Consider the following 72,089-nt stretch of genomic DNA (forward strand, 5'->3'; position numbering starts at 1 on the left):
ATCTGTGATATTACAATGCATTGTTGTAAAAGCACAACTGTATACTGTAACTTCACAGCTTCAATGACAAAGCAATTACTGTGGTATTACAGTACATTACTAGGGAATTACAATCCTTTGGTGTACATCATTACAACAAGGACCTGTACCTTTACAGTGTGTACTGTGAAAGTAATGCAATAAATTTACAATGTATACTGTGGAAGTCATGCAAAAATTGGCCAGTAATTTACTGTGAAAGTAATGCAGATGAAGTTTCCATTTACTGTGAATTTACAATCATTGTCCCCCACCAACACACAACTCTGAGGTAAAGTCAATGTTAGCCCAATGGCATATTTATTTACAAATAAAGGTTATTCAACATAAATGTCAAGAAATTCAAGAATTCAAGAAATTCAACTTCCTAGTCCTTGTCAAACTTTCCAAAGCCATCTTAAAATGCAGAGAAATTGTGCAGAAACTACCCAGCTGTGTCACAATAACAGTAAGAGATTGGGAATGAGGCCTACATGGCAAGGTAAGAGAGGAAGGGAGAGAGCGATGAAGGGATGTCGTGAAGGGGTCAGACGCTCCTCTCAGTCTCAAACATTCTATAATTCACATGCAACAGCGTTGTACAAAATCTTGTAGTGCAAAGTTGTCTTCAAAAAAAGTACTCAAAACTGAGCCTGACAACTGCTGCAGCAAAAAAACTAGGATGCCCACTCAAAGTCAATTAGTTTCCTCAAAAGGGTGCTCACGAGGGTTCATTGTTGTCCGCTTCTTGGTCTTTATGCCTCTTTCAGGACTGATGCCCAAGAAGCACCTGTTAAGCAAAGATAGTTTCAGTTTTAAATAGACTTATGTATTGCAGGCAGCATTTATCAAGGTGTTCACCTTTTCCCATATCACACCCTAGCAAACACTAACGTTAGCTAGCTAGCGTTAGCTAGCCTATATCAGACCACAAATGCTACAGCTAGCTAACGTTAGCTAGTTAGCTAATAGTGCTAATATTTGGTAATGGTGTTACTGGCAGCCTTTCGCTAGGTAGCTACCGTTCGCCAATTACTCCTACATACAGTACTGAAGGCCTTGTCACATGTCCAGTAGCTAGCTACGCTAGCCATCACTATTAGCAGATGCTGTGAGAGAACATTCGACAGTTTCGGGCACTTGCTAACAAAATATGAACTGTGTCATGCAATAAACGTTCATTTGAAAGTCAATATTATTATCATTTACAACAATAACAGGGGTTTTTTGATTGCAGGATTTTACTGTAAAATAACAGTTTAATGCTGTAAAATCCAAGGATACTGTAGTTTTTTATTCATTGGGATATTACAGGGGAACAACAAGTTACTGTAAAATATTACTGTTAATTATTGTGAAATGCTGGTAATTTATTACAGTGTGCACTTTGTGATCTTCACGTGTTCTATTCCTTTTCTCTGTCAGATGAGGTCAGAAATAGTTACATACTTAGCAGCGGTACAGGTCATTAGGTCTTCCTGGACTTCAGCTGTGAAGGATGCTTCGGCAAAGTTGTCAAGTGCATGATTTTGACCAAATCAAAGCAAGTGGACATCAAGATTTTCACAACTGAGGAGAGCGGGATCATTAAAGTCTTGCTGTTTTTGATTTATTGTGTGTCTTTTATTAAATGAGGTGTGTCCATGTTGTGTCATTTGCCTTTGTAATGTTTTGTCTTTTGTCTACAAATCAACATCTCAAAAATCAACTCAAATTCATGAGTATTTTCAATCCCATAAAGACATACGTTGTGCGATTCTTTGAAATGACCCAGCACAAAGGACATACCTGTCTCACTTTTGAAAAGCTAGACAGAAATCTGTATCAGCCGTTGGGGACAGACACAGGAGGCCGCTGTCTCTCTGACATATGGCCCAGCACAATAGGTCCAAAACTTTGTGGCTTTCAGCATTCTATCAACACATTATGGGGATATACTCAGCCAGATGAGGAAAGAGTTAAATATTTACAATTATTAAAGTTTCTTCTTGATCTGTAAAAGCCTGCACCCTGGTCTATAATTGTCTACATTGCTTCCTTGCTCCCTGCAGTTGCTGACAGCCTTTGACACACTGAAAGGAACTGATGCCATTAAGGTATTTTAACCTTGTTCTGATTTTCTCAGAGCTTTACATGATTTATTCCCCTAATCAGACATCAAACTCTTTCAAATGGTCAAATCACTTAAGAAGAAGAATCTGACATATATGTTTTGTTCCTGTAAACCCCAAGAGAATACCAGCTGACAACCAGCATTGAGTTTAAAACACAGGAGTGGTCTGTCAGTTCTCTGGATGAGCTGATAACAGTAAGTGATCCATTCCATGAGTAAACAGTTCATTCATCCAATTTGCACTGGAAGCCGATAAGCTGAACTGCCAAAAAAAACTTTGTTTTGCATCCAGTACTATTCAGAGATACAGGAGTCAATTGAGATGGAGGAGTGGATGAAAAAATGATGCTAAAATGATGATGGCAAGATGGATGACTTGGCAGGGGAGCTAACATCTGACAACGAGGCTGAAGAAGAGCCCAAAGTTGAAGATTCTCATCCCATGTTCCAATCCTGCAGGCTCAGCCTGTCCTCACTCCTGTGTTCAAGCATACCTTGACTGTCGCAGCAGCTGCTGGTGCTGAAGACTCTACTAGCTCAGCTGAGGAGAAACCAGCTGTCAGCCAAGATGCACACAGTAACAGTCCAGCTGAGGAGACATCAGCCACTGATGAGTCACCTGATGAAGGTGCACCTGTAAAAGTGAAGAAGAGCTGGTTGAAAAGAATCCAAAAATTCTTCAGCAGGTTCGTAAGGGCCATTTTTGGCAAGAAAAAGTGAATATGAACTTTTTGAAGTGATATCAATAGACAAAAAAATCACTTTAATTACTTCCTGTGTATGCTTTGCAGATGCCACCGTGTTTTTTTTGATTAATTCAGTAATAACAGTGATAAAATGACACAACAGCTACTATTCTTCTAAATGTAAAACAAGAACATGACCTTGTGTGTCTGTTAATTCATTTACACTTGCTGAACTGGTGTTAAACATGTATACTGTAAACACCAATAAAATGTATAACTAATAACAACTGAATTAAGCACAATAAGCGCATTTGAAGCTTAAGAACATGGGTATCTTGAGCTCTGCATTGTTTTTTCCTCATGTGAAAATATAAAAATGCATATAAAACTTCACTGTGATCAGCAACAACAAATGAGACTCCTGGGTAGGACATGGCTTTAGTTGGAGAGCTGCTGTGCTTCCGGCAGAAACAGAACTCAAGATTTCAAAATTTCTACAAATAGCAGGTGATAAAAAAAAGAAGAAAAGTCGGCATAAAAATGTATGTTGGAATTGTTCCATGAAACCAAAGACATTTTTTTCACTGAAGAAGGAATATTTATATTAAGGCAGGAAGCAGGGTTTTGACATCAAATGCAGTCATAGTAATAATAGCATTGTAGTTAGACAACAAATGATAGAGGGTAGGAATCATCTCAGAGCAGCAACAGTTACTTTTATCTTCATTGTATTTTTTTTTCCCTTTAATGAATTATCTGATCCATCAAATGTCTGAAGTGTAGTGGTAATGGAAAATTACCATCATAATTTCTTGAAGCCTAAGGTGTCATCTCATTCTAACTTATTTGTTTTGTCTGACCAACAGTACCAAACTCAAATTTCAATTTGCAATAATATAAACAAATGAAAAGCAGCATATGTCCATATGGGGAAGCTAGAAATAGAAAATATTTGAACTTTCACTGACTCCAGACAAGCAGGTTGACCAAACAAATAAAATAAAGCTGGAACAGTCAACAAAAACAGGCAACAAAACTGAGGAAGCAGGCATGAGCACAGATCCAAGAACTACAAAAACTAAACGAAGAACAAACCAGAAGAGGACACAGACAGAAATACTGACAAGCAACTTCAACAGACCACCAGACAACTGAAAGAGGAAAAACAAAAAACAAGAAATCTCAATGATGCAAATTTGCTGCTTATTTTTTCAGGACAAGAAGTAAAAGTATTTTATCAACTGTCTTAACTTTATGTATTTTCACATGACATTATTTTGGCTTTTATTGAGATAAAGGATCTGAATACTTCTCCACCATGTTTCCAAAGATCAATGGCCAGTGTCACTATTCATTTTTCCAGAGGCCATAGTCCTTGATAGCATGATTAACACATGTAATATTGCCTTTAGTCTATTGAGCCTAGCCACAATGTTCAATAGAGTGTCAGTGATTTATTCCAGTACGTTTACTGAGTCTTCACCCATTTTGATTATCTTTTCACATTGTTGTTTATCATGTTTTAAGCTGTTGCTGTTGAAAGAGCATCAGATAGCAGCTTAATAATAATTTGTACTACTGGAATTTAACATAGTAGGCAGGTTATTAGGTCAGCAAAACCTTCTGGCAATGTGGAAACAACACAGTCTATTATCAAATCCAGTAAAGTGAATCTTTGGCTCTATGTACGTTCTGGTGCACAGGTCACACTTGTGTTTACCCTTTCTTTCACCTCCCTGAGAGATCAGATAAGCTCGCTTTTGGGGTCTAATGTTGTGAGTTTACTCTAAATCTTACCTCAGATTTGGGTTTCCTGCAACACCTCTTCCTGATGGGGTGCAGAACACAACCTGCTTACGTAAATAAGCTGGGGGAGAAGGCACAAGAAGCCAAAGGTGAGACCCTGTTGCCATATTTCACAAGAGGAACCATTGTTTAGCTCCAAACTTATTCCTTACCATGCAAAGTAGTTTCCGTTCTTGCAAATGGCCTGAGCCAATAAATTTGTTGTTTACGGTAGGAACAGAGGGGATATTATGACAAAACATGACGGAGGCTTCTTCACAAAGACTGATTACTTATAGTCAGACATACAGTGCCATCACCTTTTTTTAATGGCAGAAAAACTGGCAGACACAAATATGTTGTCACAAGGAATCATTCAGGGCCATTTTCAAGTGTAAGCAACAGCAAGTCCTTGATTGATATATTGACTGACTAATTCATGCATGTATTCATTCACTTTTAAACATTTTCCAAAACAGTGAATTGTGATTGCAGTACAGAATAACACAATAAAACAGAGTGAGTCACAACACAAGGCAGGATTGAGCATATCAAGACATGAGCTCATGCCAGTTTTTCTGTTAAAGGCTGCTATGACCAGTGTTTTGTTTGTTTTGCGGATTACAACAACAGAAATTCCTTCCAGAGGGTAAAGGTGAGGCCTCTAAGACAGACCATGGACTTCCCTCACAAATACACAGCATTTAAGGATGTCCGTTTGTCCACCCTATTTTCCATGAAAAAGATCTGACAGCACAGTCACTCACTGTCATCCTCACTCTCTTCTCTTTCTTTTGCATCTCATCTATTTTTAACTTTGTTTTTGTGAAGTTAGTGTGGGAGCTGTAGAGAATGCAGCCTTCCGTCACCAACAAGGAGAAGAGGCAAAGTTATTCTAATCATGCTGTCACTATGCCAGGCATGTTTTAAGCACTGTTGCATGCTGAGTTTTTATATTCAATTCAAGCAATCTCAGCTCAAGACAAAAACTAATAAGCTACACTATGTACAGTTAGGATTTCACTAAGACAATGCATACAGTATAATGTCAGTGTTTGACATTCAAATGGAGAACAGCACCGTTGTTTGGCAATATGCTCCTCTTTTTAATATTAGGGAGGAGCCACTTAGATGTGCATATCTGAGCAATTTAGCTCGAAGTTCAATCAGTGACAATCAGCCCTACACTGTAATAAATTACCTATATAATATTACCTATTTCACAATAATTAACAGTAATATTTTACAGTAACTTGTTGTAATTAAGTTCCCCTGTAATATCCCAATGAATACCTGTAAAAACTACAGTATCCTTGGATTTTACAGCATTAAACTGTTATTTTACAGTAAAATCCTGCAATCAAAAAACCCCTGTTATATCACAAGGTCTGTAATATCACAGCAACACAATGAGAAAAAAATGCAAGGATTTCACAGCATTCAGCAGTATTATTGCAGTGAAATACTGTATTCAAATATTCCCGGGTAAGTCACACGACGTAACCGAACTTGGCACTGCACCTGAAAATGCCGTTTTACTTTTCTCTTCTGGGCTGAATGGAGAAGGTGAGCTGCATGCATAACCTCTGTTTGCAGTACACCCATGCTATTTTAAATGATAATAATATTGACTTTCAAATGAAAGTTTATTGCATGACACAGTTCATATTTTGTTAGCAAGTGCCCGAAACTGTCGAATGTTCTCTCACAGCATCTGCTAATAGTGATGGCTAGCTTAGCGAGCCACTGGACATGTGACAAGGCCTTGAGTACCGTATGTAGGAGTAATTGGCGAACGGTAGCTACCTAGCGAAAGGCTGCCAGTAACACCATTACCAAATATTAGCATTATTAGCTAACTAGCTAACATTAGCTAGCTGTAGCATTTGCCCGTGTGGTCTGATATAGGCGAGCTAACGCTAGCTAGCTAATGTTAGTGTTTGCTAGCGTGTGATATGGGAAAAGGCACAGGTGAACACCTTGATAAATGCTGCCTGCAATACATAAGTCTATTTAAAATGAAACTATCTTTGCGGGCGGCAAGAAGCAAGAAGGTTGCTGGTTCGAACCCTGGGTCGGGCAGGGCCTTTCTGTGTGAAGTTTGCATGTTCTTCCCGTGCATGCGTGGGTTCTCTCCGGGCACTCCGGCTTCCTCCCACAGACCAAAAACATGCTCGTTAGGTTAATTGGTCTCTAAATTGTCCGTAGGTGTGAGTGTGAGTGTGTGAGTTGTCTGTCTGTGTGTGTGTGTATGTAGCCCTGCGATCGTATGGCGACCAGTTCAGGGTGTACCCCGCCTCTGGCCCATTGCTAGCTGGGATAGGCTCCAGCCCCCCGCAACCCCGAAATGGGATGCGCGGGTAAAGAAGATGAATGAATGAATGAATGAACTATCTTTGCTTAACAGGTGCTTCTTGGGCATCAATCCTGAAAGAGGCATAAAGACCAAGAAGCAGACAACAATGAACCCTCATGTGAGCACCCTTTTGAGGAAACTAATTGACTCTGAGTGGGCATCCTAGTTCTTTTGCTGCAGCAGTTGTCAGGCTCAGTTTTGAGTACTTTTTTTAAAGACAACTTTGCACTACAAGATTTTGTACAACGCTGTTGCATGTGAATTATAGAATGTTTGAGACTGAGAGGAGCGTCTGACCCCTTCACGACATCCCTTCATGGCTCTCTCCCTTCCTCTCTTACCTTGCCATGTAGGCCTCATTCCCAGCCTCTTACTGTTATTGTGACACAGCTGGGTAGTTTCTGCACAATTTCTCTGCATTTTAAGATGGCTTTGGAAAGTTTGACTAGGACTAAGTTTCTTGAATTCTTGAATTTCTTGGCATTTATGTTGAATAACCTTTATTTGTAAATAAATATGCCATTGGGCTAACATTGACTTTACCTCAGAGTTGTGTGTTGGTTGGTGGGGGGGGGGGGGGGGGGATTTACAATCATTTACAATGATTGTACCCAGGGAATTGGCAGACATGTTTGTCACCAGGCAACTCTGTGGTCAGAGTGCAGTCGATTGCTCCCAGGACCCCGGGGAATCCAAATTTCAACAAGAACCCTCGCTTTGTTTCCAGCTGGCTGAGTGCAGTCGATTGCTCCCAGGACCCCGGGGAATCCAAATTTCAACAAGAACCCTCGCTTTGTTTCCAGCTGGCTCTCAGGTGTTGCAGGGAAAATTATGTGCTCATTTGCATGTTGGACTAGACTGGAGGAAACTGCATGTATAGCCGAGCAGACAGCGGACTGACTGATCCCCACCACTGAGGCCACAGTATGTTGAAAAGACCCGGTGGCGAAGAAGGTCAGAGCCGCTGTCACCCTCACCGTGACCGGGAGAACGCAGCTGGGGTGCGCATCAGAGGCCACAGTGCGCGCTACCGCGTCGGCAACCTCCCTTGGCAGATGTAATTTGTTCCTGTGACATGCAAAAGAGTAGATGATTAAAGAAAATTGCATAGCCTACAGTGTTGAAGGCGTTATTCTCGTGGCCCACCTGCACTCCTGCTCACTCATGTCTAAATATGAGGTCCTTAGATGGTAAATCCTTGGCCTCCTCCTCCTCCTCCTCCTCCTCCTCCTCAAAGCAGTGATGGACTCCATCTTTGTAGATAACGTTAAGAATTATGATGATAACATTTGTATTTGGAATGAAATGACGTGGGTAATAGCGGACAACGATCATCACTTACGTTTTTTCCGTGTGTCTGTCTCTCTCTATCTCTCGAGTGCTCTAAGATAGATGCAGTATATATGCTCTGTAGAATGCCATGGCTGTTTCTGGTTGGCACAGCGATGTTAATTGATTAGTTTGCATCCCTGTTTCACCTGTGTACATTCGGTCAGGTTGAGTGACTATTATGCGTGCCGAACATGCTTGCGATGTGGTCAGATGAGATACTGATCAAAATATATAAATTTAGGTCTGACTGTATGTGCTGACTCAGATAGTTGCATTGAATCATGGCTGTTGCTAATTATTGATCGTAGTGAAATGCCAGAGATTGTGGAAACCTGTGAGGTATTGGTGACGTGGGTGCACGACTCCGCCGGTTTACGAAAACCTACTTGCCCAGCGGTGTGCCACTGGCGCACAGAGTTAACCAGGTCTGGGGTGGCAAGCTTTCAGTGCTGATCCTACCGACACCTCCCCCTATTGTGCCACAATGCCTATCCTGGCGTACCTCTGTGCGCCTCGGTTTACCATAATACCAAGTGTGCTGCACGCCCACCTGCGCTGCATGAAAATACCACTGCGCAGGGTGCGCACCCCGCACTCCGCCAGCAGTGGGGACAAAAATAGAGTCCTATGACTATTATTGACTCCATCGCCCCAATTAAGACCAAAGTTTTGTCAGGAAGGAAAAAGGCACCTTGGAGAAACACCACACTAGTCAAAGTCCAGAAAAGAGTCTGCAGACAGGCGCAGGTGGCGAAAAACCAAACTCCAGGTTCATTATGAGATTTACAAAAACAGTCTCCACATCTATAACCATGAACTAAAGAAGACAAGGCAAGCATTCTTCTCAGAGATTATCAACAGAAACTGTAATAATGCCCGTACTTTGTTTTCTATTGTGGATAGACTGACAAACCCCACAGCATCAGTCCCTCCTGAACTGCTATCCAACAAGTCATGCAATGATTTTGCATCCTTTTTTACAGATAAAATTTCAAGGATAAGACAAACAGTGTCCAGCTCCAGCTCAGGCAAAATAAGGCCACCTGTGCCTTCTCATTCTCCAGTTAATCTAGCACATTTTAACCTTCTGGATCATACAAGGCTGACAGAAACTGCATCACAGTTAAAATCCACAGCATGCTGCCATGATACTCTGCCAACAAACTTTTTTAAAATTGTTTTCAATTGCATAGCTCCAGATGTGTTGCAAATAATAAATAATTCTCTTCAGTCTGGTCAGTTTCCCCAGGCCTTGAAACCTGCAGTAATAAAACCTCTCCTAAAAAAGACTAATCTGGATGCTTCAGTAATAAGTAACTACAGGCCAATATCAAATCTTCCCTTTTTAGGAAAAATTATTGAAAGGGTTGTTTTTCAACAAACGCATGCTTTCATGATGCAGAACAATCTTTTTAATGCATTTCAGTCTGGATTTCGTCCACACCACAGCACTGAGGCTGTACTTATCAAAGTTTTAAATGACATACATCTGAATAATGATGCTTCCAAAACCTCAGTCTTAATATTATTAGATCTCAGTGCTGCCTTTGATACAGTTGATCATGACATACTTCTTGACAGACTGGAAAAGTGGGTGGGACTTACTGGCACTGTACAACACTGGTTCAAATTTACAAGATATTGGTGAGCAATTGGTGAGCATGTGTCTGAATGACAAAATATATTGTGTGGGGTGCCACTAGAGTCCATTCTTGGACCACTTCTTTTCAATATCTACATGTTGCCCCTAGCTCAGATTATGGAGCATCATAATATTTCTTATCATACTTACTCAGATGATACACAACTTTATATTTCTGTGTCATCAGATGACTAGAGTCCCTTACTTGCACTGAGTGAGTGTGTTCATCAAATCAGTGAGTGGATGTGCCAGAATTTTCTTCAGCTTAATGCAGATAAGACAGAAGTGATTGTATTTGGCTCCAAAAATGAAAGGTCAAAGATCAGTGCTCACCTTAAATCCATATCACTGACAACAGGGTTTGTTGTCCAGGGTTTGGGTCGTCGGGGCCCCTGCCCACGACTGCCACCCATAACACAAGGCACCGGCCCCTTCTGGTCCTTCCTGCAGGCGGTGGGCCTATGGGAAGGTGGGCCCACGTCGCTCCTTTGGGCTGTGCCCGGCTGGGTCCTGTGGGCAAAGACCCGGCCACCAGGCGCTCGCCTGCGAGCCCCAACCCCAGGCCTGGCTCCAGGGTGGGGCCCCGGTGACGCCAATCCAGGCGTCCTAACAGGGGCATTAAGCCCCGGACAACATAGCCTCTAGGATCATTCAGGTACTCAAACTCCTCCACCACGGTAAGGTGGTGGTTGAAGGAGGAGCACCAACTGTCAGTTCATTTAAATCAGGGTTGAAAACATTATTATTTGCTACAGCTTTTACTTAAAGTAAATATATCTGCTCAATGATTTTAATCACTCTAAATGCTAAATAACTGTCTTTTACTGTCTTCTGTTTTTAATTTTCCTTTAAATTTATTTTATTTTATTTTATTTTTATCTCTTCTAATTTCTTTCTTTCTTTCTTTCTTTCTTTGAAATGTATTTTCTATTTATGATTTTAATGTATTTTTATGCTTCTGTAAGGCACTTTGAATTGCCTGGTCTATGAATTGTGCTATACAAATAAATTTGCCTTTGCCTTTGCCTATTCAAACCCCGGAAATTGATCACGGGCGCAGTGATTTGTCCTTCTTCTCCACAAAGAAAAAACCTGTGCCGAGAGGAGAGGAGGGCCGGATGATGCCAGTAGCCAGTGACTCACCTATATACTTCTCCATAACCTCCTGCTCAGGCTTCGACAGGCTGTATAGGCGACTGGAGGGACAGAGCCCCGGCAGGAGGTCTATGGAGCAGTCATAAGGTCTGTGGGGAGCCAAAGACAGGGCCCTGCTCATACTGAAAACCTCGGCCAGGTCGTGATAGACCTGAGGCACCACAGAGAGGTCTGGGGGGGGCCACCCCCAGGGTCTCTGCTCCAGCTGTGGGTGGAATGCCCGAGCGCAGACAGGTGGCGTGACAAAAGGCGCTCCAGCTGAGAATCTTACCAGCCGACCAATCTATGTGAGGGTTATGGGCTTTGTGTAATGATTGGTGCGATATATGTGTTTTTTAGTTTCCTTTGTAGTTTTGTGGGGCTTGTCTTTTTGTTTTGTCCTCTTTTGGCTGAGGTTGGGCGGAGTTTTGGGAGCTGGCACTGACACAGCTGGTTCCCATCTCAATCTCGGACGGGATAAAGATGGTGTACAGCAGCAGGCTCGTCGCCAGATTATTATTATTATTATTATTATTATTATTATTATTATTATTATTATTATTATTATTATTATTATTATTATTATTTCCACCTCTCAGTGGTATAGTTGGCCCTCTTTGTGTTTCTCTAGTGTCTCTAGTGACTTAAGAAAATACTCTTGACTAAGACAGATCATGTATTCCTTCTGATTTCTCACCGGCTCTTTGTTCTTCACCCCCCGACAGAGGGTCCACCTGTTCCCGCTACCAGCGTCCTGCTCCTCGCATCAGCATCCCGCCGCTGGACCCCGCTCAGCCACCTGCCTCTAGCCCGCATCACCATCCGTGTTTCTCACCTGTGCCTCACCACCAAGTGTCATCTCGCCCTACGGGGACTCTTGATTGTCGCTCTGTACTCCACTACGTCCTCAGGATCCACTCCTCTCCTCCTGATCCTGTGCCGTCTTCACCACTCTGTGAACTCACGATCATACCATTCACTCTAGTATCTGCAAGTATACTTTGCGCAATAAATCCTTAACCGGTCACTCCACATCTGAGTCTGCATCTGAGTCCTGATTACTACCTCGTCCACGACACTTTGAGCCAGGAATGACCTAATACTACGCAAGCTAATGGAGAAGACAGGACTTTAAATGCCAGCTGCTCATGATTTCCAGATAAGACTAACTGAAGGGGAGCAGTTTGGTGCGTGATGGTGATAAGGAGCTTACCATCTAGTGCGTTTACATTAATCCCTGTAGGTAATGGAATAAGGGGAATGCCAGCCTGAAGTGCAAACTCTGAGCCGAGGTCTCTCAGAATTCATACTGGCCACACGCCAGTAGCGGAGGTTAAGGTGGCCTGCAGCCTGAAACAAGGACGTGTGGGTGCCATGGGGCTGGTTTGGCCCGACAGTATGCCCACGTTTACTGCCGGGCCCACTCTTTCGGCCGAATGGGGCACTGGGCTACACGGTACTACGTGTCCCCGCAGTACAGACAAGCCCTGGTGCGGAGCCGGTGTAACCTCTCTGCCTTAAGAGAGCCGAGTGCGACCCAGCTGCATGGGTTCCTCTCCCTGGTTGGAAGGCAGGAACGAGGAGTGCTCTGGTGCTGGGTGCCTGGAGCTCTCCCCTGCAGAGGTTCACCTCTGCCCCTCTCGGTGACGCTTATGCAGCCAGTTGTCTAGGCGGATGGTGAGGTCCACTAGCGCATCAAAGTCAGTGGGAATATCCCGAGAAACTAACTCATCCTTAAGCCGATGAATGAGCCCCTTGGAAAAGGCCGCCTTAAGCGCCTCCTCATTCCAACATGCATCTTTCGCCAGCATCCTGAACTGCACGGAGTAATCCCCCACTGACAAAGATCCTTGGCGGAGCTCCAGCAGTTGGGCTGAGGCGTTGCCACCATGATCAGAATGATCGAACACTGAGCTAAACTGCTTGATGAAAGAATCATAACTCATCTCCTCAAACCCCAGCCGGCAGCTCAGCACCTCTGCCCAGGCTAACGCCTGACCCCTGAGTTGCCCAATCAAAAAGAAAATCTTTGCCTGACTAGTGGCAAAAGCTTGGGGACGCTGGGCATAGATGAGCCAACATTGTAACGAAAACCCCTGACACCTATTTAAATCCCCTGAAAAGGGCTTGGGGTTGGAGATGGAATTTCACAAGCGGGGTTAGGGATCCCCGTCCCAAAACCAAGTATCCTCTGGGTCCATATTGGCCCGATTGTACTGTTATGATTCAGGTAAATCAATAAATTTGTGGCAGGACCCAAGAGGCAGATAAACAGCGAGAGAATCAAGGGAGCCGTAAAATGAACGGTTTATTAACAATAACAAAGAAAACCAAAACACTACAAAAACACTTGAATAACAGTGAACACAAAAACCAGCTCAAGAAAACAAAACATTCACTACACTGTGGCGAGCAGGTAGGAAGAGAAAGATCCTCAACTATCATGAAACCAAACCAAAGACTCGGAGCTATCACAAATAAAGGCTAGGACAAGATCCGCACACAGGCGACGACAACAACGAGAGAGTACAGGGAAGCTATGGTCACAAGAATGGCTGGAAAGTCTCGGCAAGAAAGCTTTGTCAATCTGGCAGCGTGCCGACTCTGCCACACTGCTTAAAACATGAGAAGAATCAGTGGAGATCAACCTCAGGTGCACCGTCTGCTCGCTGCACCGCCAGGCCACACCTCCACTGCAGACACGGAGATAAGGTTACAAAAAACACAAGCAACCACACAGAAAGAAAAAAAAACAAATCATAATCACACAGACTATAACAATATGAATTTACTGTCTGACTTTGACAGCAAATTTGTGGTGACATTAATATTTGGGGTGTTTTGGGACTTTATGATGCTTTATGGAAATGGACACTGGCCTCTCCTCCTGGTCCATGTAAAGGATCAGTTCACCGAAATTACAAAGAACGATATATTTAATGTCAACAAAATTAACTTTTTAACTGACCCAATATTAGCTAACAAAAGTCTTTAAGAAATCAGTAAAGACCACTGAAGATCTACTGCCATTTTTATAAATAGCAATTATATCTTTACTAGTTAGTGTATGTGTTTGCTGTAGATTAACCTGATTAACCTGATAATCTGTTTGGAAAGCATATACAATATTAGACATTGGCAAAATGGGTAAATAAATTAAATTTTGATGTCATATTTATCAATATGTCATTTGCATATAAACTGTAAATTACTACAAAGTTACTTGCATGGATTCAACAACAATGCTGCATTCAATTTAATTCGTAAGATAGATTTTATTCAGCTGCATATCCTAGTCAGCCCTATCCAATAACCTCATTTTATTATGCCTGTATTAGCACTGCATCTTGCATGCATTATGCAATAGTGCACTCACAGTCATGATGAACTGAGCTGTAGACAACCTTACACTGAATCAGTGGCATCTATCTTCTCTTCCATTGTCCATTCAACTTTGAACTACACACGTTGTTAAGCTTTGTGTAGTTACAGGTAGAAATGGAAATCTATATCTGTACGGTCACCCATTGCTGGGTAATACATCATAACAGTATGAACATATCTCTTCAATATAGCTCTGTCATCAATAATCTTATCCAGTGGCATTATGCTGAATATTGTCGGACAAAAGATTAGATTACATACTGTATATTATATTGTTGGAATATTATTACTGCATGAATGTGTAAATAGTATTCTAAAGATCCAACTGGAGTGAAAATCAAGTTTTTGACCTTGTAAGGATTCATTTTTAGGGTCAGTGCAATGCCTGAGCATTTCCACCTTTGTTTCTGCAATCACTTCCTTTTCATCTTCATTGTCAACATGGAAATAAATTCTCCTTATCTGTTTTCTGCGATGTTCATCATCTACCAGCAGCAACCCTTCCCCTCCGCTCCACTTTAGTTCTCCTTTTTTTTGATTCCATACTGTTTCCTGTTATTGCTTCTGTATTTCCATATTCATGTATTAAACTGTTGTTAATTACATATGGTGTCCCACCACAGACACTAAAGACTTCAAAGAAATTATGTTTTTTTAAGAAATAAAAATCATCATCAATCAAAATGTAAATGTCTGCAAAAAAGAACGAACAATGGGCTAGATGTAGGTTCATTCCTTGATGAAAAAATGCATGTGATTAATCATGTGATCACTTGAGAGCTGCTGTTGCTTGATGAATGTACCTTTTCTTTCAGTTTCAGTGAAGAACTTTTCTAAACTGGCTCTTTACAGCAATCTTTCTTGTAATCCTGAGAAGTTTGATAAATCCAAACCCAGATCCTTATTGACTTGTTAATTTCAAATAAAAATGTGATTCTGAAATACAGAATTGTAAAAAATATATAGTGATGGAAATTAAATGGAGAACGCAAATGAAATGGAGGATTTCTTGTAGCTGTCAATGCAACAAAAACCCTGCTGTTTCAATCAGGTCAAGTTTATACAAACATCAGCATTCCTCTTGTAGTTCAGTTGAGTTCAGATGATATAAAAGCTCGAAACACCACCAACCAAAATGGGTTGTGAATGCAACATGAGGTCCCAGAAGCTTCTCTCACCCCCTCATGAACCCCCACCTGTCTTTCATCAGCAGAGAGTTAAAGTTTGAGCCTAATCACTCCACATCCTCTTTGGCCTCCTGCTGACAGTGCACTGCAAACTTGCCCTCACACTTAACAATTGGTCCTTTTGATCTTTAACACATGAACCCACTCATCTTTTTCACTTCTCTCTGTACATCGGTATGAGCACACTATGCATTCTCCTGTGTTATACAACAGGTCACAAACACTAACTTGTGTGAGTCATGAAACCAGCTGAGGGGCAGTGGGGCACCTGCCTGACTCAACCAAACCCAAGAGGTATTTTGTGGTAAATGGAAGCTCATGGTGAAACCTACAGGGTTACAGAGGTATAGCATAATAAGGTAGCAAGACTATATTGTCTATTTATATTACATGTATGTATACTGTGCACAAGCAGATAGGTACCATTTCTTTAATGTAAACTTATTTCAAATGAAAGAGCAAATGTTTAGATATCTGGCCTTTAAATCTTTTACTTTATACCAAATGAACCTGCAAACTAATATATTCATCTTGATAATGCAGAGTATATTTGATGATTAATTTTTGCCATAGAACGGATGTATTAATGACATGATGCAAAATGATCAACAGTATGTATTTTTAGGTGTATTGCTCCTTTTTTTTTTTCACAGTTTCACCACTCCAGACTGTAATAGTTAGACAACAGTTGCACATTGCTGCACTCTGGAGGCTATAGTATGGCATTACAATACCTCAGAAACTCAGTAACTCCACACAATGAAGTGAAAAGGCAGCACAACCTCATTTGGATTGTACCAATGGAAATTCAAAGTCTTTTCCATAATGCCAAGACAAGCATGGGAACGACATATAAAAATACAATAAAAATTAAAATAACATAGAATAGAATACAATGTCATAGATGATTTTAATCAAATGAAATAAAACAGTAACAGTGCAGTGATAAGTTGTAAGTTGCCCCTAATTCAATAATCCATTCATCATTCATGAACCTGATGTCTTTCTCATTTTGATTGCAAAAAGGAGAAAGACAGGTTTTAGTTTAGTTTGCTTTACAATGTGATAACTTATAAAGGCAATGTTAGATCTGGACTATTTAGTTTTTATTTCCTGTTTTATTTTGGTAGCCATCCCTTGTATGTCAAAGTTGATTTTACTTCCTATGTTTTCCCGCCCTTGTGATTGTTTGATTGTGTTCACCTGTGTCGGATAAGTTCTCCTCCCCTGTCTGTGTCAGTGTGTTTCCCTTTGTCTTTGTTGCATCACCCCTTTTGTGTGGCTTTCCTTGTTCCCTGTGATTCTTGTAATTCCTAGTCTGTGCCCTGTTTCCCTGTAGTTCCTTGTTTTTGGAGTTTTGAACTTAGCTGGATTTTGTTTGCCTTTATTTTGTTAAATAAATTATTGGAACTGTTTCCGACAAGCCTTTTGTTAAGTCTGCATATTTGAGTTCACAACCTCCTTGTTTTTTTGCTCGGCCACAAAATCATAACAGGCAAAATTTTTTATGACTGTATGCAGTGTTCCAGGGTCCCAGTGAATCAATGTTGTACAAAGAGCAAGTCATGTTGTGTGACTGAGCACAAGTGTGAAGTGCACGGACTTACGTTAGAGGTTGTTTGAAGAATTAAAAGTTTCAGACATTTTTTCTGTTTTTTTTTTCCTTCCAACTTTCTATTGTATTCTGTCAGATGATAGAAAGTTGACAACAGTCAGAGATTTTTCTGTACTATTTATACTGAGGTAGCTGTTTTAAAATCTTTGGTTGTGTCAGCTCAATGTTGGAAATCAATGAGCAGGACTACTTGGAAAATTGGAATTTACAGGATGTTTTGCATCTCTGTGATGAAGAACCTTGATTTCTAGATATGCACACTCAGGTGGAAATGAAGGAGGCTCTGGGGATGCCAGTGGGCTACACCCTGCAAGCAGAAAACTGCTGGATCCCTGGCTGTGCTGCCTCCTGGCAGATAAGAGAGAAGGATCAAGGGTCAAGTCTATTATGGAAATCACAGCATAGCCAGTAAAGGGTCAGTGGAAATGAGAGACCAGGGTTTCTTGGAAATGGGTAGGGAGTGCAGGTTTTCTAATGAGACACCTTATGTTGAACACGAGCAGGCCAAGAATCATCTAAAGCCTGGGTGCAACCTCTGTTCCTTGAAAAAAAAACTTCACAAAGCACATTCTTTCTGTATATACTCTTTCCTACTGTAAATACTCTTTTTATTATCCATTTTTGCTTTTGTCTATGTGTATACATATAGTTCTTAGTATATATTTTTTGTTTAGGTGTGTGTGTGTGTGTGTGTGTGTATATATATATATATACACACACACACAATTAGAATATATATATACAGTATATATCTTCTAATTTTATTCTAATCTTATTCTTGTAAGAAGCACCGGCCACGAAACAATTTCCCAATCATACTCCCACAATGATGAGTATCAATGTACCAGGGTTGGACCAAGCAGGGTGAAATACTGTTGTGGCCCAGGAGACTCTTTTCTGCCTCACAAGTCCAGGTGAAACTGGAAAGACATTAGAATACTCCAGAAATTGAAATATTTTATACCTAAATAGGCTATTGCAATACAGAACCACGTGGATGTTAAGATTATAAATTCAAGGTGACCACAGAAAACGTGAATTTGAATTAACGAAGCATAGGTGGCCTTCTCCTAAATCAGGGATTGGTGGGTGTTACAACGCAGTGCTCTTCATGCTCATGCTTCATGCTTGCAATACAGTTTTGTTACGACTAGTAATCTAGTAATTTTTGTTTAGACCCAAAAGTGGCAGAAAAACAGCACTGGAACAAAAGGAGCCGTAGAACAACACGCGGTTTATTACAATCCACAAAGAAAAAATGACAAATACAACCAAACAATCCCGAATCTAAACAAACACAAATTCAGCCCTAAACTAAACTATCTACTACACCGTGGCGAGCGGGTAGGAAAACAGACTAACTCGATAACTAACTAAGGTAGGAACTGCTAAGGGAACTATGCAATAACAAAATCAAATCTACAAACACAGAGAAGACAACCAACAAAGGAGACCTGCACAAGGCGACTAGAGCACCAACAAGAGATCAAGACAAGAAGAAATGGCTGGAAAGTCGGGCAAGGACCATTGACAATCTGGCAGCGAGGCAAAGCCGCCACGCTGCTTAAGTGCAGGTGAAATTAGCAAGAGGAGCCTCAGGGGCGCTGTCTGCCCGCAGCACCACCAGGCCACACCTCCACTGCTGACACAGGAGGAGAAAAAAAAAGAAAACGTGAGCACAAGCAATAAACAAAAAATCACACAGAAAACCAACTCATAACAAGTTTGCAATTGTTAAAGTCTGTCTTGAGATAAGTCAGGTTTCTGTATGAACATTGACAGTGTTTGCTTGCAGAAATCATTGCTTTGATTCATACTGGACATTAAGAGATCCCTATGAAATGTGTTTCCTGTCTAAGTTATGGGGGACGAAATCCACAGTCCCCATTCTGTGTAAAAAGATATTCCCGCAGTATAATAAGAGAGCAGCTAAATCAAGCTGTTATCTCCCTTTTTTCCCCCTGTCATTTTAGTAGAAAATTCCCTCTTTGTGTTACTGTCCCTCTCCACTGCAGTTCAATAAGGAAAAGGAGTTCAGGGAAACACAAACTTTACTAAAAAGAGTAACTTTGGGAGATACCACCTGATTTGCCTCACAGAATCGGGGAGCCAAAGTCTCAAAAATGGGTTGAACCTGACATGGTCTGCCATACTTTTTATTTGTGTTTTTTCTGTTAACTTTGACCCTAAAAAATAATAATTGGAGGGTCTGCTCTTCAATATCGAAAAAAAAAAAAAAAAAAATTGTGGCCATTTTATCGTATGCATCGTATTTATTTTCAGAATCAGAATCATCAGAAAAATGTGAAAAATGTGTGTAAAACTTACAGAGAGTACATCATATGTAGCTGCTGAGTGTAATGTTGGTAGGACTCCGTTGCAGAAAAGGTGAGGCTTGGATGAACAACATTTACTCTAAGCAGACGTTCTGATGATTTGGTACGCATTTCAGACTAATTTCAAAACATTGTTTTCAGTCACAAACACATTTTCATAAATTAATATTACATTGCAGACGCAGGGTTTTAGGTGCTTGACGTAAAGTGATACTTGAAATGTGGTTAGACAGTTAAGACAGGAAAGGGAGACATTTGTTTTTCAAAATAAATGTGCAACGTTTTTCCTGAGGAACTGAAACATTCATACATACTTCTGGAGGCTGCTTTCCCCTCAGGGTCACGGGTAGTGATATATCCGAGCATGCATGCAGTGAACGTTACTTCAAAGTAGCTGTTAATGTCTTAAAAAACTCACAAATATTAATTAATCTAAATAAATTATATATTTATATAGCTTTAAGTCACTAAATTCACTTTTACACACTAATTTTCTTACCATTGATGGTCTGACTCTTGGTACTGCTACCTTATGTTACTTTAACTGTTCTATGATTTTTACCTTCTTTTGATTGAGCCATGTGTCTGTATTTGAAAGGCGTGACTTTCAATATTATAATTCATCAGGAGAGGTGTTTTTGATATTTAGAAGCATTGGTATAAATGGGGTGTGCAAAAAATTCGAAACACTTGACAATAGCGCCACAAACTGCAGTCTCTGAAATGATCATTGAACCGCAACTGATGATTGAAATCTTCACGAAGGGAGGCTTTATTGCAGGACAGTTGTTTTAGCTTTTAGTTTGAGTGCATATGAGACTTCTATGAATTATTGTTAATTCACGAAGGTTTTTACATCAAAACCAACCACCGGAACTCTCGTGTCTGTACATTGTTCCTGACTTGATGGTGGTGCGCATCTCACCGACCGGGAATACCGATTGCTGAACACTTCGGCCTTTTTCCCAGCTGCACCGTGAGCTGTGTTTTTCTGCGAGTGGCAGTAAAGGGGATTGGGTTGCATTGGCGTCGCGGTTTAAATGTAAAAGATTACATCGGTTGGTATTATGACAGACGGAGGTGACACACATCCAGAGGGATCCGTGTTTGTTTTGTATGGCGAAATGAGGCAGGGGGTGGAGAGTCGCCACAGAGACGCTGGGCTCCGGCCAAACATCACCTCATTTTAGCACTTATTCGATGCTCGGGATTTGCATTGCATTGCATTTGCTGCATCGTTGATCCGCCGTATTTTTGCAAAGTGCATGGTGGAAAATGCAGCTTGTTTGAGGACACCCCCCCCTCCAGATACCCATTGCTGCCATGATAGGCAGAGGTCTCCTCTCGACCGCGGCTCGGCCGGCAGGAGAACAGGCAGATTGATTTGGGACGGTGGGTCGCATCTGCGGATGTTATTCTATCTGTGGAGCCCGTAAATACCATCCGAGCGAACACTGCGTGATTTTTACTCAGGGAAAAAGGAGAACGAAAACAACATGTCTTCTCGATCTGCATTACCGTCTGGAAACGACAGGAGTACTGGAGACCATGTAAGTACAAATACAGCCTATAGTCTCTATTTCTGTGCATGCAAAATGCATCTCTGAAAACATCTCCACATAAATGTGGCATTTGGCAATCACTGGGTTTGTTCAGTGTACACGGGGGCCATAGATGGTGCTATTTTCCCTCATGAGGTGAAAGGACTCTGGAGGTGATATTGGACGGATATATTAGCAGAACAGGCTCTTTAAGAATGGGCTAACCTTGAGTGTATGCGCAGAGAAAGAGCTGATGGCAGGCAAACAGCCCGGAATGAGTCCATCCGCATACGATAACACTCGGCGGATATGCGCAGAAAGCCTGAAAACCGGCCGTCACATCTTATTATAAGGCTGTGGAGAGATAGTGATGTCACATTTTACAGCTTGCTGCTGCTGCTGGCTGTATGTGTGTGTGTGTATTCCCCAGAAATTGGATGGGTGGGACTAGAGCTCAGAAGGCCAAAATAAATGTATAGGAAATATCTGGGTTGTTCGCACGAAGCGAGGGGATTACTGCGTAAAATGATGTGATGTGCAGTCCATTGCTGCGCAGCCTACAGAGCGCCCAACCCCAGAGCCAGTGGGTGTCAGACAGCGCCATACATTCAGTACAGTGGAAAACAGTAACGGCCTGCTGGAAAGACCGAAGCAAAGGGGATTTATTTATGTGAGACAGACGGAAAATATTAAGGTGTGCATACACATGCGTATTATCTATCTATCACGCTCCTTCTTAATATACATCAAAATGGTGACATGACTGACGTTGCATTATGTCATTTCTCTGCCCTAAACACTTTTGGCAAGACCCCCTTCCATTTGTTAGCAGAGCTTTCAGCACAGAGAGATGGTTAAACCAGTAGATGTCTGTGTGCACGATTGTATTTGTGTGTATGTGAATGTCTTCCTGGATGTGTAGAAGTGTGTGAGTTCACGAGGTGCATGATTGATTGTGGATGCAGATCCCTTCCTTCCACTAGAATGGATCTCAATGTGCTGTCATCACTCTACAATTAAACGATGACAGATGAGTGGATTGACTGGCTGAATTGTTGTGTTGCCATATTGGCACAGGTGAGGCTTGGCTTGATGTGCACCGTACAGTTGGTGGATTAGTGTACTCCACTGTTCACTGTGTATGCCTCCAGTGCTGTCAGTTTTGGCTTGTCTCGTCATCGTCCACATTGAGGGGAGAAGGGGTCCAAATTGGGTCTAGGTTGGGCGTGAGAACAGGGATGGAGACGTCCAAAGGAGGGAGTGTTTGAAGGTGGGGCTTAAGGCTGTGTGGTTGTGTTTATGTGTGTGTGAAGTGAGAGCAAGATGGCATGCTGGGGGGATGGAAGTGTGATGCCTCAGGGCCTGGGACTGGCCAGGGACCACTGTGCCAGCATCTGCTCCCTTTGTTATTCTTTCCTGCTATATTCCTCCCTTCACTAGTTAACCTTTCTATGGTTGTTTTCTTTTTCTCTGCCCCTTTTCTATCACAAATCCTGGTTCCTCTAGGGGGGCTAGGGCTACCTCAGACTGCATTGAACTACTCTGGACATATTCCATGAAGATATCTTCCACCCGTCAAGTAGTAGACTTCTAAAGAAGATGATACTAAATCTAAAATGGAAAAAGTATATTCATGTGCTGGACTGCAACTATTAACCCAGGAATGAGGGGCATGTATTCACATGTAGCTCAGCTCATCATCACTCCTTTTTGTGTTTCTAAAGTAAATATCTGGAGGAGTGATTCTGATACTGTGCACTGAGGTGTGACCATCTCAGTCCATCAGTAGATTTTATATAAAGCTTTATGTCAATAATACACACTCACCTGTGAAACATTTAGCTGCTCAGTGACTTCACCAAATACAGCAGATATTCAGTATTAGCAATGAAGTTGTGTCAGATGGAGTTCATTGGATCTTTGCCTCAAAACAGTTAAGTTGCTGCTGAAAGCATCATATTGTCTACATATTCTTTGCCGAGCATAGTTCATAACCAGCTTATTTTGCTTCTGGAGATCATCAGCGCTCCATGGGTATAGGCAGTCCTGGAGTTCCTTTGTCAGCTTGCTGCTGCTGTTCTATGTGATATTGGTGTTGTCAAAGTGAATAACCCCCCCCCCCCCACACACACACACACACACACTCTTACTTCCAGCATGTGTCACTGGGGGCCAGCCGCTCAGACAAGGCCACAAGCCAGTCCAGCCGCTCACTGGGTGCCCGGTGCAGGAACTCCATTGCCTCCTGCTCTGATGAGCAGCCACACATTGGCAACTACCGTCTGCTCAAGACCATTGGAAAGGGAAACTTTGCCAAGGTCAAGCTAGCCCGCCACATCCTGACAGGAAAGGAGGTGAGACACAGGGCAGCAGAGGTCCAGGGTGGGAGGAGGAAGGAGATGGATGAGCAGATGATGGATCATTTAAAAAAAAACAACTGATGTTTGCAGGGTGATGAAAGGCAACAATCAGCTGATGTTGTTGGTCTAGTATTGAGACTGCAACACTATTTTTGAACATAGTTCGAAACAAGTAAATCGTATTCTGTCATGTTACCTTCAATATATATGTTTCTCTGTTCAGCACATTTTTGTAAGACAAACAAGATTATGCTAGTAGATTAAACTTTTGATATTCTTTGAAGGCATCATGACATCTTCAAGGAAGCAGGGAAACTGTAATTTCCCTAGTTCCAGGTGATTGATTTCAATCCATTGTTCAGTTACTTTAAAAGTGACAAGATTGAATCACGAATACTAAATGATGGCCCAAATGGGTACCACTTTATGATAAGATACACTTTATAAAAAGTTTATATGTTGTAAATAATTGCTTTTGAAATATTTAAGAAGTGTTTTCATAGAGCCTTATAGATCAGTTAAAAACCATTATGAAAAACTTTTGTGATGCAAAGTTGTGCGACCACTTACTGTCTTCTTTATGGACCACCAAAATATAAAACTGCATTATTAACAAAGAGAGAGGATGAACACTGGGAAAAGTTATCGTTCACAACCTGGCAACCCAAAGTGTGTTATTATAAACAACTTATGGCTGATCTATAAAACTTTATAACATGATTTAGTCAGAAAGCCATTACTTCCAAGGTAAATACCCTTTACAAAAGCATATTTGATTAAAAGTGGTACACAAACATAGATATTATTTGTATTCTATTGAGCTTGGACTGTATTGTAAAATAGGTTGATGTTAATGAATGTCGTGTATGGAGGCTGTTATAAGCAAAAGGCCAGATCTAGTGGTGATGTGCTTACTTCCTCATCCAAAACATCTTTCACGTCTCTTCCAGGTTGCAATAAAAATCATTGACAAAACTCAGTTGAACCCAACCAGCCTACAAAAGGTGAGTTTTTCCTCTTTATACTGATGCCTGTATCTGTACTGTATTGAGGAGTATGTGCATTATGCCCTCACGTACAAAAATGAGACACATGCTACACAGTTTAATGCTATCTGTCTGCACAAACAGCAGGGGGAGGTTCAGGTTTATCCTCAGCTGTTTCTTCCTCAGAGGGGGTAGGAATGAGAGAGCAGCTGATAGAGAGAGGGTGCGTGGGATGTGATGCTGTTTGGCAGGTGCTAGGGACTGGATGGGAGCTAGAGAAGACCTCTGCCCCAGAGATCATCTCTCGTCTCTCTCTGGGCTAATCATTGCCCTGAGAGGGGGGTGACTCATCTTGGTCACCCAATCCATTCTTTTTTTGTGTTTGTGTTTGTAATTTGTCTTCCCTGAACACATGTTGCTGTGGATAACAAAGAAAGTCACAGTGCTTTGTAGTTGTTTCATGGTCATTGATGTTGGGTTTGGTGGCCATTTCGTCGTGAGAGGTGTCTTTAGATAAGCTCAGGTGTATGACATAAGGAGGGCTTTTGATGGACTTGCTTCTTTTTTCCCGCTGGTCAGCATGTTGAGTGCTGAGCCTGAATAGTAGACACTCAAGGTTTGTTGTGCATGAAGGTCAGATACAGAGCAGTGGACTCTTTGGCTATCAAGGGCAACCTCAGCATGGCATAGACACACACTTGACTCTGATTCAGGAGTGGTACACATCTGGAGCAGGAGACCTGGACTGGTGGATATCCAAACACAACATGGCTGACATGAAGGCCATTTGATCATGTCTTCATGTGTATCACATGCTCAGACATCTCCATGTTATCTCCCAGCTATACTAATCAAGATATTTTGTGCACTGTCATGTGTGCCTCATATAGCTGCATCACTCAGAGTCAGGTAAAGACCTACCACATAGTGAAGTAATACCTGTGAATAAAACCACGAGAGAGTCAACTCATATTTTCGCATAATGCTGCTTATATGCATATATAGGCCAACATGTCTCATTTAGCCTGTCCCTCCCTCTCTCTTATCTCTTTATACCTCCCCTAGCCTGCATGAGCTCTTCTGCCAAGGGCAAGAAGTGAACAGAGCAGAAGGATCAAATCAGGGATGAAATAATTGTTCTTTATAAGTGTGTGGTGTCTGTGCAATTTTGTTTGACTGAAAAATGACTGTATGTCTTGCTACATACATTAAAAAGACCAGCATTTCTTCACATGACATGTGGAATTACATTAGTAGGAGCATAGGACCCACTCGAATAGGGACTGCCTTAGTTATGTCATACATCCTAGTGGAAATGTGGTGGGCTCCCAAAATTGTTATGATCTGTCACTTTACTGGTAACAACTTTAAAATGTCCAAGAGGATTTGCCCAGGGTAAAAAGCAATTTTGATTATATTTAGTTTCTTTTTATTTGACTTCTTCTTCTTTTTTTTTTTTTTTTTTCTCAATCTGTGTATTTACAGTGCACCAACAGCAATGACCTTGGGTGGTTACAGAATTATCAAGACTTTAGTAAATAAATGAAAGTTCTCATTGTTTTCTTTTCCCATAGTTGTATGGCTGTTGCCCTTTTGATCACAGGCTTTCTGTAATCCTGATACTTTGACTTGTCATATTTCTGGTGGTTATATCATGACAGAAAATTGATTTCTGTACCTTACCTGGCTAGAATATTAAATGCTTCACAGAAACTGTGATCCCAATTTACATGTTATCCCATCTTCCTGGGTTGTGCTTTACTCGGACAGGACTGGCTGCTGTGAAAGACAATAGTGCGACATTTAGGACAGGACTGAGGAGAGAGGCAAAGGATTGGCCACTGCTGAAGAGAATACAATTAACTGGTGATGATAGTGAACTTCTTTACATACCCGTGGGCTAGAGAAAAGCCTTAGCACAGACATGAAAGCGCCCATATTAGCATAATCTGGACGGTAATGTATGTACAGGGTAGAAGGAAAGAGGGAGATGTATTGTACAGGGGTGGGTAAAGGAGAGGGAGGAAGGAAGGAAGAGGGACATGAAATCATAGATGAGGAAGTCAAACCTCAACATCCATGAAGAAGGATTTCTTGTAAGTGGAAACAGCCGATTACAGGAGGAGGTTTTTATGCTGACAGGACACCTGAACAATATGTGTCAGTTAGAAATTAGATTTAGTCACTAGTCAACAGTATATTTTTATGACACACATCAAAGCTGAAACTTACATTTTAATACAATCTGTTGCTACTTTTGTAATTAAAGGCAGGAGCCTTGTTGCCACAGAGCATGTGTCAGCTTTATCATAGGATTTCTATTTATTTGCAGTCATTAATGATTACTGGCATCGAACATGTTACCGAGGGATTGTTTCTTGTTTTGATGGATCTAACTGCTTAATCCTGCTGTGACAAGTAGGGAATTAATGGGACACCTGGATGAGGAGATGCTTCAGAACTACATATCCCACGATTCCTTCTGCACACAGCTGGAGAAGCTGGGAAAGTGCCCGGTCTTAATACCTGGGTTGCTATGGCAACAGTGACGTTGGGGGCACTGCTAGAGGAGAAGACTGTTTGAGGAATTGAATGGAAAATAGGAGAGGGGGAGGAATGAGAGAATGCTGGAAAAGCTTATCACACCATCTTTTTTTTCTAGGTGGAGTTGACAGTGTAGAGGAGAGTCGCTGGTTTTCTTGATGGCTTATTGTTGAGGGAGTGTACTGTTATATACATGAAACCAGGGTAGCTGGCTCAAATTTAATCCCCTGCTCTGCTCTGACAAAGTGTACAAATATATCCCCCAGAGCAGACATATTACACGCAGTGAGAAGTGCTCAGCAGAGAGTGGAAGTTGGTCCGATGTTGGCTACAGATTCATCACATTTGTGTGTGGGCCATGTGTTAATGTTATTTGTAATAGTGAGGAGGTTTTGTTGGTTCAAGTCACCCTCACAAATTCTCAAGTGATACTGTTGTTTTTAGGACAAAAGTATAAACTTGTCTGCTTGTACTGGTCCAACCCCGATTTCTCAGAGGTTCTTAGTTTGATTTCAGGAGCAGAATTAATTGCTCATTAGTATGTTATAAACACCATATGATAAACAACCAAGCAGCAAGCCATTTAATGTAGCCTTCCTTCACCAATCTCTGAAGTTTTGTATTAAAGAGCCCTTCACAGCTTTAAAATTGCACTTCAGCATTCACAATCATTCACATCACAACGAACAGTTTAAAAAAACAGGAGTTAAAATCTTTCTTCCTTGTCAAAACCTGGCACCTACGCTACCCATAATGTAACTCCAACAGTGTCCAACAGTCAGGTCAGAGATTTTAGCATGTTAAGCTGGTAGTGGCTGTGGCCTGGAGCCTCTGGCCAGAAGCAGAGATGAGGAGGGGACTCCAGAGGTCTGTTAAGATCACCTCTTTTCAAATTCCTGCAAGATTTTTTTTCATTTTCAAACTTGTAGTCTTCAAACCCAACCACCATTGCCTCAAGTGACACCACTTGCAATGTAACCACTAAATGTAACCAATTTTGTGCATCTTTTACATGTTAATAACTATGGTTACAGAATGTTCATTTCCCATGTTAATCTACCTGTTAAACTGCAAAAGTACTCAGCACAAATAGTGACTGTTGAAGTGACCCAGTAAAAGTTGAAACATGGACATAGGAGAGATTTAGGGGTATAGTAGAAGCAGTATAGTAAATCACTGTGAAATAGTGATGTGTCGGTCGCAAACGAAACAACTCTTTGAAGTGAACGATCGGAGCCGGCTCCTGCCTGGGAGCCGGAGTGGGAGCACACGCGCACACACACGCAGAGCCGCGACAAACAAAACGCTGGAAAGGTGCCAAATTGAGTGACTGCAGGAAATGCAGTAAAATTTGCTATAAAGTATGTTTTGTACATTAGTAATTAATTTTACATGTAATTTTACATTATTTTGGTAATAAATTAATTTAAGCAACAAAAAATCTGGGGAGCCGAAAGAGCCGGCTCTTCTATGAGAGCCGAGCCATGAGAATTCCCATCACTACTGTGAAACGCGACGTGTGTCAGATTCTGAACTGCAATTCTTCTGCAGGTCTTTGAAATTTTTAACCAATTTAAAGACTTGATCTGCACATTTACCAGAAACAGAAGGACTCAGAGGATTCACAATACAGTTATCACTCCCTATTTGTATGTCAGGAGGATGTCTTCAGGTAAATATAGTGCACAGATTGTTTTCTGACGTTGTTGGATATTTGTTTCTCAGACAGAACTGTGAAAATAATGGAGATCAAGAGATTAAAATTGCATGTTTACAAGAAGTCCTTTTTATCTAAAATTTGAAGAATAGGAATCAATACAAGTCTGATTCTAAGTTCTACTGTTCCGCTGTCATGAGATTAAAATGAGAAGTCTGAGAAGAAAATGCAAAAATACACCATATTCATTTTCACAGGCCAGAAAATGCTGAGAAACCTCATCTCAACTCCCAATAACATATATAGTTCTTGTAAACAACATTTTTTTGTCTAATATGCTCAAGACATTAAAAATTCTGTTTCTTCTTCCCAGCTCTTTCGGGAGGTGCGAATAATGAAAGGCTTAAATCACCCTAACATAGGTAAGGCACATACATATATCTCAATAGGCTTTATGTTTGTGTCTGAGTGTGTGTCCGTGGATGTGTACTTCGCTTCCATGTGTGTGACCAGTACAATCATTTGAATAAGCTTTGGAGCATACATTGACCAAACTGTCGCAAGCGACATTGTAGGCTTCATATAGAGGTCACAAGGTTGGATTTTCTAAAGCTGAGATGCCATATGGATCAAACCCCCCACAGCATTAGCAGTGGGTTCGTTGGTATTAAGACAGACTGCCAGACGGCTGTGCCATTATTTATAATGTGAGCAGGATTTGTTGATATATATTTGATTTTAATCTGATTCTGTTTTGGACTACAGTGCAGCTGTTTGAGGTGATTGAGACTGATAAGACCCTTTACCTAATAATGGAGTACGCCAGTGGAGGTGAGTACACCTGCCATCACATCCAGCAAATGCTGAGTACAAATGGTGCAGAAGGTTCCTTGATGGAACTCTTGTGTTAAAACAACACCCGAGGGACTGTACAAAAATTATTGTCAGGGGGGTGGAGCCTATCCCAGCTGGAGCCTATCCCAGCTGTCAACAGGCGAGAGGCGGGGTACATCCTGAACCAGTCGCCAGTCGATTGCAGGGCAACATATAGAGACAAACAACCATTCACTCACACTCACACCTAAGGACAACTTTGGAGTCACCAATTAACCTAATGCATGTTTTTGGTCTGTGGGAGGAAGCCGGAGTGCCTGGAGAGAACCCACGCATGCACGGGAAGAACATGCAAACTTCACACAGAAAGACTTAAAAAAAAAAAAAAAAATTGGAAATAAAAGTAGGGCAAAAAGCCTAATCATAACCACTTACTTGGCAGATTTTGCTGTGTTTAGAGTGGCTGTATTTTCATCATTTTGTTATGTTTTCCATAAATGTATTACTTTTAGATATTGTGGGGAGGGAATTGCAGTTTTTTCCAAAGTCAACAGGAGAGTCCAAAAGAAATGTTAATAACTCTCGGTAGGGGCTTGATTGTTTTTTATAGCTGTAATATAACATGTAACCCCAATCTCCCTACCATAATATTTTTGTTAAGTCCCTAAGGAATTTTCTTCTTCATCCAGAAAAGCTTTTCAGGCATTCAAGAGATGAATCTAATATTTTCAGTCATGAGTGAAAGCTTACGTGGTGTGAATCCATGTGCTCTGATGACTCAAACGATTACACCAAATTTCTATAAGGTAAATAATGATAAACTGTATGGGGTTTAACTGTAATGCATACACACTGTGTGTAGTCTGGAGTCTTGATTTCAAAATAAACATCACTGCTGTGTAAATTGGAATGATCAGTATTGTGTGAATCAGTACAGTTCTGAACATGTCATGTGACAGTATAACCTAGTACCTCCAGATATCATGACTGACGTGGGTGCTAATGTCTGGATGTACTTAATGTTTTATGTTATATCGTCAATTGACACATATTGTTTTGTGAGACTATCCTCTTTTTTTAATGGTTTTGTCTTTAATTATAGTTTTTGTTGTGGGAGGTATGCCTGTTTTCTTTCTTGCCGAGTGTTAGATGAGAACATTTCTACCACTCTTGTGGTTATCTTAGCATAAACAGCTGTTTAAATAATGTCTTGATTAATGGACTTCAGGTGTGCTTGTAGGTGGATTTTGTTACCTTGGGACACAGCAGGACTACCTGTTTTCCTCTGTTTCATGTCTTCATGCTAAGATAAGGTAACCAGCTGCAGCATCATATTGAATGGACAGATAGGAGAGCAGTATCAATCTTCTCATCTAACTGTGGCAGAAAGGTGAAACAGTGTATTTCCTAAAATGTCAAAGTATTCCTTTAAGGTTGTGTGCATTCTGTGTTTCGTGTGATCACAAGACAAATTTCCCACTGAGGACAATAAAGCTGAAGTTGCCACCCTTATAAATATTAATAACTGAATTGATTGATTTAAATTGATTGTGTATATCAGCACAATATAATCAAATAGCAACAAATCGATATTGCTTCTGGCTTTTTGACCTGACTAGTCCATTTCTGCTGTGCACACTCATAGGTGAAGTGTTTGACTACCTCGTGTCTCATGGGAGAATGAAGGAGGTTGAAGCCAGAGCCAAATTTCGACAGGTATGAATAGAGCGCCTTCTGACACCCACATTGTACCAATCTTCCCGTGACCAGTACTTCATCTTTGTGTGTCTCCTTGTGTTCACAGATTGTGTCTGCTGTCCACTACTGCCACACAAAAAACATTGTCCACAGAGATTTGAAGGTGAGAAAGCTCAGAAGATGTTTTGGGCAGCTTGCAGTGATGGTGAATTAAGGCCAGTACAAGACTAGGACATTTCTCTCACTGACAGATTACACTGAACAGAAAGTTATAATCTGGGACTAGTCTTAATCTGTGTCTGTGAAAAGAACCCTTTAACGTCTTAATCATACAGTAAAATACTGAAGAGAGGAGAGGCTGAGTTTTTACCAAGCTTGGAAGGTAGGAGGTAGGCAGCCTGCTCCTGTTCTAATAGACCATTACATTCCTAAAAACATGCAGTCAGTGGCATATATACAGTAAGAGTCATGTCCAGTATCTATGTTGTTGGAAATCGCACAAGCACCCCCCCCCACCCCCCCCCGTCTCTCTTTCGCGCTCTATTTGTTTGTGTCCTCCTACTTTCTTATTTCTCTTTTTCCTCCCCCATCCAACCGTATTCCCCACCGCTGCCTTCCTCACTCCCTCATCATGTTGTTCTCTGCATACATCCCTTTTCTGCCCACTGCTGCCCATCCCTTCTCTTCTGCATCTATGTATGTATGTATGACATAGGCAGAGAACCTTCTGCTGGATGCCGACGCCAATATCAAGATCGCCGACTTCGGCTTCAGTAATGAGTTCACACTGGGCAACAAGCTGGACACGTTCTGTGGCTCGCCACCCTACGCTGCCCCTGAGCTTTTCCAGGGCAAGAAATATGATGGGCCTGAGGTGGACGTCTGGAGTCTCGGAGTGATCCTCTACACACTGGTCAGCGGCTCACTGCCCTTTGACGGGCAGAACCTGAAGGCAAGTGGATGGTGGGAATGGACTGTCTGTCTGCCTGTCAAGATACATTCAGTTTTCCTCAGGGGGTTATGGTAACAGGAATGGGTTATATATATTTAAATGCATAGTTTGAGGCATGCAGTGCCATTCTTAGAAGCTTAAAAAAATCTTTCCTCACATACACAGTGTTATGGGTTTTCAGTGTCTGGAATGTCAGTGCACCCCAAAAGACATTTGTTATAAAAGATGCAGTTTTCCTTTTCAGTATTCCCCTTTTCTATAACTTGTGTACATGGGATTTAGTTGGCAGTTTTTTACAGTCTTTGTCAAAAAGTTACCATTCTGTTGTACTGTATGAAATTCATAGTTTAAAGTGTGCCTTGCTGAGCAGAATTTTAGTGCTGAGTGGTTTGCTTTGCTTTAAATGTGATCTTAGAGGGTGTGATGAGTTCAGTTTACAGTAACAGTGGATGGTAGAATTTCATAAAACCACCCCACAGGCTCGTCTGCCCTTTGAGGTAGTTTGATAAAGTCTGAATCAAATCCAGGGATTTTGTGGCATTGTCATGGCTCAGTGTGTGACCTGTAGACATGGCATCTTTGCTTTGAATATGGTCCAGGACCTTTGTCTTTTTCCTAGTCTTCCCTCTCTTTCTCCTTTTCCAGTGATCCTATGAAACCAATTTTATGTTCATACTGGTTATGCATACTAGTTAAGACACTTGACCGATATATAATAACATAACATAAATAAATATTTTTTATAAGGATCCCTCAAAGAAAATTTTCTTTTGAGACCCGAAGTAATTGATTGAGTAAATATGTTTGATTAGTGAGCAACATCAGCATTCTTTTGAAATAATGCTACTGGCCATCTGATGAAGTCCAATTCACTCTCTTTGCATTTCTGTTTTGGTTTCCACCAGCTCATGCAGTAAGTCTGGCTCTTTAGCTGCTAAATGCTCCCCTCTGCTCCACTAACAAGTCTCTAGCTCTGTGTGTCTGCTGTTTGGTGCTGAGCAGGTCCTGTACAGTGGGTTGATTAGAGCCTTTTTGCTGAAAACAGCTGCTTCCTGCAAATGGTAAATGGAATGGTAAATGGACTGTATTTTATATAGCGCTTTCCTAGTCAGATGACCACTCAAAGCGCTTTTACAACACAAGTCTGCATTCACCCATTCACACACACATTCATACTATGGTAGCTAGGCCACCTGTTCATTACGAGCTTTAACCATTCACACACCGATGGCATAGCATTGGGAGCAATTTGGGCTTCAATATATGGCCCAAGGATACTTTGACACTTAGACTGCCGAGGCCAGGGATTGGATCGACCTTCTGACAAGTAGGGGCCGCTCAACCTGCTGAACCACAGCAAAAAGAAACATTTTTGGGAACAATGTTGATGAGAGCTCTAAGTTAAGCAATGTAGTAAAATGAATGAGCTGAAAGAGGTTAAAAGGCTCTGCAGAGCTGAAGGGACAATAGTTGTCTGTGGGCTTGTCCTGACAAAATATAGCCTGGGGCGGTATTGTGCCTCCTTCAAGCTCGGGTCCTCTACCAGAGGCCTGGGAGCTTGAGGGTTCTGCACAGGATCTTGGCTGCTCCCAGGAGTGCGCCCTTCTGGACAGAGACCTCAGATGTTCTTCCTGGTATCTGCTGGAACCATTCTCCCAGCTTGGGGGTTACTGCTCCAAGTGCCCCAATCACTACAAGGCTTGCTCTTGTGCGGCCATGATCAGTGCCTCTGTGCTGTCTTTCAGTCCTGCCTTTTCCAGCCACTGGTATGTTTTCGCTAGGTCAACCACTTCCTCAAGCTGTCGATGGTACATGCCATGCAGGGGCTTGTCTGTCCATGCCAACCCTTCTGGCTCCTCCTTACTGGGCTTCTGCTGCCTGAGGCATTCACTCAGCAGGTCATCCTTTGGGGTCATCTTCCTGATGTACTCCCAGAGGTTTGCTGTTTGCTCCTGGATAGTGGCTCTGACGCTCACTAGCCTCCCGTCCTCCGCTTAGTGTATAGCCTCAGGACGCTGGCCTTAGGGTGAAACCCTCCATGCATTGTAAGGAGCTTCCCTGTCTTGATATCAGTGGCTTCCCTTTCTTCCAGTGGCCAGGATATTATACCAGCAGGGTATCTGGTTACTGGCAGGGTGTAGGTGTTTATTGCCTGGATCTTGTTCTTACCATTCAGCTGACTCCTCAGGACCTTCCTCACCATCTGAAGGTATTTAGCTATGGCTGTTCTCCGTGTTGCCTCCTCATGATTGCCATTTGCCTGTTGGATCCCTAGGTATTTATAGCTGTCCTGAACATCTGCTATGTTGCCTTCAGGTAGTTCAACCCCTTCAGTGGCAATCATCTTCCCTCTCTGCACACCATCCGTCCATACTTATCCAGTCCGAATGACATCCCGATGTCATTGCTGTATATCGTGGTGAGGTGAGTGAGGGAGTCAATGTCACGCTCACTCTTGGCATACAGCTTGATGTCATCCATGTAGAGGAGGTGGCTGATTGTAGTCCCACTTCGGAATCGGTATCCAAAGCCACTCTTGGTGATGATCTGGCTGAGGGGGTTTAGGCCTATGCAGAACAGCAGGGGGGACATTGCATCTCCTTGGTATATACCACATTTGATGCTCACTTCTGCAATTGGCTGTGAGTTGGCTTCCAGAGTTGTCTTCCACAACTCCATCGAGTTCTTGATGAAGGCTCCAAGTGTCCTGTTGATCTTATACAGGTCTAGGCACTCCAGTATCCATGTGTGTGGCATCGAGTCATAGGCCTTCTTGTAGTCAATCCAGGCTGTGTACAGGTTGGTACTTCTGGTCTTACAGTCCTGGGTTACCCTGTCAACCAGTAGTTGGTGTTTGGCTCCTCTTGTGTTGTTGCCAATTCCTTTCTGTGCTCTACTCATGTACTGATCCATGTGCCTGCTCATCTTAGCCGCTGTGATGCCCGACGGGAGCTTCTATGTTGTACTCAGGCAGGTTATAGACCGGTAGTTGGATGGTACTGGGCCCTTCTGTGGGTCCTTCATGATGAGGACTGTACGGCCTTGGGTCAGCCACTCTGGGTGGGTTCCCGATCTTGGCAGCTGATTCATCTGTGCCGCCAGTCGTTCATGGAGTGCGGTTAGCTTTTTGAGCCAGTAGGCGTGGATCAGGTGCTGCCCAGCTCTTCATGTTAGACACTCTTTCTTGGATGTCTGCAGTGGTAATTTCTACTGGTTCCTGTTCTGGGAGGCTACTGTGGTCTGCTTTCAATTCGAGCAACCACTGGGCATCGGTGTTATGCGATGCCTCCTTCTCCCAGATACTCTTCCAATAGAGCTCAGTTTCAGACTTTGGTGTGTCTCTCTGGGTCTTCTTACTACCTTGCCATTGAGAGTAGACCTTAGCTGGGTTGTTGGAGAACAGTCTATTTATTCTCCTGGTCCCGGCTTCTCTGCTGTATCTCTTAAGGTGGGTAGCCAGAGCTGTGAGCCTCTGCTTGGCAGTCTCCAGAGCTTCATCTATGGACATCTATGTTGCATCTCCTTGGCATTTCCCTCTCGACCTTTACACCCTTCTGTAGCTCGGTTAGCAAGGTAACCTCCCTTCTTGTTGCCGTGATCTTGCTCTCCAGTCTCCTTTTCCATGGAGGGTTCCCCTGCTCCTTCCATCTACTGCTGTTCATCTTGTAGCCTAGCATGAGCAGGATGACTGTTGCCGCTGCATACATCAGCCGATTGGTCTCGGTGATGGTTTCTGTGGATATAGTCATCAGTGCCTTGTTCGTGTCTTCCAGTAGAGCTTCATCTGGTACTTTGTCTCTTAGCCTTGGCAGGTAGGTAGTTGTGTTCCCCCAGGATTCTGTTATCTGTTCTCTCAGGCCAGCTGCCCTTGTGTTCAGGGTGTCTGTGCTTCTTGAGGCTTGGTACCCAATCTCGTTATTCAGGGATGCAGATGTCATCCCTGCACTGACCTGTCGTCCTGGCTCCCCTTTGCCGTAGCATCTTTGTACCGTGGATGAGGCACATTGTACCTCATCAATCGCGACAGAAGGTTGTTCTCACGGATATTAGAGCACTGGATCACAAGCTGCTTTGCAGTCTTCATGGATATGGGGTTTCAAAGCATCCATAGGTCCCACATCCTCTTCATATACCCTCTGTCACTGGGGTTGCTGGTGTAGTAGCATTCCAGCAGTGTTTTTTTCTCTCTCTTGCTCCATGTATGTCGTGTTCCAGTAGCCAACTTCTCGTTAGGGCGTGCTGGTTCCCTAACCCCTAACGTGGACCTTGTTGGACTGGGTGACGTCCAAGCCGCTATGGCCTTATCTGTTTTTGTTGGTCTCATCCAAGGTGTAGGCATCTAACTGCAAAGGGTCTTACCTAAGGACCCACCTGGATATCCGCTCCCCCGTGTAGCAGTCAGTAGCCTAAACCACTGAGCTATCCAGTCAGATATATACATATGTACACACACACACGCACACACGCACACGTATGTATACATATGTATATTTATGTGTGTGTATCTATATATCTCTCTCTCTCTCTCTCTCTCTCTATATATATATATATATATATATATGTATATGTGTATGTATGTATGTATGTATATATACATATACATATATATATATATATATATATATATATGTATATATATATATAAAACCTCCATGTACTGTACAGTACATGGTTAGTAATTGCACAGACTGAGTGTAAGGCAGTTGAGTGGCAGATTGCTGCATTCTAAATTATTTAATAAATGCTAACCCCATACAACAAAATCACACATAACAGACAAGTGTTACTTGTATCAAGACATTGATCCAAATGTGATACTGGACACTGGACAGAATATATAGAAATCTCTGTGGCGTTTGTGGAATCTTTATGTCATTTAATCTTAATCTAATAATATTGTATCTGCTCCAGTTTGGTTATTTACACAGGCTGGAATATCAGGTGTTTGATAACCATTACTTTTTAAAGTCATTCATGTGAGTCTGGAAATATTTAATATGTCAAAATCAGCCAGTTCTGATCACAAAAATTAGTCTGTCTTGAAATTACTGTGTCTTGATGAAAATCACATGACTGTTCATCTGTAGTGACATGAGAAAAGACGACACTGTTAATGTGGCTCCATCCTCTTCATGCAGTTTTGCCTCTGTGTCTGTTGGCTGACCCAGACATAGAGGTCAAGTGATTTTTTGTTTTTTTTAAATGCAGTCATAATAACCATAGTCTTGTGCAGGAAAAAGCCAATAGCCATTTAATCTGCTGACATTACACATTTATAAACTGGATAAGTTGAACTGAAAATGTAAATCAAATACCTAAATAAATGTATAAATCTCGAAATCGGAGTAACTGCAAAAAATCTAGATCTCTACTTGTCCCGTTGGATCCCAAACTCACTGAACTCTTGCTTACTCAGACTCGCTTACTCGGATGACTGGTGGAGGCTGCGCAGCCATCAGGACCAAGTTCCACCATTACCACTCACCAATACTGTTTGTAAAATGTCCTATCAGTGCTTATTAATTGGCCAAACTGATTAATTAGTCACCTCTACTGCAAAGACCCTGAAGTGTTTATGAGGTTATTCAAGATTCAAAAGTTCAAGATTAAAAAAGCTAGAACCAGATTACTAGAGAAGACAATGTTTTGTGTATTTAAATTAAATAAAAAATAGCAATGTCACCCCCATTGATACAGTAGTATATTGAAAACATTATTCTCTGTCATTGTAGGTCATTGTACCCTGTAGTAAAAATGCAGCTAAAAAACTGAAAAATAAAATAAAATAGTATTTTTATCCAAGATCCAGCAGATGGCAATGAATGCCCCCCTAGAGCTCTACGAGAGAGTGTGGACAAGTGTATTTAACCCCTCTTATGTCTGACTGCACCCCAGCATACTGCTTGCAGTGAGGTACTTGGGACTTTAAGTTAATATGCAACAGACTTATCACAGAACTTCAGCATGAAATACTTTGATGTTGTGATGGATATGTTGGAATTTAAGTTCATCATAAACCAGAATGATGATGGTGAGTAGGATGAGTCAGAATTTAATCTTCTGAGCCTCTTCTGTTTTGACAATGTTTGTCTCAAAAATAGAATTAATGGCATCTGAATTAGGAGCGTCCAGGAGCTGAGTAGTTAAGATACATACCATATAACTGTAATGTTCATGGTTTGATTCTTGCATGTCATTCTGTTGTCTCTCCTCACTTTTCCTGTCTCTGTCTCTATTGTCACTATCAAATAATGGCAAAAATGGCAAAATAAAATTCTTAACAAATAACGATATGAAGTCAGATGAAGTGTATGTGTAATGTGATGGATGTTGCCAACAGGAGCTGAGGGAGCGTGTGCTGAGGGGAAAGTACCGCGTCCCCTTCTATATGTCCACAGACTGTGAGGGGATCCTTCGCCGATTCTTGGTGCTCAACCCTGCCAAACGCTGCACCCTAGAGGTGAGACGTGCCAGACACAAAGCACTGAAGGCGTAACATAACCTCACGTCAAAGTCAAACACAATTGAAGTTTTTCTGTATTTTTGTTTCTACAGCAAGTCATGAAGGACAAGTGGATAAATACAGGGTACGAGGGGGATGATCTGAAGCCCCATATAGAACCTGTTGAAGACTACAGTGATCCAGCTCGCATTGGTGAGTCAGCCAGGTCACTGTTACTGCACCTGCAGCTTGGCTGTTGGCCTCAAGGCTCTTCACCACAACAAACCTGGTCAATGGGGTAAAGATACAAGATGTTCTAAATCTCTGCCTCTTTTCTTACCTTTCATATTGTATGGTTGTGTGTGTTCCTCAGAGGTGATGGTCGGGATGGGTTTCACTCCAGAGGAAATCAAAGACTCTCTGCTCAATCAGAAGTATAATGAAGTCACCGCCACCTACTTACTGCTGGGCCGCAAAGGCGATGTGAGTTATGTAGATGTTCACAATATTAATTTAAGCAATTTACATATTTAGCTAGCTTAGTAAGCAGAGCAACTGGCCATGAATGAAATACCCTGCTGATCTTTTCTTTGATGACTAATTGTGCATGCTGGCCTAGGTATTGTTTAATTTTCCATACCGCTGCCAAATGTAGTTATTATTTTGATACCTTATTTTGACCAATATAAACATATTTTTTTCCCAAACCCCTTTTTTAATATAGCAAAAAAAAAACAAAAAACAACTTTTTATATGCATGTGTTTGATGTTGTCTTAAAACAAACTGTCATTAAAGAAGCTTACTTAATTACAGAGTCCTTTGCAATATTTGGAGTGTATATTTCCACTCTTTCTTTGTATATCTTCAGCCGTCACCATCCTTCTGTGCTAGCTGCTATAATCTCCTATGACAACTCAACTATGCATCCTTTAAAATCTTTGTTTAACAGGTTACAAAAAATACCTCAGAGACATGCAGTCCTTGTAGTCCTTATAATGAATTATTAGATGGCTTACAAATATGTTTGGCTTTTATTGTACAGATATGAAATAAAGATGTTCTTCATTCATCTATATTAATAGTATAGTATATGTCAAAAAGGGTTAGTAAATGATCACATTGTTTTATTTATGTTTTACACAGCAACCCCAGTTTTGGGGAATCAGGGGTATACATATGATGTATTGTTGCCCCTCTGTTATATATTTTGGAAACTTTTTTCCTACGAGTATATGTTAGTAAGTGGCGATTCTAGTTTGAACTTAACCACCTCTTTACCATCACCTCTCAATCTTCTCAGGATCTCATCTTGCACTTCGATACCCGTCTTATCAGAATTCTGGGAAACGTGTTATAATTAATCATCCATCCTTCTGTCTTGCTGTGATACTCAACTTTTGAAAACCCATGATGGGCCACACGTTCTGACACCTTTCTATCTAATATCACTGGGATATTATAGGAAGGCAGTGAGGCTCGCACAGCCAGTAGCCTGTCCTTGGCGAGGGTACGACCCAGTCCCATCACCAACGGGACCAACAAGCACTCCTCAGCCACTGGCTCCTCTTCCTCCTCCACCTCTTCCTCACATAGCAAGAGCCAGCGCAGTTCCTCCACCTACCACAGGCAGCGACGACACAGTGACTTCTGTGAGTCTCCTGTCTAACTTCTTAATTCTTTCTCTATCTAAGCCATACATTTATTGAAACCTTACATTTTTCATCTTAAATAAAAATATTGTAATTCTGTCATCTTTTTAATCAACCGATAATAACATCTGAAGAGAGGCATTAAAAAGACTTGCTCTTAAGCGCTGTGATGAAAAACTAAACTAGTAATAAAGAGCAATATGGAGTTTAAGAAGAAAAAATGGTAACGCACTGTCGGCTTGGATGATAGAAATACTTAATTTCTAACTTATATCTGAGTTATTGGCTGTGGCTAGCTATATGAATGGACATTGCATACCCTGCTCTGTATGCAGAATATTCCTTATATGAGTCTTCGTGTGTCTGTGCTCCGCTGTCCTCCACAACAAAGGTGGGCCCTCCATGCCCGTCATGCACCCCAAACGGAGCCCGACCAGCACAGGTGACCGGGAGCTGCGGGAGGGACGAATGCCTTCACGTAAGGCCAGTTGCAGCGTGATGGGGAGCCACAGCCTCCCTCCCTCCAGCCCAATGGTTAGCAGTGCCAACAACCCCAACAAGTCTGAGATCCCAGACCGCCGCAAAGACATGACTGCCACCACGGTAAATGACAGACTGCGTCCTCAGGCAGGGAGCAGACTGTGAATCTCAAATGATGTTTGAGGCATTAGACTAAAGGGGCCCAGGATTTTGCCACCAAGGCCCCTGAACTGAGCACCAATAATATGGGTGGATTTACTTTCATGGCTTTTATAGTGTCGAATTTAACTGGAATACTGTTTGTGTTTGTACCCTCTATTCATAACATGGTGTAAGGCAGGGGTGTCAAACTGAAATCCACCGCGGTCCAAAATTAAAAAATTGTTCCAAGTCGAGGGCCGGACTGGTTCAATGTGTAAAACTGATTGAATTGACCATATTGCACATATTGAACCTGGAACTAACACAGCCTATAAGTTACTGCCTATAAAACAACATTAAATAAATGAAAAATCAGTTGCATTCATTTCTTATGGCTTTATCTGCAGCTTTCCATAGTAATTTCAAATGAAAACATTTTCCCACAGGCCAACAACAGCCAAAAAATAATTTCCTTCAAACAAGAACCAAAAATGCCCAGAGTGCAAAAAGTCACCATATATTAAACCCGAGTGTGCTGCTCTCTGATGCGCACTAGTCTAAGCCAGATACTTGAACCTAGAACTAACACAGTTTATAAGACCGTTTTTATCTATAAACAACAGCATTGAACATTAAATACAAGAAAAATCAGTTGCGCCACACTGTCTCTGTCACACTGTCGCACAGAAGACAAGCAGCTTTGTCCTTCATATTCGCGAACACATACTCTGCCTCCCACCTGCCTTGAAAACCATGTTTTCAAAGTCCACCATCCGTTTAGCCATTTTTTGTGGCGAGGGTAGCTGAAAGTTGACCACAGGTAATGAGCTCCATCACCCTGCTGGTGATTGAGTCGGGCAGGGACTCACACTCGCGGACCTTCGATTGATGTGCTAACGCGCTGGCAGTGCATTGTGGGACTTGTATTACTAGTGGTGCCTGCAATATACCGGTGGGCCAAGTGTAATAATAATAGACATGATCATGTAGGCCAAAGATAATTCCATTGTGGGCCAGTTTTGGGGGCCTTGAGTTTGACATATGTGGTATAAGGAGTGTCCTGTCACAGTTGACAGTGAGTGATGACTGTGCACTGGTACAGCGCACTACTTCACAACAGATGACAAAGTGAAGAGCAAAAGGAAGGGACCATCTCAAAAGTGAATGCACAACCTCTTATTATGATGGCATTATATGTTCAGGTTAGCTGTCCATCAATATGACTTTATGCATGTCCTTATGTCCAATTCTCATTAACTTGATATCTCAAGAACACCTGGAACAACTCAAGAATTCATACACTAATTATGACAAAATTTCACGCAAATGTCTCATAGGTACGGAAGCTCTGAAAGGCAAGGTGGAAAAAAAAAATAAAACGGCCAATGTTTAAGTTTATCTCGTACGTACGAGATAGTATCTCGTACGTATGAGTTAGTATCTCGTACGTACGAGATATGAGTTAGTATCTCGTACGTACGAGATAACTCGCAATTATTATTTTTTTTCACCTTGCCTCTCAGGGCCACTGGCTCAGTAATTTTGGAGGAAAAAAAAAAATCTGAAACGAGAGGTTTAACCATCTCAGTTACTTTAACTACAAATATCTGCTGTAAACCACAATGGGACTGAGAGATTTCTCCATAAAATATTTATATCACATAATTTTATATAGAATTATGAATGAAAGCTCCATGTGACAACACGTAGCTGTTCCGCAACTGACAGTATGCCACGTCATCCAGACTGACCTGCCATGCAAAAGTACGTTGCTAACGTCAGCTAGTCATCACAATGAACTTTACAAGATGCCTGCATAATCTGTCAAAGATATCTATCAACGATGTTCATCGTATCGTATAATAATGATTATAAATAATAATTGCGAGTTATCTCGTACGTACGAGATACTAACTCATATCTCGTACGTACGAGATACTAACTCATACGTACGAGATACTATCTCGTACGTACGAGATAAACTTAAACATTGGCCGTTTTATTTTTTTTTTCCACCTTGCCTTTCAGAGCTTCCGTAGCCAGTGGCCCTGAGAGGCAAGGTGAAAAAAAAAAATAATTGCAAGTTATCTCGTACGTACGAGATACTATCTCGTACGTACGAGATAAACTTAAACATTGGCCGTTTTATTATTTTTTTTCCACCTTGCCTTTCAGAGCTTCCGTACTTAGGATAAAATTAAGTGATATTTTGTTATCCAAAAGGTCGAAAGGGAGCTTCACTGTGACAATATAATGTCTTGCAAAAACACCTCTGGCCATTATTCAACACCATAATTCAGGAACAGAAGGGCAGATTGTGACCATATTATGCATGTTCGACAATTTAACAATTTGTAGCTTCTTTGCATATTTGAAGCATTGTAGTCCACCACAGGCTCATTGGTTGTTTTGATATTGAGCTTCAGGTGATTGTTGTTGTGATGAAGCTCTCTATCAGTCCTCTGTACTCCTCTGTATTCACTGGAATCATACATGTCAATATGGTGATAACTTCAATTTTTAAAATTTTCTTTCTTTCTTTGGCACACAATTCATGGTTAATAGTGTAATAAATGCAGGTACATGTTTAATATGTTATGTTATTTGGTATATTTTATGAGCAGCTTAGGTTATACATATACAGGAGGAGGACTATAAATGGCAGTAGATAACAATTTAACACAGAAAATGAGTCAAGCCAATTTACGACAGCTTCTGCTATAGTCCTGCCACTTCCAGTTTAAATCGACATACAGATATTTTTGTAGAGTAAACAGATACAGATAATAGCTTCATGTCACACCCCTAGTAGTTAGTAGCAGTGACATTGTGACTTGGTTAACATGCATATTTTGAGATATTGTCTTGATGTATAATGAATGTGGTACTGTAACAATGTATAGTGGACTTAGTTCCACTGAATATCAATGTGACTCATGGTGAAATCTGTCTCTTACCTTGTCCTTCTCTCCCTGAAGAATAACATCCCTGGAAGCGCCATGACACGCAGAAATACATATGTGTGCACAGACCGTTCAGGCGCTGACAGACATTCTCTTCTGCAGAACGGCAAAGACAACAGGTACCATTTTGTGTAGGAGGTTTTAATATTCATATACTGTATGTCAGTACAGATCTTCAAGTGGCAGTCAAAGCAAGTGCCAACTATTTGATGGAGCCACATCAGCACATATCATGAAGATCTGTTATAAAAGCAATAACATGCTACCTCTTCAGGTGACAACTGCTACCTGAAGAGGTAGCAGTTGTCACCTTAAGCTGTTGTTAGGGGGATGTGTGAAAACTGCTATAGAACTTCCAAGTACATTTTGTGGCTCGAGGCTTGCCAGCTCAGTTTGTAGAGTTCAGATAAGATTATGCCCACTCCAGAACCAGAACAAAACTGGACATACTTAGCTGTAAATCATTAGAAGCTAACATAGCTAAAAGACTGTTGTATAGAGATAGAGCAGACTCTGTTACTGATGCCAGTATCAGAGTGGGACGTAGTGGATGCGTATGAAAGCTTTAAACCAGAATAAATACTTCAAACACTCCAGTTTTTTACTGAAAGGGTTCTTATCCAATAAAAATATGAATTGCACCATTTAAGCAACATATATGTAAATGGGGAGTCTTTAGGAAGTCAAAGAAGGTAAAACAACAAAACAAAAAAACAATTCCCTTTCTTCTTTGCAGCTCCCTGGGCCACCGCATGCCTGCAGCGTCTCCGTCCACACTCAGTATCGCTGGGGCTGGAGCTGCCTCTGCCTCTTCCTCTTCAGACAGATGCCGCCTAACCCGCGGCTCAACAATCCGCAGCACCTTTCACGGGGGACAGCTGAGGGACCGTGGACCCCCAGTGTACTCAGCACCACCCACTTCACCGACCTTGTCCCACCATGATGCCAGCCCTCTGCCACATGCCCGCACCAGGGCAACCTCCAACCTCTTCACCAAGCTGACCTCGAAACTTACTCGCAGGTAGATCCGCACCACATGTCAAATATCACATCTGGAGAAGACAGACCATAAGCAGTCGTCTTATAGACTAGAAAATGCTCTAATTTAAAACCCTAGAGTAACTGATAATGCAATCAGTATAGAATTATATTTTAAGGGTGAAAATGTAACAAGAATCATTCACATTTCTGAAAGATTGATACCCAATTATCAAATCTCAAATTATTCATATAACTGCAGCTGTGTCATTGCTGGAACTGAACGTTTTTAGTTTTAATTGTAAGTTGTAATACTGTCACTATAATTGCAGTACTTCTGCAACACCAATCTTTTTTTAATACTAAATATGAAGCTATAGCCAGGAGACTGTTAGCTTAGCCTGGTATAAAGACTTGGAGCATGAGGAACAACAAGAAGGAGCAAAAGGTGTGTGCACCTTTAACAGTCATTAATTAACATTTTTACACTTTGGTTTTTGTTCTGATTAAACAAACAACATACATAAAGATCAACATTTTCAAGGTGTTTTAGACAGAGCCAGGTTAGCTGTTTCTCTGGAAGTCTTTTGGCTGTAGATTCATATTTGGCATACAGACATGAGATCTGTATTGATTTCCTCGTCTAACTGAGCAAGAAGGTGAATAAGAATGTGTTAAACAATTCCTTTACTGCAGATTTCATAAGTTTAAATAGTGTCATGGCTAGAATTTGAAGGTCAACCCTCTAGCTGTTTATTTCACTATAATAATAATTATTAATCAGATAATTAGTTTATTTTTTTACACTTAGAACCTATTATTTAGGGAATTATGTGTCATTTAGACGTGATCCATATGTTCTTATATGGCCGAAGAGAACAGGGTACAATGGCGTTCCTTGTTTTTGGTAGGATTTCATTCTTGCAATTTAGGATTTGAGGCTTGTTGCGCTGTTGTATTAAGTATAAATTGTTCCGCTGTAAGGACATCCGCTCAAATATAAAACATGTCTTCAGAAGACAAGATTCACATGAAATCACAGGGTAACCAAATATACGATATTAAGTCATTGAGGCGTTAAAAGTTCTTCCTTTCAGCTTGAGCACAGCCTGGGTATGGATCCATGTTTATCAGAACATTTTATTTACCCAGGCCTTTTGGCAAGCCCTTCTGTGGCCCTGGATTATCCTCTGTTTCCCTCTCCCTCCCAGTCGTCATAATCACACATGTCTAATCTTTTCAAACCTCAGCTTTATCCTTGCCAATCAGCTCCCGTGCTATGCTCTTTTCCACCATTTGCTCTCCTGTGATTCAATTATACACTCTCTTACCGTCACCCGCTGTTCTCACCCCATACTCCCTCTTTTTCTCTATATTTATCTTCTTGTGTTTTCCCCTGTCATGGCAACAGGGTCAACCTTGACCCATCCAAGCGCCAGGGCTCAAACAAATCAGTCTCGGGTTGTACTCTTCCACAAGGATCAAAAACAGTTAGTAAGTTCCCATGCCTCTCGCTTCTTTCTTGTCTTCTTGTGCTGTCCCATCTGTCTACGAGGTCACAGGGGAATTTGCTGAAGTCCATGAATGCTTGCCTGACTTTTTCATACCTCTATGAATTGTTGGTTGTCTGCATGACCTGTTAATCATCCTCGTACTGTCAAGGTCCTGCACACTTTGTTTCAAGCATGGTTGCAATCAAGGAAGATTCATGTGATTGTTGTTTTGAATTTCAGTTTCAGACTCAGTGTGATTGTCAGTAGAGACTGGCTTTAACTAGTCTTTCATGATCTTTTTCTAATGTGCCCTTAGAAATGGTGTTTCATGTTTTCATTTTGCATTTGTTGTTGAAAGTCATTGAGTATTTAATCCATGTGTTGGAAAGAATGGATTTGAATGTGTAGTGCTATGCACAAAACTGGTTAAAAGTGAAGAAATGCGTTTATATATGCATGCTTTAAACAATGTGAGTGAGAAAATGGGAAAGTGCATTCCTGACAGGTGAGGCCACACCGTTCTGCACATCACAGGCTTGTTGTAAACGCTTGCTTGGTCTCCCTGTATGATATCCACTGCTGAATGCCATCTCATCTGAGAGTTGTGGGTTGGTCATAAGGCTTGTTGTACACTTGTTGTTGTGGATTACCCCTAACCCTACCCGTTTGTCCCACAGGGTCACAAATGAATCTGAGGGAATCAGGAGATTTGCGGTCACAAGGTCAGTACACCAGCTGCAATGACAGTACTTAGAAAATAGCTGATAGTTTATTTCTATTTTCCCGGCCCAAAGCTTGAGCATTTTTCTGATTTTTCCCTAGTTGCCATCTACCTGGGTATCAAAAAGCGTCCGAGCCCCGGGCCATCGGACGTGGCTGGGATCTGAGAAGTGGTGGGCGGCGGGACCCTGCAGAGGTGGTACTGGCTCTGCGGGAGGCAGCGCTTGGATGTGGCTGCCAGGTCCACCATGCTGGCCCCTTTCTGCTCTCCTGCACCCATGGTGTGGCAGGGGGCCGCGTGGCTTTTGAGGCCGAGGTGTGCCATCTTTCCACGGGCACCTCTGAGACTTCTAACGGGGTGCGCTACACGCGACTCTGGGGGGCACCTCTAGCTTTTCGGGACATTGCTACCCAAATCTCTAAGGACCTTGAACTTTGAACAGAGGGTGTGTTTGTGTACCAGTGTGTGTTTTTGTGTGAGCGAGTGTTGATGTGTGTGTGCAAAAGGAGGGTGGTGGAAATAACTGACAAAAAAGAGGGGTGAGGGGCTGGACCAGAGACTTCTCCTTCTGTCTCTTTCATGACTATCCCCCCTGCACTTGCACACATACACACACACACACACACACACACACACACACACACACACACACACAGATACACACACTTGACCCATAAAGTCACACAGACTTGAATCACCCCACCTAGCTCAGCCAAGTTCTTCACTGAGCAACTACACCCACTGGACCTGGATCAGGCAGAATCTGGTTGAATATTTTTTATTGCTACTCTAGCCATAATGACTCTTTATTTTGTTATTTATTGATCTGATCATTGTTTCTCTCCACTGTCACTTTCACCACGACAGAAAAACATCATTGTGTATTGGAAATCATTGACCAGCCAGTCCTTTTTTAAAATTGTTCTTTTGTAGGTCACCTTTATGTACACCGTTATTTTTTATTTATTTTTTTCCCTTACCGATGATGATTATCCTCTGTCCTTTCATCAACTGGGGACAATAACGTGCACAAGTGAGGAGATGGTCCAATTCAGTGCTCAGATAAGCACCCGCAGAGGTTGCATTGCTTTGATTTGTGTACATACAGCAGTGACGACTGCACTGGATTAAGGTCAGTGGGAGCAGAGTTGATGGGCCTTTGAAGCAGCCAATCAGAGGCTGAGCTGGAATACAAAAAGCCAGTGACATCTTCCACTTCATAAACTAGTTGTTAACTCTCAATCACATTAGTTTCTCTGCATGGGACTAGCAGAAATTAAAAATGTAGATAATGTTTATTGAGAAATAAACCTCTTGGCTAGCAAATTTTCTGCATACAAGAGAACATTTTGGTGCAGTATTGTCATAATCACTTTAACAGTCTACACCAATATCAAAATGAAATCAATACAGCTGATTGAATATTATAAGGGTACTTAATTTTCATACACTTGTTGCCAACGAATACGTTTTTGATGCTGGCTCTCTAAAAGAATGAATCAAGAGGCCTGTAAAGACTTCATGTACACATGCTGCTCTCTGGTTGGCTGGATTCATTGTCTACCAGCGCTGGTCACTGTCAGTAACACTTGTTCATTCACAGTCTCTGAATTTTCCAAACTTTCACTCCGTTTCATCCCTTTACCTTTCTTCAGAACTACTGTAGTGAAGATACAACAGCAGCCATGTGCTTGAGAATATCTTTTTGTTTCAAAGTTCTCAGCTGTTGAAATCTTTCAAGCAGGCATGAGTGACGTTGTCATGGTGGTTTGTCATACAAATCTTGAAATCTGGCAGTTGTCCCACCACAAAATAACCAGAGATGCTGTATGTCTGGTTTATTCTCAGTGCAATGCTATTCTTTGGTTATATTGTTGCCATGTGATCTCACCTCAGCCATCATCTTAGTATGTTGATGGGGAACACTAAAAGCAGATCAGCTGAGCAGTGAAACCTCTCAGATTACACACTCACCTTTACATACACACAGAGAAATATACACTTCCAAATGTCCATCCTCGTCTTTTGGTGGCACAGTCTATAAACTTGTCTGTCTGTTAGTGATGACAGTGGGCTGTGGGAAATGGGGGGAGTGTTCTGAATCTGGAAAGGCACGATGAAAGCAGTGTGCACAATGTTTTCTTTTAGTTAGTCCAGTTGCCTTTAAAGTGAACAACCCCCAGCGCCTTCATACAGTACATATTTAATGTATAAAAAAAGAGACAGAAAAAACTGAGAACTTTCTATTCTCCCTCCCTGTTTTTAGTGAATAATGTACTGTGCTATTTATGTAGGCTACAGAAATCATGTTGTTTGGCTGCTGATTTACTGTTAACTATCTCTCAGTTGTGGCTTTGCTCATGGTGACCCAAAATACCCCCTACCCACCCCCATTTCCTTTCCCACCATCATAAACTCTCGAACTCCCTACATTTAATAGGGACGGCAACCTTAGTGGTCCACCATCTTCATATGTACCACAAACTTTTTTCTAACATCACAATGAGCATTAAGGTTTCCTCTGCTCTTTGTGTGTGACCCTGTTCTCTTGCAGGGAAACACTCAGCCATCATCCACACACTCACATTGTAGACCCACGTACGACATCTTCTCAGTCCTGTTTGGTGTGTGCTGTTTCTTGGAGCCCAACTGGGGAGACTGGTGTTGACCTGTCCTCCTCCTCAAGGTGTGAAGCAGATGCCAATATGGACACTGGGCGTCTGTCCTTGTCCTCTCCCTGGACGTTTCTCATTGCGGTGTATATTAGCATTAGGTAATATAGACCTCAATGCACTTTGCTTTGACTTGAATCAGCTCCTTCCAGTGTACCTGTATAGGTAATACCCAGAGCTAGCCACTGGGGGGCGCCAATGTCTTAAATGTGAAACACTTCAATTTGTGGATATTTGCACAGGTACTTTATTTATTTTTTAGAATAATATCATTTAAAAAAAAAAAACAGGATTTATATCAGTCACTTGATGGCTGTATATAAAATATATGAATATAGTATATATCTTAGAGCTCAAGGTTTATTTATAGCTAGAGCAAGGAAAGTAATTCTAGTTTAAAGCAGATTCTTTCAATGACAATGGGAACAAAACCAACCTGCAATCCTGCATGTCTTCAGAGTTTGGATTTTAGAGGGAAAAAAATGAAACATAATGCACACCTAGAATTGAAAGTTTTGTGAACTGCAGATGCGATTTTTGTCATGAATTGATAAAAAGAAATGGTGCTAAGTGTAGCACCAAGTCCTTCTCCATTTCACAAATATAAACAGGAAGGCTTGGGTGAAATACAGTGAGTTCACACCACCTTGTTTGCAAGATGATAGATTCAACATACTGAAGAGGGCTTCTGAGTTTTTAAAAGTATTTGAATATGCTATAAAACATACCACAACATTTAGCGTGTAAGAAAAAGTTTCAGTTTAAGATCCAGTAAGGACACATACATTGAGAATGAATTGCTCAGTTTGGTTCTATTCTAACTTGAAGTTACGCTGATGCCAGTAAGTCCCTGACATGTTGAAAGCCTTGGGTTGCATTCAAGCCATAGAAACGTTATATCACTGTCTCCTGATTGCAAATATGAATCAGGTTGCTTGCAACATTTCTGGGGAAATTTCAATTGAAATGGGCTAAACAGCAAATAACTTGGAAAACGTGACAAACAAGTCACTCTTAGTATAAGATAGATGAACATCTTAAGGTGGAATCTACTGCGAAAAAGCCTTGAAAAGAGTTTTGTTGATCTGAGTGTTGATTAAAACACATGTATACCTGCTCAGAGACAGTGTGTCACTGGTCAGTTTTAGATAATGGATGGCACAGTATTTCTAGGACCCCAGGGGGATCAGTATTTAACATGCACTGTCATTTCAAAACTGATTTTGGAAAAAGTTGATATTATATGCAAAAGAGACACACACACACACACACACACACACACACACACACACACACAGTTTGACCTATATGAGCAAGTTTACATTGCTCTACTCCTCCCATCAGAAACAAAGTATAAACTGAGATTGAGTGGTTGTGGTATACAAGGAGAACATGGAGCTGAAAATGAATAAAATTCACTGATGTTGGCATTTTTTCCTTCATTTTGGTCTCTTGCTTTTATTATGAAACACAGTCTGAATGATTGTTAATAGCTTTTTAACATCTGACAAGGTGAGTATTAATATGTGATTCTACTCGTAAAGCTGTTCTTGGCCTTAATGTTTGTTTTATTTTCAGTTTGTTATGCTGCAACAAAAAACACCAAAGATTCATTTAGTTGTTTCGTGGGGCACTTTTTTTTATTGAGCACTATGAACAGTGTCAATAATCATTACTTTTTATAACAAAAAGTAGGTGATGCCACATCTGCCAGGTGAGCCCAGCTCAGTGGAGGCTGATCCCAGGATGTTACCAACCAACACTGCAGAACATGAAAAAAAGGGCAGAGAAGAGAAAAAAAGCTGGAAGGAAGAAAAGTTGAGCAGAGTCAAGAGTCTCTTGGTAAGCAGCTGTTTCCTCTGCACGCCCATCAGCAGGCTCCATTGCACATGAGTGGTCACAAGAAAAATATAATATTGTCCCTCTTTACTTCTGGGCGGGGATCATGCTATCGATTGCTTCTCCCTTCTCCAGCTTCTTCTCCATCTCGACCATCAGCTTGACACCATCAACCACCAGCTGGACCTGCTCCACCTCGGAGGATCCCAGACGGTCAGCATTGGAGATGTCAAACACACCACCCACAGAGGCAGTGTCCACGCCACCTAAAGAGGGAAAAAGGACAAGGGAGAAAGTACAGATTACACAACGCACCTTCCATCTTAAATGCTGTAGTCTCTGTAGAGAATTAATTAACCTGCAGGCTGATCCACTGGTGTACAGGCTAAAAAGTACATATGTTGGTACCTGTGCCACGCTTTTGCAGACGCAGCCTGGTGAGGATCTCCTCGAACTTAGCGTGTGTGCTCAGCTTGGGCAGCTTGACATGGACGCCACCACGTAGGCCAGTACCCAGGTTGGAGGGGCAAGTCAGGATGTAACCGAGATGCTCGTTCCACATGAAGCCATGGTTGTGCTTCTTAAAGATCTCCTCAATCTGGCAGATTAAAAACCAGGAGAGTCAGAGGAATACCTAGTGGCAATCCACACTGCTTTTACTCAGTCCAATCATGCCTTGTGTTGAGATATTTTTAATGTGTACCTTCTGCAGCCCAACGCAGAAGCGCCTGAAGACCTCCCTCATGTTGCCGCCCTTCTGCATGGAGATGACACGTAGGTGATCCTCCTCATTGACCCAGACCAGGAAAGTCTTGTTGTCGTTGTGCCTGGATGGAGTTGAATGCAAAGAATCAAGTAAAACAGTAGAACACAGACAGGTGATGCAAATCTGTGCTGAGAGTTATGAACAATGTTTTCACAGCTAGCCTGCTGACAATTATTGGTCATACTTACATGATGCCTCTGCCATCAGGCCAGTCGCGGGCCATACCGGCACAGGTCAGCAGGGGAGAGACAGGCTTGTCAAACAGGAAGTGATCATTGATCAGCTGGTCCTGCTCAGCCTCAGTCATGGACTTCAGGGGATAGTACTTTCCCTTGAACTCACCATCCAGACTGGTCAGAGCTGGAGAGACGTACAATTAGGAGATTTTGTGTTCTCTGATAGTATAGTTCTTCACAGGAAATACTGAGCATCTTTTTTTTCACTGCTTTGTCACTTAGCATGATCATTTACAGTTAGCATTAAATGAATAAGCGGAGCAAGAGTGTGTTTCCCTGTTGGGTTCATCACTCTTATTCAGCTTCTTATCCTTGAATGACACTTTCAGTTTCTTGGGAACAGCCTGTTGTTTGGGAAAGGCCAAGCTTACTGCCCAACCCAATTCCCACTCACACATTCAAACTGTGAATAGTTTACCCTCAACGGACAGCTTCTCAATAGCTCTGCGCTCGCCACGGCTGTTGTGAGGGGGCAGGGTGAATCCCTTGATGCTACGGCCAGTGCGGACACGGCTAGACAGAACATAGTTGGGGTCCAGGTCGTCACCACCCTAATAACAAAAGTTTGATTACAAAGTGAAACAGAGATCACGAAATGCAGGGTAATGAGCATTGTCATCTGACAAGTTCCTTGTCCAACTGCTTAGTTATCCAGTGTCGTGTTTGGTTTAATATCTCAAAGTTCTATACACTAAGTCTTATGTTCTCTCTGGTTTCAACAGTGCTTTCTGTTCTTTGTTGAGGTACTGCACCTTCAGGTTCTCAAAGTTCAGGTCAGTCTTGTGCTTGTCAGTGGGCTTGTATCCACCATGACGGTCGGAGATGATGGGGTCAAACAGATCTTTGAAGACCTCATAGGACTCCTCATCACCAGCAACGCAGCCAACAGTCATGATGAAGGGGTGACCTGAAGGCAGAGAGCAAATAGGAAAGCAGGAGTTAGAAGATAGGAGGGAAGATAATAGCTGTTGTACAAGCTCATGTGTCTTTAATTTGGTGATTTTATTCACAGATAGGACAAAGAAATGTTCACCCAAAGTTCAGTTATGTTTTATTTTGTAGGTTTATCTGTCTGAATGATTTTATGACTTATAGACAGATTTTTTTGTCTCAATTTAAGTGTCTCTCTGGTCTCACCGGGGTTGTCAACACCAGTCTGGATGACATCATCCAGGGTGAAGCCACTGGATGTCTGCTTGTCCCTCATTTTGCCATACAACTCCTTGGTCAGGGCCTTGGCCATATGGTTGTTGTGCTTGGACAGGTCAGGGTACTCCTCCTCAACTTTGTAGTTGAGCTTGAAGTTGTTGTGGGTGTTTCCGAAAGGCATGATTGCTTTCTAACACTGCAAAAAGAGGGACATACAGGTTAAGAAAACCTAAACAGGATGATCAAAAACCAGTTCATCCTAATCTAACACTGTCTGTGAAGGTGACCTGAATGTCCACAAAAGCCTATGGAGATATGGGATATTCTGCAAGACAGCTGCAGAGTTTAAGTGGTGTCGGCAGAGGAATTCTGGTAACAAGTGACACTCAATTTTCGGCAGCTCATATGTCCAGTTGAAATAGGAAGGGTGGAGTCAAGGGAGGACTGCATGTTGGCTGGGTATTTTTAGCATCAGCCAGTCTGACTGTATTCCCATTCTTCAAAAAGTCCTCAGCATATTTAATTAGCATTTTAATTCTCTTGGCACACAGACTCAATATGTTGACACATAAATTCACATAAACAAGTCTTTGTAGGTCATGTTTTACATCTATTCCCATTGAAAACACTCTGCACCTTCTTTATATCACTGTTCACCCTACAAGTTAAAACACTTAAAGCTGTCACTATGCTGAATTCCTGACAGAAGCCTGACAAGCTGTGAAAGCCTCCCTCCAGTCCACTCCACTATGTTCCAACAAGATCTATGAACTTCTAATTGGCAATAGACATATGCATGTTCCCTTTTAGTAATTTGTTTAATCTTGCTTTGATAGGCTGATCACATGAATTATATAACAGTGACGTGTGTAATGACGCACTTGTGACATCACATGAAATGTGATCTGTTGTGAACTGCAGTCTAGCATTTTTGAAATAAGCTGTATTGGTTTATGAAATATTTTTTTAATGCATTCGTCACTTTGCTAAGAACAAAGTCTTGTTTGCTTAAAGCTGAAAAAGTAATCTTAAAAGTGTGACTCTTAAATGGCTGAAATCAATTACTGGACATCCAGGGCCTTTAGCTGTCTCTTACAGATCTCAAACTGTGATGCACCTGTCCACATAAATCACTGTCCGAATGAAAGAACCATTTGCAGAGAGTATAAATATATGTATATAAGCAATACAAGTTAACAGTACAATGGCAATGCAGCTAATGTTATGCTAAAACATCATGTCCATGCATATTTTCATTAATTAATGTCATTAATCTCACAAAACTCAATCACCACTGATACCCAGTAGGTGTCTTTTTTTTTTCACCCATGTGACATGTGACATATGAATGCATCATATGCCATATTGACATGTGACATATGAATGCATCATATGTCACATGTTAATATGGATTCAAATTCCCAGAATTGTTGTGCATTAATCTTTTAATTTCATCATAAACTCCGAAACCCTTCATCACAGAAAAGAAGCAACCAAAATATCTTTTGCTGTTCTAAATATTTGGATGGATCTCTGATTCCACACATGCCTTCAATATTTGCTCCTCCTTCTTCAACTCCACAAAATAACCATCTCTGTAATATTTCTTTACCTGCACACCAGACAAGAACAGAGGTAACAGTCCTTAGGATCAGATCCTGTTCACCACAGCCAAAATAGGGGTCACCCAACTCAGGAGGTCTTTGCTCCCTGTTTATATACTGGACAGACATTCACCCATTGGCTTGGCCATTTTAGTGCCTGCTGCGCCGTCATTGGCCAGTCCCCTGTACTGATACTCTGGGCAGTTTATGAAAGGGATGCATTTACTTCTCAGTCATCCAAGATGGGTACTGCAGCTGTACTCACACCCCCCTCGTCTTCCTCACCACCCCCTCATCCACTGCCCATACATAGCACCAGTTGGACGGCATTAGTATCTGAAAAGGGGGGAGGGGGGAGGGGCAGCATTGGGGGAAGTTGGAGCAATAGAAAAAAGCTGAGCTTAACTTTTGCCAAGCATGCAGTAGAGTTGAGGGGTCCTTTTGTCAGGCATGAAGGTTGGAAAGAATTGGTATTCTTTTCACTCATTAAATAGCAACCTTGTAGAAATGTTGTACAAAGAAGAATCCATCACATAATACTCACAGTTATCTTAGACTGATAGGAGGAATGCTGAGTATGCTAATCTACCTAAATGTACCATAGAGATGAATCCACGGCTCTCCAACAAAGACTTAGTAATTAGTGCTGTTGTATTGAATAGCATTAGATTCTGCATTTACTGTTTCTGTGTTCACCCACTCTGTGTCGACTCTCATTGAACTGCAGAGGAAACTACCTCAAAGCAGCCAAGGCTCAGTTCAGCTCTAACTGATTTTGCCAATTATCAAACTTTAAGCATTTGATGGAAATACTGGCTTTTGACATTAGCTTCATTAGCTCCCTTCTTTGATACTGTATTCTCTCAAATGTTTCACACTATATTTCCAATGCTTATGCTCTGCAGCTGCTTTGTGCTTTCAATACAGTTTTGTATAGACTGAAACTGAAATATTTTTTATTCCATGAAACTTACAGTATTATCAGGGCTTCTGTGTTTGTCTTGGTCAATGGCTTTCAGTCAAGCTGAGCATTACTTTATTAAAGATGCACTCTGTGATCCAAATGTAAACAAAAGCAGATCCCACTACTAAAAAGTCTGGAACTTGCTGTCTCTCTCAATTCGATTCACAGCTCTTTTACATGAGAGTTAGACAAACACAATAACTAAATATAAGTTGTTAATTTTTTCTTCTCTTTGTCTTGTTTTCTATTCTTAAAGCTTTCTTGACACCAGTAATGACAGATAACAGTGCAGAAAAACAGGCCTATATTTTCAAATATGATTAGCTAATAAAATTTGCATAAATATTTGATAAAAATGTTCAATATTCAGACTAGCTTTCTGCTTTTGTATATGTCAGTGTAGGCAAGCGGAGGGTCAGCTGGTCACATTGCCCTTGTCCTGAATTGAAGCTGCATCTCCTGTTACACAGCTGTCTGCTGCCTGTCCTCCTCCAAGTGGGAGGCCACCAAATTAGCCGCTGTGCAGATTTCTACTATCACTCCATACACAATATTATCACCATCTCACGGCACACAACACTCTTTTTGTCTTGTATGTCTATGTGTATTTTAGTGAAGCATACTGTGGGTGCATCAGAATATACCCAAACATTGTAGTTATATTTCTGTAATATTCACAATAGGGTTTGCAAACTTTTAATCTCCAGAAGGAAGTAGTATCAGATGCAAAAGAGACACCAGATAGATTGGCTAGCTGCTGATGTTTTACCAAGAGCAATTAAATAATTCCAGTCTAGGACAGTTATGCAACAGAGTGGTAATATGACAACGTGCCTTCTGCTCTGCCCCACAGACTTCCTCAAGCTTCGTGGTGGTCATCATACCACTGAAATATTGAAACATTGTGCTTTTATCATAAAATGATGGGTGACGGAATAGTTAAAAAAAAAAAAGCATTAAATTGTTTTGTTGTAGAACAATTATGTGGCTACAGCATAGACAGTTTCATTACACAGAAATGATTTTTCTGAAACCTTAGTGTTGAACTTCAACAATTTCTGTCTTCTTATTCCACAAAGCATGTCAGAGGAAGTGAGCATTAGTTCGTAGCATTGCAGAACACTTTCATGAAACATATACAGCTTGACCCTTGGAAAGGAATCCATGCCAACTGCACCGACCTGTGTCAGAATAGCACAGTGTCAAGCTTCAGCTGCGTGCAGTGTTACACTCTTTAGTATTAGGTGAGAGCAAATTATATCACATTCGTCAGGATGGAGAAAAATGATCATTTCAGTATCTTTGCCACTAGTAGTGAGAAGTGAGGTGTTTCATTATGAAAACCGTTTAAATTAAACCTGACAGAAAAAGTAAAGTGTGTATGTGCTTGGCAACCAAATACAATGACATGCAAGTCTCTATAAATAAAACCTTTATTTAAAGCTTCCCTCCCACATTAAATTCAACACCTGTCTGTAGGGAGCTAGCTGGGAAATACAAACCATGAACATAATATAAAACTGAAGGGAATATATGTGTTCTTAAAGTTTCATCTAGAGACATCTGTGTGTTTGAGTACAAATAAAATAATCTATTTCCTGCCAAAAGCCAGAAAACACTGACTGATGGCCAAAAGAAAAAAAAAAATATTGTGATAGTTTTGAATGATGATTCTGTAGATAATAAGTCAACTAAATTGGATATTATGCAAGCGGAACTTTCTTTGCAGGTCTGGGGTGGTTTATTTGTTACCGTGCCTCTTGGAGTGTAGGCGGTTGGTCTTACTCCATTGAAACTAAAGCAGCCAGGATCACATGTACATAGTGTGGTCAAGGGGAGGCTATAATTAAACCATGCTTGCTGGTCCAACTGCACCCTGTCAAACAGGAGCCCCTGCCCATCCAGGACCCTGATTCAGTTTCACTGAGTCAGTTCATTATCCATCTCAGATTTGACCAGACATCTTGTAGCTTTGGTTAAACCCTCCACAAAAGGGAAAGCCATTCATTGCTTTACTTGAAATTAAACTGCACATGTAACCAATGTAGTCAGTTTAATACTGTTGTGCTGTATGTAAAGCTCAACAAATAATGATTATTTTCAAGAACTTATTAGATCAATCAGTAGCCAAATGATTTTAAACACTGTTAACATGAAAAAAGACTACTATTTTTGTACATCAAAAGTTGAGCAATCATTATTATTATTATCATTATTATATTCACACTATCATGATGTATATTATGAATATACATTTTCAAGCTTTGTTTAAACTCTACTCAGTAAAGAAAACAGAGGGTAAAGTGAGATTAAGGATGCAGCATTTGTCCTACATCTCATGCCTTTACTACAGAAATGACAAGTAAGCCAAGTAGGTGTAAGTAAATAGGTACATATGGACCTCTCAGGATTAACTGGATCAAAACACATGAACACCATGTGCTCTATCTGGAGAATGTTTATTTAAGCATACCAAATACTATATGTATTAGTGCATCTGAATGAATAAAGTGCCTGCATTCCAGAGGCTTGGAGTACAGTGTGTGACCACGGATCATTGCACATTTGATGTGACCATGGGTGGGGCTTGAAGACAGGCAAGCCAGGCAGTTGCTTGGAGCCCCCAGCCACTAGGGGGGCCCTGGCCACTTATTTACAACAACGATTATTGATAGGCCTGGGCTTTCAGGGACCTCTGTTGGTCCCTGGACCTCACTTTGAGAACCATTAATCTATTGTTTCAGTATTCATCTCAAATGTCCTGGAAATTGTGCATTTATGTGTGCAAAAAACAAATTTTTGCAGTGTGCACAGGTGGGGTGGGGGCCCCAGGGATTTCTTGCTTGGAGCCCCAAGAGACCCTAGCAATGCCACTGAATGTGACCACGTCACTCCCCCCCCACTGCACTCATGCCCTGCCTCCAAGCACCTTCTCCCTGCGGCGTCTGCGCGGCTGCCATGACAACCAATAATGTTAGCCTTAGCATTGGAAACAAGCAAACTCTGCCCGGCCGCTCCATCACAGTGGCTAACATACCGTACTCGCTGCGGAATGTTACTGTAACAATCACCATATTAGCTTTATGGTTATTTGTTGTCTTAGTCGTATATGCTGTTGTTGGCAGTGGCGGTATGGCCAGTTTCTCCTTTGCGGGTGGCTGTTGCTCCACCATAGCTTTCGCTAGCCTCCTGACGCTGCTCACAGAGCTGTTTGACTGAGGGGCAGCCAGCAGCAGGAGCGGAGGGAGGGGGTGGTTCGCAGCGTGTGTGAGTAGTGATTGACAGATGTCAGACACTCCCTCAGATGCTCCTCTGGCTCTGATTGGTTATTTTGTGTTGGGCACTGTGGATTCTTGCAAACTGCAGTAGGAGCAGTAGGCGGGACCAATGGAGCCGTTTTTATTCACAGATGACATGTTTCATGTACTGCTGTCTGGGCATAGGGACAGTTTTAGCAAATATGACAAAAATTACTTTTATTCAAGTTACCTACTGCAGCTTTAAATGCTACAATATTTCATAGTCCCCACTTGATTTTAAGCCTAAAAGCCTGGTCACAACAGCATTTATTCATTCATTCATTCATTCATTCATTCATTCATTCATTCATTCATTCATCTTCTATACCGACTATCCCTTTTGGGGTTGTGGGGGGGCTGGAGCCTATCCCAGCTGTCAGTGGACGAGGGGCGGTGTACACCCTGAACCGGTCGCCAGTCGATTGCAGGGCACAACAGCATTTAACACTTTCAATTTTCAGGGCACTCTCAATTCATTCCAATGGAATCATCAAGCTTGCTTTCGTATTGACCAATTGCAAGCTATATTGGTAGTGCTGACCTCTGAGGGGTTGGAGAGCCACTGAATCCGAAATGGAGGAAGCTGGCTTATTAGCTGTGTTGGACCAATCACTTTTATTTAACCTCCTCTGTCAGACTAAAACTTTTTCACAATGAGCAATAGTTGACACACAGTTATGAGATTGGAGCCAAGTGGTACAAATGCATCTCTTGAATATACCGTGTGACATCAGCATAGCAAGCCAATATAATAAGTTTGCTTGCAGTGGTGCAAGGGTAAATGGCAGGTGTCAACTCTATACAGACATAAACATATGGTGATGTTATTACAGCCTATATGTCTGCACTGAGATCTCTAACAGTTCATTGTTCCAAGCAATGGTGGTGCTATGGTTTTTACAAATCTGTTCAACATGTTTTGAAACATCTGTCCATCCAGTAACACATGTCTAATAATTGGCAGCTGCAGTCATATTACAGAATGTCTGTGGAGTAATCTTACCACTATGTTGGCCTACTTTTCCAGCACAGCCTATGGCCTCAGTTAAAGAACAAGCATTTTGACTACAAAGCTTTGGCATTGCATTTATATGAATTACACCCAAACTTTTTCTTCATTCATTCATTTTTTTTCTATTTATTTGATAAACATTTTTCATTTATTTATTTATTTTTTTACTTACTCATCATTTTGGAACCACATTACTCCAGTACAGTGTGTTGCCCTGTAGCAGTTCACTCTTCAGACACAGCGTTTGCTGCCCCCTGTTGCTTTTCTGGCTCTCTGCTAACCATTAACTTTTCAAGCTCTGGGTCCTTCTTATGTCATTGGCAGCTGAACAATAAACCTCCTGACATTAAGAATCATAAGTTATATCTGTTGTTTTCAACTGAACACACCTAAATTTAGCAACATAAAATATATTGAAAAAAGTTGTATAAAAAAAAAGAAGAAAAGTTTCATTATTTGTGGTCAATGTAAGGTTGTGTTTCAGAGGTTTATTTTCACATGGTGGTATACACTGAAATACAAAACACACACCAGAGGGTATTCTTGTCAATGAATTTAAAGGATCATTAAAAGGTCAAATGTTCACTCAAATATGTTTCAGTATTTTGTATTTCCAACAGTCATTTTGTACTTCTAGCTGTTGTAATAATTTAGTTTGTTAGGCAGAAGTAACATAATTTTTTGATAAGCAGCAGTTGACATTTTTCAGTGTTGTTGAGTGTTGAAATACCAACACTTTTACCAGCATTTATAAGCAGTATATAAACATTTAATAAACTCTCTATAGTAATATGGCAGAAATATGTATTTATAAATGTATTTGTTAACAATTTTAAATCCTCCAATGGGAATTCATAAGTGAAGGCTGTAGTAAACAGATACTGAATTACATTAAAACACAGTTATAATAATATACACTATGTCTTCATGAGAGAAGACATATTGTTGACAAATTAACAACTAAAACGTCCTTATATCTGCTTACATCTACATTAGTGTGTGTTTATATATTGCTTATAAATGCAATATACACTAATCAGAAAGAATCAGAATCACATTCTGAAAGAATGTGATTCAGAATCACACTAATCAGAAAGAATCAGAATCACATTCTGATTCTTTCTGATTAGTGTGTGTTTATATATTGCGATTCTGATTCTTTCTGATTAGTGTGTGTTTATATATTGCTTATAAATGCTAAATACTAACATGTTATAACTATTGTGCCCTCTACGGTTTTATTGTTATGTGTTATTCCAACCCATGGATGATGTGCTGATGTTTCCAGTTGTTGCGCTAGTAGTAGTGTACTTCTGTTGCTCTTGGTTGTCATAGTGTAAACTGCTCTGTATTTTGTTACAGTGGCTTATTATCCGCTAAGCACTCAAAAATCTGTGTTTTTAGTGACCGCTAATCCTACTTTTCTGCACTCTCTGCTAGCTACACCAGTTTAGCTTAGTAGCTAGTGATGGCTTCTCTCTCTCCCTCTCAGGCTTTCTCCTACTCAGTGCGTTGGATGTTTCGCTTCTCCTCTGCCTCTTTTAGTGATACTGGTACATGTAATAACCATAGTTTATTTGCTGTGTTTGAGGCGAGGCTCTGCACCATGCAAACCAGATCAATAGCTGTAGTTAGCCAGGCGCCCATAGGCGGTGCTGACCGACCAAGTGTAGTTCCGGCTAGCCATCCCTCGACAGCTCCCGAGCAGCCGGGGAACTCCACAGGAAAATTAAAATAACCACAAATAAAAACAACTAATTGAGATAAAATTCACAAATACCCAATAAAATATTCAAATAAAATAATTTCCAATTCTCAAATATAGATTGGAAATATATATTGACAATGAAGTGCTTTTTTAACTCCATTACACTAGGATCCACAAGATGGAGACATTTGTAAAGTACTTGATCTTATAAGTATTGATCCTGCTCTTCTCTGCAATTGCTGCAGCACCAAAAGTTTGCTTAGGTATTTAGAAGAAATCCCATATTAAACTCAACAGTCAAATCAGTGCACATCACAAACCTTCAACACATTGGCAGGCAGCTAACAATATGGCAGATAACTGACTAGAGGGTTTTCTACAGCTACAGTAAATAATAGGCAGATGTATTAAATATAAGTCTGTAGCAGAAGAAAGATGAGAAATTGTGCAACAAGCAACTGACATTAATCCATCCTGTGGTTAAGCATACCAAAACCATTCCTCAAATCTGGTTGCGTTAGTTTCAGTAAAAACCATGATTCCTCTTTGATGACAATATGTATTTCTCTTTTAAATAAACTCACTATAAAATCAATTTAGGTTTCATTTCTAATAAGAGTGTTCCCTGCCAAGATTCTAAGTAAATAAATAAATAGTAAAAAATAATAGTTCACTGCACCAGCTTCTACTACCTGTCAGTGGGTAACAAATTTCCTGACAGACAGGAAGCAGCAGGTAAGACTTGGGAAAATCATAGTAAGCACCTGGACCATCAAGGCTGGAGCCCCTAAGTGATGTGTACCCCCCCCCCCCCCCCCTCCCTCTACACCAGTGACTGCACCTCAGGAGATCCTGTGGTGTATTGAAACTGAAGTTCCAAGCCACATGGACCAAAAATCAAAAACCAAAAAGCCAAAACCAAAACCAACCAAAAAAATCCAAAAAGTTTCAACCGTGTTCAGTTGTTCAGAAAAAATCTTCTTGTGTTCAGTAAAAAACAGCAGGAGTCAGAAAGTCTGGAAGCAAAGACTTTAATGTCAACAGAAAAGGAGAACAGGTTCCAGTACACACGAGATGCACCAGAAGCGTTCTGGTCTGAGATGACCTGGCCGTTGTCTTTTATTCAGTTTTTACCACGCCTCTGGGGCGTCCTCTTAAGTACTGTCCAATAGTTATGTTTTGATACACCATTAGGTAATCTTTTGGTAGCTGATCAGAGAAGCAGATGCTAAGACACCTGCACACGAATCATAGGAAAGTCCCAGGAAACATGTGCATGAGTACCTCCATGCCTCTGCTCAATGCTCAGCACAATAGCACTACACGATTGTTGCCACAGCCGTTTCTCTGGTCATCAGTGCTATGCTTACATCACAACACATCTGTTTCTTGAGTCATCACATGTCTGCATAGGAAAAAAAATATACATCTGTTTCTCAAGTCATTACATGTCTGCTAGAAAAAAGTACACTACAATCCGTTTGTTTTCTGAAATTTCCCCTCGCGGGACAAATAAAGGAATATTGATCTTGATCTTGTTAAACTCCTGAAGTTTGCAGATGACACAATGGTTATTGACCTCATCCGAGACGGTGATGAGTCTGCATACAGACGGGAGGAGACAGTTGGTCCTCACTGTGAAGATGATAGTGGAATTCAGGAGAAGCCCCTCGACACTGCCCCCCATCACCATCCTCAACAACACTGTTTCCAGTGTGGAAACCACACCTCCAGACTGAGGAAACAGACAGGAAGCATCACTGCAGACTCCTCACATCCTGGACACAACCTGTTCCAACTTCTTCCCTCTGGTAGGTGCCAAAACAACCAGACTCAAAAACAATTTCTTCCCACAAGCTGTCACTCTGATGAACAGTTAGTTGGTCATATAGTGTCACTTATCCTCTGTCACCAAAACATCCACCGACTGGCCATTTATTATCCATTAATGCACAGTTTTTAACATGTACATCTCCTCACTGTTACTGTCAACATAAATGCCCGCACACACTGTTTTTTTTTTGTTTTTTTTTGGTCTTTTTTGTCCACGTTGAGCTGTATGTTGTTTTTCCTGTGCAAATATTCCTATTCAATTCAATTCAATTCAATTTTATTTGTATAGCACCAAATCACAACAGAAGTTATGTCAGGACACTTTCCATAAAGAGCTGGTATAGGCTGAGCTCTTTTATCTACAGAGACCCAACAATTCTCTCATGAGCAAGCACTTGGTGACAGTGGCGAAGAATAACTTTCTTTTAACAGGCAGAAACTTCAGGCAGAACCAGGCTCTGGGTGGGCAGCCATCTGCCATGACCGGTTGGGTGAGAGAGAGAGAGCAAGAGAGAGAAAGTGAGACAGACAGAGAGAGACAGACAGAAATGCAATCACAGTAACTGTGACAGTGGATTTAATAATAGTAGTAGCTGTTGCAGTGGATATCAGGCAGGGCCATGGCAGGAGACGTGGCTGTAATCCACAATCCAGATTCAGCCACTATCCATGGGAACCTGCGAGACGACAAAGCACAAAGACCCCCGGGGACGAAGCTAAGTTAGCATCATACCATGGTAGGACATGAAAGTGTGCAGATGGAGAATGAGAGATGGACAGAGGAGCTTGGTGTATCTTTGGAAGTCCCCGACAGTCAAATGCTATAGCAGCATAACTAACTATAAGATTTATCAAAAAGGAAAGTTTCAAGCCTACTCTTAAATGTAGAGACAGTGTCTGCCTCCCGGACAAAGACTGGAAGATGGTTCCACAGGAGAGGAGCTTGATAGCTAAATGCTCTGGCTCCCGTTCTGCATTTGGAGACTTTAGGAACTGTAAGTAAGCCTGCATTCTGGGAATGCAGTGTTCTATTGGCATAATAAGGTACTATGAGCTCTGTAACATAATTTATGGCTTTGTAAGTAAGGAGGAGGATTTAAAATTCTATTCTAAGCTTTACAGGGAGCAGTGCAGAGGGGCTAATATCAGAGAAATATGATCTCTCTTCCTTGTTTTTGTTAGAACACGTGCTGCAGCATTCTGGAACAACTGGAGAACATTCAGCAACAAATTTGGGCAGCCTGATAGTAAGGAATTGCAATAATCCAAACTGGAAATTACAAATGTATGGACTAGCTTTTCTGTATCATTTTGAGACAGGATGTCATGATTTTTTGCAATGTTACATAGGTGAAAAAAGGCAGTCCTTGAAATTTGTTTTACATGTGAGTGAAAGGACATGTCCTGATCAAAGATAACTCCCAGATTATTTACAGTGGTGCTGGAGGCCAGCGCAATGCCATCCATAACTGCTATGCTATCAGAAAGTGAGTTTTTAAGGTCTTAAGGGCCTAGTACTATAACTCTAGGTCTTTATGTCCTGAAGACATGCTTGTTGTCTAGTTAACTGATTGGTTTCTTCTGGCTTCATTGGTAAAAAATGGCTGGGTATCATCTGCATAGCAGTGAAAATTTATTGAGTGCTCCCTGATAATGTTCCCTAAAAGAAGCATATATAAGGTGAATAGAATTGTTAGTGAATAGCTGGTGAAGGTCGACAGGGGAAAAGCAGTCTAAAACTGCGTTTAATAACAGTTTCTATGGTTTCTGTATTTGAAGACAAAACAGTACCAGTTGACAGCAGGAGCTGATGAATTCTGTCTTGAATTGCAAGAATTTTATCATTAAAGAAGCTCATGAAGTCATTACTGTTCCGAGCTAAAGGAATACATGGTTCAACAGTATTATGGCTCTCTGTCAGCCTGGCTACAGTGCTGAAGAGAAACCTGGGATTGTTCTTATTTTCCTCTATTAGTGCACAGTAATCGGCTGCCCTCACACTTTGGAGGGCTTTCCTGTACATTTTAAGACTGTCTTGCCACGCAAACCAAAATTCTTCCAAATTGGTAGAATGCCATTTCCTTTTCATCTTCTTCAGTTTGCTTTAATTTGCGGGTTTGAGGGGTATACCATGGAACTAACCTCCTCTGTTTTATTATCTTCTTTTTTTTTAGGGGAGCAACAGAGTCAAGTGTCATGCAATGAAGCTGTGGCACTATCAACCAGGTAGTCATTTGGGAGGGACTAAAGTTAGCATAGGAGTCGTCTGTTGTATTGAGACATGGCATTGAATTAAATGCTGATGGGATCATATCCTTAAATTTAGCTACAGCACTATCAGACAGGAATCTGGTATAAGAATTTTTGCCTACTGGCTGGTAGTCTGGTAATATGAATTCAAAAATTAATAAGTGATGGTCCGATAAAAGAGGATTCAGTGAAGAGACAAGTCTTCAATTTCAATGCCTGTCAGAACAAGGTTGAGGGTCTGGTTAAAACAGTGAATAGGTTCAAATACATTCTGATGGAAGCCAACTGAGTCTAATACTGAGATAAACGCAGTGCTAAGGCTGTCATTATCAGCGTCAACATGTACATTAAAGTCACCTACAATAATTACTTTATCTGTATTAAGGAATAAACCTGATAAAAACTCAGAGAACTCAGATATAAATTCGGAATAAGGACCAGGAGAGCGGTCCACTATAACAAGTAAAACTGGCTGCACTGTTTACCATTTTTCATGTGAAAGAGTAAGAACAAGGCTTTCAAATGAGTTATAGTTGAGTTTAGGAGGAGGAATGTGATTGTTAATGCGGCTCGGAGGTGTTCTGCCCTCAGTAAAATGTGTTTGACAAAAAAGGTTAAAAAAGTTCAGAATAATTTAGTGATAAATATTTCATAATTCATTGGTTGTAATTCAGGTTAAAAGTATAGGCTAAAAACAATTATACATTTGTTTACCTGTATTCACTTTAAGCCATAATTAATGGTTGCAATGCATTGTGGGTAGCAGAAGCTCAGTGTAGGAAAAACGAATAAGCCTGCCTACTCATGTCCAAGTTGCTCCTGTGTCTTACATCTCATCCAAACCCCCGAAAGCAATGGCTGTAAGTTTAATAAGTGTTTCATAGCTAAAACAATAAGAATATATCACATTTATAAGTTACGACGGAGGATTAGGGCCACATTAAGGGGAAAAAAAAAAAAATTATTTACGAGAAAAAAGTCATTATTAACGAGAAAAAAGTCATTATTAACGAGATTAAACTCATTGTTAACGAGAAAAAAGTCATTATTTACGAGATTAAACTCATTATTAACGAGAAAAAAGTCATTATTAACGAGATTAAACTCATTATTAACGAGAAAAAAGTCATTATTAACGAGAATAAAGTAATTATTTATGAGAATAAAGTCATAATATTCAAACCTGCTACTTTTGGAGACACTTGACAAAATGAGGGCTACAGAGGATTTGTTGATTTCTATTTTAGGATAGGTTTCACAAACAAGGTGTCATATTTTACATTCCGACTCATAAATTTACGGGAGAAGTCGATGGGAGAAAACGCCAGAGACGGGTGAGGATGGTTGATGTACTACACAGGGCTCTCAAGTCTCACGCATTGAGCGTGACAGTCGGTCTTTTGTCACGCACTCCCACCACACATTGTATTTCTCACGCTGAGAAAAAATACTGGTAAATTTCTCTGGTGCACCGTTGCTATGGAACCGGGGGGAATCAAGCACGTCTGCTTTGGAGTCGAGCCTGTCACTTACATGTCAATCAAAAAGTAAAGGGGCGGGCTAAAATAACGCAACAACGAATAAAAAAGAGCATTATTATCACGTGATTCTGCTACAGCGGAAACTGATCAATACTGGCCCATTGATCAGAGCATGGAAATCTAGTTAATAATGACTTTTTTCTCGTTAATAATGAGTTTAATCTCGTTAATAATGACTTTTTTTCTCGTTAATAATGACTTTTTTCTCGTTAATAATGAGTTTAATCTCGTTAATAATGAGTTTAATCTCGTAAATAATGACTTTTTTCTCGTTAATAATGAGTTTAATCTCGTAAATAATGACTTTTTTCTCGATAATAATGAGTTTAATCTCGTTAATAATGACTTTTTTCTCGTTAATAATGAGTTTAATCTCGTTAATAATGACTTTTTTCTCGTAAATAATTAATTTTTTTTCCCTTAATGTGGCCCTAATCCTCCGTCGTAATAAGTTGTATAAGCTCTGTTAGAGATCGTTTTTCTGTACATGTTTATTACCAGGAAATAGACCTAGCTACCTTGTTGCTATGTATTAGCATATCTATTGTGGTAGGACGGCACAGTCCGTCTCCACTCATGTTGTTTGTGGGTACATTGGATCAGCTGGAATAACTGTGTAGGCTCGCTCCTTTGCTCGCCCTCCCAAGGGATGCCGCTGGGCTGGGAGCAATTAGCCTATTACATCTTGATTACAGGGCGGTGCCGTGCCCAGCTATATCTGGGGAAGGGCCATGCATCTCAGATGTGCGTCATCCTACCTTTTGCTGGGGCCTGAATTTTGCGTCGGCAGCGTTATTTGGCGTGGCTGTGTTGGATCCACGTGGCTGTCTTGAGACGCTGGTTGCTGAACTCCCTCCGTTAACTTGGGTCGTATTAGTGGCATGTCTGATGCGCTTTTCTTCTTTCTAGCAAAGTCGCCGTATTCTCACCGGAGGTTGGGAGCTGGGAGTGTGTGTGGCGCGGACCGCACTGGATTCCTGAGGTAGGCTGGCTCGCTTTTGTCTGGCGTCTCTTTTATGTGCTTTTGTTAGGCTGCACATGAAACGTGACTCTGGTTTCTGTTTGCTGGTTGCAGTATTAAGCTGGATCTCTTCACGGCTACCTCCCCTGTTACCTGGGAAGCTGTGCCTTCACATACAAGTGGCTCCACCTCTGAAGCCGGCCGCTGCACTACTGCTGTTCTGTCGGTGCTGTTCTGTTGGTGCTATTCTGTCTGGATTTCTGCCTGCGGACTCGCTGCGGCAAGCTCACTGCTTGTCTGCATTGTTTTATTATTTTCTTTTCTTTTCTTTCCTTCTTTTTGTAGCAGGGTGAAATGTTCAGCCCCGCCCCTAACGCGAGAGTGCGCTACCCTGCTCTCATTTCTGCTTCAGCCAATCACCATAGAAGAGCACTCTATATGAGGGGACCGGGTCCATCTGGACTCCCTCTTACTCTTTGGCTTTGGGACTGCCCACTTCCTGGTCGCCTCGCTTCCGTTCCCCCGTTGCCACCTGCACAGGTAACGTAGCATTAGCTGCCTGTACTGGTGTGGAAATTGGGCTGTTTATCTCACGAGTTGGCTCCTTTGTAGCATCTTGTACGACCATTCTGGGCTGATGTGGTGACTTAGGCACCAGTCTCGCAAGCTGCCTGGCTGTCCTCCTCCTGCTGCTGGAGTGTGCGAGCTTTCCACTTCTGCTCAGGTGGTTAAACACCACCCGATCGGTAAGCTAGCCTGATGGCAAATTGTTGTCGTTAGTCCGTCCTTTTTTTTATTAGACAGGAGCTGTTGGGCCGGTGTGGCGGGCGGCTGACTGACCCCCTGCGGTGTTGGTCCCTTCACTCCTTGTACAGTAGTGCACTTGGGTGTCCGTCAGTGGTATGTGTTTTACGCCTTAGATTGTCAGACTGATCTACTGTTGGTTCATTCGTTCACTACATCAGCATTACAAGATATGATATACAAAATCCTTCTTAGCTGAAGAAGGTTGGTGCCCCTAGTCTTATTAACAAATGCAACATTAGAGGTAATTCCCCTACAGGTCTGATATTAACTAATTTACTAAAACAACTTTAGAGGACAGAGATCTGATGTCAAGGAGTCCACATTTAATTCTTCTATCTTGTTGTACTATTGTAGTGGTTTTTGTTTTTTTTAAATTTTTATGTTAGAGCTGCCAATAATCAGAGTTGGTTTCTCAGCGGGTGTGTCGCTGAGTGGGGAGAACCTATTAGAAGCATGAAGTGGCTGGAGGTGACCCGTGGACTTCAGCTTGGGACTATGCTTCCTTCGAGGGAGCTGTCGAGGGACGGCTCGCCGGAGCTGCACTTGGTCAGTCCGTACTGGCTATGGGGACCTGTCTAACTACAGCTAATGGTTTAGTTTTTATGGTGCGGAGCCGTGCTTACAATTCAGTAAGCCTCGCCTCCAACTCACTAAATAAACTACATTCATTACATGTTGCAGTATCACTAAAGGAGGCAGAGGAGTAGCTAAACATCTGACACACCAAGCAGGAGAGAGCTGGAGAGGGACAGAGAAAAGCCACCACTAGCTGCTAGGCTAAACTGGTGTAGCTAACAGAGCAGACAAGTGTGTAGATGAGTGAAATTAGCGTTGGCTAAATAGACGGACTTATGAGTGCTTGAGCAGAACTAATGTTACTTTAAATAGCGGGTAATAAGCGGCTATAACAAGACAGAGAAAATTACACTCAGACGAGCAAGTGTGACAGACGTATGCTACCACTTTTGATTCACTGGTGTAGGGATTCAGGTTTTTTATGTATTGTTCTTTTGTGTTTCTGGTGTCTCATTATCTCTTTATTTTGTGCAGGTTTGGAGGTGTGGCGGGCTTGTGTGTTTAGCGGCAGGCAGTGCAGTTGATCGGCATCCTACAATTATCTCCACAAGTTTTTAAGCTCTGAGTTTCTTGCCTCTGGTTGTCAGATCGTCTTGGTATCCTGAATCAGCTCATGATCTCTGTTCCCTGTGTCATCTTTCCTGGTGAGGTTTACGCTGCCACACAGCTGCTGCTTATTGACTGTTGTTTATTAATATTCCTGCCTGCTCGCCTCCATATTTTTGTGCTATTTTGTTTTTGGGACTCTCTTTGTTAGGGCTTTTGTGTTTTGTGTTTTTTTTTTTTTTCCTCCTGTCGAGAGATTTTGGTTATTCGTTCCTTTGTTACTTAATAAAAACTGTTAAATGGCTACCTGTGTTTTTGTCCTCTGTGCCTTGGCATTAGAGTCATTTGGTTAAGTGGTATTAATCCTAAATTGTCCCTGAAGAAACTTATGATGATATAGCCTATTAAACAACATCTATATCAAAACCTATCCTGGTGCAGCTGCACTGCATTTGTCTACCAAACAGTGCCCTGCTTGGTTGTTTCTGCCAGTTTTTTTCTATTTGAAGGAAGAAATTTTTAGATTCAGTCAAGGATGTCTTAGTCAGTCTTTTTTTTTTTTTTGGTCCTCAATGAGCTGTATGTCTTTTTTTTCTATGCGAGTACATTGAGTGTAATGTTTAAATCAGACTCAACTTCTTTTATGCACAGATACTTAGCCAGTGAAGCTTAATCTGATTCTAAAGTAATGTCACATTATGTGTATTGTTCATTTCAACAGCTGACGCTGATTTCATTATAAATAATCTACAGCGGTTGTGTGTTTGCACTGTACACATTCAGTATAGCAAAGCAGGTTGCACTTGTAAATGTCATCTCTGCCTAGTGAATGTACTGTGCTCCCATCTGGCTTAGCAGTACAAAGGTCAGCTCATGTAATCATTGAGTGATCATATATAGGTAAAGTGCTTGGGAAAAAAACAGAGTTGCAGACATGTGGTCACTGCTGACTTGTAAAATTGTATACTATATAGTGAATAATTGTTCAAAGTTGTTCTGTGGATCCTTGAGTCTACAAATGAAATACTATAAGCCAGTAGTTAATTAATTGATGCAAGCAAATTTATACAGAGATTAATTACACTTTATTTAAAAAAAAAAGTATAACAAAATTTATTAAAAGACATTTGATGTAGTTACATTTAAGGTAAGCTACATTTCTTATAGCAACTTGAGTGTTAATGTCTCAAAGTAATTGCAACTGTTTCCAGTGTCTTAAGTTTTAAAGTTTACTTATTATTCAATGTTAGTTACAAAACAGTTTACCCATAAATTGTCCATGAAGTGGTTTCAGTGCT

At 41.3% G+C, this 72,089-nt stretch overlaps 3 protein-coding genes across 5 annotated transcripts in view; 2 read left to right on the plus strand and 1 right to left on the minus strand.

Moving 5' to 3' along the window:
* The first annotated feature begins 20,471 nt into the window (after nucleotides 1–20,471).
* mark4a (MAP/microtubule affinity-regulating kinase 4a) lies at nucleotides 20,472–51,130 on the plus strand. Of its 3 annotated transcripts, none has more exons than XM_076751119.1 (18): nucleotides 20,472–21,138; nucleotides 23,286–23,483; nucleotides 24,440–24,493; nucleotides 29,050–29,098; nucleotides 29,442–29,507; nucleotides 31,156–31,226; nucleotides 31,315–31,371; nucleotides 31,924–32,160; nucleotides 38,501–38,620; nucleotides 38,716–38,815; nucleotides 38,976–39,085; nucleotides 40,066–40,252; nucleotides 40,644–40,855; nucleotides 43,852–43,955; nucleotides 44,573–44,857; nucleotides 46,226–46,308; nucleotides 46,985–47,029; nucleotides 47,130–51,130. In XM_076751119.1, the coding sequence occupies exons 1-18, from the start codon at nucleotides 21,085–21,087 to the stop codon at nucleotides 47,192–47,194; spliced, it is 2,097 nt and encodes a 698-aa protein (XP_076607234.1). In that variant the 5' UTR covers nucleotides 20,472–21,084; the 3' UTR covers nucleotides 47,195–51,130. The 3 variants fall into 3 exon arrangements, with proteins under 3 accessions (XP_076607234.1, XP_076607235.1, XP_076607233.1); XM_076751120.1 differs by having other exon boundaries at nucleotides 46,226–46,304; XM_076751118.1 differs by lacking the exon at nucleotides 46,226–46,308.
* A 330-nt stretch (nucleotides 51,131–51,460) lies between these two features.
* ckma (creatine kinase, muscle a) lies at nucleotides 51,461–55,371 on the minus strand. Its single transcript, XM_076751121.1, has 8 exons — nucleotides 55,303–55,371; nucleotides 53,679–53,886; nucleotides 53,294–53,448; nucleotides 52,960–53,092; nucleotides 52,494–52,665; nucleotides 52,243–52,366; nucleotides 51,948–52,137; nucleotides 51,461–51,805 (listed from the first exon to the last, which is right to left on the minus strand). The coding sequence occupies exons 2-8, from the start codon at nucleotides 53,869–53,871 to the stop codon at nucleotides 51,627–51,629; spliced, it is 1,146 nt and encodes a 381-aa protein (XP_076607236.1). The 5' UTR covers nucleotides 53,872–53,886; nucleotides 55,303–55,371; the 3' UTR covers nucleotides 51,461–51,626.
* Nucleotides 55,372–61,721: 6,350 nt separating this feature from the next.
* Nucleotides 61,722–72,089, plus strand: part of nccrp1 (P1, F-box associated domain containing) — an 18,955-nt gene continuing 8,587 nt past the window's right edge. The window contains exons 1-6 of the mRNA XM_076751364.1: nucleotides 61,722–64,088; nucleotides 66,285–66,336; nucleotides 68,811–68,883; nucleotides 68,977–69,088; nucleotides 69,208–69,402; nucleotides 69,475–70,889. The gene's annotated coding sequence lies outside the window, so the exon portion shown is untranslated. The remainder of the gene's footprint in view (nucleotides 64,089–66,284; nucleotides 66,337–68,810; nucleotides 68,884–68,976; nucleotides 69,089–69,207; nucleotides 69,403–69,474; nucleotides 70,890–72,089) is intronic.

This window comes from Chaetodon auriga, chromosome 15 (assembly GCF_051107435.1).
Source record: "Chaetodon auriga isolate fChaAug3 chromosome 15, fChaAug3.hap1, whole genome shotgun sequence".
NCBI lineage: Eukaryota > Metazoa > Chordata > Actinopteri > Chaetodontiformes > Chaetodontidae > Chaetodon > Chaetodon auriga.

Bases quoted from the DNA above. Each gene is read 5' to 3' on its own strand.
- mark4a (XM_076751118.1), top strand. From the start codon at position 21,085: ATGTCTTCTCGATCTGCATTACCGTCTGGAAACGACAGGAGTACTGGA. The intron at 21,139-23,285 runs GTAAGTACAAAT...TCTTACTTCCAG, and splicing joins ACAGGAGTACTGGAGACCAT to CATGTGTCACTGGGGGCCAG. The intron at 31,227-31,314 runs GTATGAATAGAG...TTGTGTTCACAG, and splicing joins CCAGAGCCAAATTTCGACAG to ATTGTGTCTGCTGTCCACTA.
- ckma (XM_076751121.1), bottom strand. From the start codon at position 53,871: ATGCCTTTCGGAAACACCCACAACAACTTCAAGCTCAACTACAAAGTT. The intron at 52,666-52,959 runs GTAAACTATTCA...ACGTCTCTCCAG, and splicing joins TGAGAAGCTGTCCGTTGAGG to CTCTGACCAGTCTGGATGGT. The intron at 52,367-52,493 runs GTAAGTATGACC...AACTCCATCCAG, and splicing joins CCTGATGGCAGAGGCATCAT to GCACAACGACAACAAGACTT.